Source organism: Dendropsophus ebraccatus, chromosome 7 (assembly GCF_027789765.1).
Source record: "Dendropsophus ebraccatus isolate aDenEbr1 chromosome 7, aDenEbr1.pat, whole genome shotgun sequence".
NCBI classification, from domain to species: Eukaryota; Metazoa; Chordata; class Amphibia; order Anura; family Hylidae; genus Dendropsophus; species Dendropsophus ebraccatus.
Window position 1 is genome coordinate 78,568,209 of NC_091460.1, and position 72,089 is coordinate 78,640,297.

Below are 72,089 nucleotides of genomic sequence, written 5' to 3' on the forward strand. Positions count from 1 at the left end.
GCTTAAGCAGTTTACCGTGCACAATTCGGAATGTGATAATTTAATAGTTTAGGCGATTATGCCGGTGGCGATACCAAATATATTTATTTTTATTTATAAAATGGGGAAAGGGGGGTGATTCTGACTTTTATTAGAGGAGGGAATTTTGTATTAATAAAAATACTTCTAGTATCACTACACTGATCTCTCATAGAGATCTATGCAGTATAGATATACTGCATAGATCCATGAGAAAGGCACCCTATTGCTTTCGCCTACTGCAGCCGAAAGCAATAGTGTGCTGAGCCGGGATCAGCGCCATTACGGCGCAGACGCCGGGTGAGGATCCACCCACTAGACCACCAGGGAACGGCTACAGCAAGTACTTAGATGCAGCTGTCAACTTCCCGGGCTGTACATACCACCCGGGATAGCAGTAGTTTAGTCGCCGCACGACCCCCCCTCTTAACTTCCATAGCAGCACCAGGGCATTCAGTAATTTCCTGGTTCAGCTATGGGTTAAACAATTAAATATGCAAAAAATAACCCACATACATACTAACAATGAGGTAAGTGAATAACTAGAAAAGTATATATACAAAAAGAGTTCTAGAAATGTAACTCCTTCACATCAGACATACAACTATATACATTTCAACTGCTGATGCCCTGTGCAGTAGGAACATATTTATTTACCCCTCCCCCTGCTGTACAATCACTGATACAAAGTGTTACAGCACAGTACACACAACAGCAATGTCTTCTACTATTCCCCAGCTGTGTTCACTGCTTCCCTGAGCTCTGCGCTGATCTTTAGTAATTGATCCCTTTCTTCAGAAGTTTCAGGAACTCGCCTATTTAATTTCATCCATCCCTCTCCTGTACGATCACTGTTACATAGCTTAGAAGTATAGCAATGGACACACACAACAGCAATGTTGTCCAAGTTGCCCAAGTTGTCAGCACTGTTTCAGTGAGTGCTTAGTGATTGATAACTTTATTAGGTCCAGGAGCTCTACCATGGAATTTCAACCATCCCCCTGCTGTATGATCATTATCCTGAACACAGCAGCAAGGCTCATTTTCCTGTCCAGCTGTTACACTGACGTCACCCCTCTGTGCCAGTCTCTGCACTGGTTACCCATTAAATCCAGTATACAGTTCAAACTCCTCACCCATAAATCTCTTCACAACTCTGCCCCTCGATACATCTCCTCCATCATCTCCACCTACCATCCTTTCCGTGCTCTGCGCTCTGCTAATGATCTCACACTAACATCTTTCATAATCAGAACCTCCCACTCCCACCTCCAAGACTTCTCTCATGCTGCACCAGTTCTCTGGAATGCTTTACTTAAAGACCTTAGACTCATTCCCAACACCCACAGTTTCAAGTGTGCCCTGCAGACTCATCTGTTTAGGCGCGCTTATAACATTTCCTAATCTCATCTCTTTCTCTGTTATCCCTTCTCCTTCCACTCTATAACCTCCTTGGTGCCATGTACTTTCTACCTGAACCCAGACAATAGCGCTTGACTGGAGTGCCCAATCACCTATAGGCACTTTGCGACTATGTACAATGACTGGAACATTGGCCAATAAAGCACTTGTTGCATACCAAGTCTGTATGCTCTCGTGAGCAGGTCTCTCACTCTGTTTGTGTCATTTTTATTTTCATTTATTTTTTATATAATGTAATATAAATATAACCTGTATTGTACATATATACATAAAAAAAGCGTTGCTGAATCTGTTGGCGTTATACAAATAAATATTATTATTATTATTATTATTATTACAGAGATGTTCTTTTCTATGCCCTAGCTGTCAATGCTGTAATTCTTAGCTCATAACAGCAATCCTACAGCAGGGGATGAATGAAATCCAGTGGCATAGCTATTATGGAGGCAGGACGCACAGCTGCTATGGGGCCCGTGCAGCAGGGGGGCCTGGGCCCTGGCTCAGCAAAGCATGGTCTGCCTTCATGGTTTAAGCTGCTACAGCAGTTCACTCACTCACTGTGCCTCAGAGATCACATGATGCCCCAAACCCCACGCCTTCCAACTGCAGCACCAGTCCACTGAATTCCTGAGGTGGGTCTGGTGTTGTGCAGGACTCCTCCATGTCACTGGCAGAAGGACAGTGGAAACAGCAGCAGTATGAGTTGGTTGGGGGTTGAGGGCTGTGTATCTGTAATGTCAGACTGTCAGTGTCTGTCCTGACTCAAACACACACACATAGGGTCAGGAGCTCACAACTCGGGAGGATATCTACTAGTAAGTTTTCTTAGATAACAGCAGCTACTACTGTGTCAGTACATTTTTCCCTGTCCCCTTCCTGCTGCACACAGCAGGGGATGCTACTGTATTTTCCATCGTGGCTCATGAATGTAATGACAGAACAGCAGTATACACTATCACTGCATACTCTAGCTGCCCATACACATTACAGTATTCCCTTCCAATCATAGCAATTTGCAAAGTATTTTTTTTTCTTTAGTTACGTTTGCCCACTTCATTATACCATACATATATATTATACCATATATTGTTTTGTGAACCCTGAAAAATATTATTTGTTGCGTGAAATTGTGCACCATACATATATTAGCTGTAATGTGTGAGTCCGTACAACTTCTTAAAAGGAAAAAAACACCTTTCATTGCCATTCTCTGTGCTCTGTAAATGTTGTCAATTTCTGTGTACGGAGCTGTGGGAGTCTATTTGGAGTGTGATTCGGCAGAGTATGAAGTGGAGGGGGGCCCATACAGGATTCATGAGGCCCCATACAATTTCTTGCTATGGGGCCCCCTGAATATTTGCTACGCCTCTGATGATCTTATAGGAGAGCTGCTGGAACTTCTAAAGAAAGGTATTAATCACTAATGGTGCGTTTACACAGAGAGATTTATCGAACAGATTTTTGAAGCCAAAGCCAGGAACAGACAATAAAGAGGGATCAGGTCATAAAGAAAAGACTGAGATTTTGCCTTTTTTCAAATCCATTCCTGGCTTTGGCTTATAAGATCTGTAAGATAAATCTCTCTGTGTAAACGCATCATTAGCAGTCTCTGAAGCATTGCTTACAGCTGGGGTATAGAAGTACACATCCCAGCAGTGTGTGTGCACTGCTATACTTCTAAGCTCTGTAACTGTGATTGTACAGCAGGAGGCTGAATTTAATCCAATGAGAGAGCTGCTGGAAAGGTATAATTCAAGGCATCAGTCATTAATGCACAGCCCCTCACTCAATAAAGCAGGCATGTACTTGTCTATACCTCAGCTATCAGCCTCTGTCCTGGCATCATCTTCTTCTCTGTCGTTTCCCCCTTATCTTTGAAGTTCAGCCCCACAATAAGGACTTTATCCGATATTATCTTACGTGGGATATACTGTTTATGAGTTGTTTTCTTGTCCAGGTGGGGTTGGCAGTGACGGCTTTGATCCATAAAGTAGGCAAACTGTAAATGTAAATTTTTCAAAAGTAAGTTGGACCCTGGACATTAAGGCCAAAATTAGCCTTGTCCTGAAGGGGTTAAAGGGGTACTTCACTTTATAAAATGTATCCCTGTTGAATTCCTTCCCATAATCTAAGCTTGTTTGTAATAGGTCTCCATTACATGAATTGGGATGTTTGTCTGCAGCACATCCTGACTTACACCCTGATCCTCACAACTGGTCCACTTCCTGGTCTCCAATCCCCTTTCCTGTTCCTCCCTTCTCAGACCAAAGTCACATGATCTGTCTCTTCTGTTGCCAGGCAAACTGTAACACCTCATCTCTATCCCCGCCCACCACTGACATCCCTACAGTGAACACCTGGCCAAGGAGAGGGAAAACAACAAAACAGTGACAGCTTCCTGAGCAGCATAGGGAAAATAAAACACCTTATCTATCGCTCTCTTTCTAATCTATCTATGTAGATGCATAGATAGATAGATGATAGATAGATAGATATTTTGTTTACAGTGTTAGGGTATGCCCACACTACGGAAATCACACAAATAACTTGCCATGAATTCCGCTGCTCGCCATCTTGGTTATAAACTGGCATTTAAAAAAACTTTGAACTCAGGAACAGCGGCAACTAGAAAGACGAGAGACAGCTCAAAATACTCGGAGAATTAGTGAGTCTGACTGGCTAGGTTTTGAATCATTTCATTTGTTAGCTATTGGGTAGAATACCCCTTTAAAGATGATTAGATTAGAAAAGTAATCTTATTTACAGACACGATTATAAAAAATTTAAATGACTATAAATGTTTATAAAAAGTATTTTGGTATATTCTAGTATATTACAATGTGTTTCTTTTTACAGGGTCCATAGATAAAATGTTTTTCCTGTATTCCTGTTCTCTTCTTTATTTACAATAATAGTTTCACACAAAAGCATTTATGGAAGCATTAGGCTGAGTTCACACAAAGCATTTTTGTTTTATATTTGTAATGTTAAGAACCGCAGAGGCCAGATGTTTGCTGCGAATGAATGCGAAAATGTAATGTTCTGCTGATATATTTTATAGTGGAATATACAGGCAATTTTAGTGCATCTTCTGATTTTTTAAAATTGCAGTAACCTCTGGGTATTGTATTGTGTAGAGAAAAGCATTACAGAATAGGGCTAGCCTAACATTTGTTTCAATATTTTGACACATTGCTTGTTAAAAACAAAGGGAAAAGACATTTAACTGAACACATTCAATTTTTTTGATGCTAAACAATACAAAAATGTGCCTGTTCCATTAGGCTCTGCTAACATTAACATCAAGGCTTCCACTTAAAGTTGAAGCATAATGGATCCTAATGGACACAGATTGACGCTTATGGGATCCCTCGCCTCCCCCCCCCCATTTTACAGGGTTGAATAGAGTAACAAACAATATTTTCACCGCCATTACAAACACCTCACAAGACAATAGCTAAAAAGCAAGCAATTCATTGTGAAAACAATGGGGTTCATAATAAGAAAAAAAAAATCTAATGATTAAAATAGTATGAATAAAGCCTGGCTGATGTATTGCACAAATCTATTCCAAGTATGTATAATATAATTCCATCTGATATTAGTGAGCACTATATCTATATCCAACAAAAAAGAGTGCGTCACTATACTTTCCTGCCTGATCTTTTATTGGGTATGGAGAGACACAGGTAGCGTGCTGGGTGATACAGTTGCAAAGCTTGTGCATCTCATGCGGGGGCCCTGTTAATTAGAACAGGAACTGTACACAAGATGCCTTGGCATCTGTACCGCCCAGCGTGCTGCCCACATCTCACTATGCAGATTTAAGATCAGGAGTGGGGATGAATGCAAAGTGACACTTTAATTAAATCAATTGACTAATGTGGCAAAGCTAGCCCATGTATTTATTTTTTTTACCATATGCTGCAGCCTTTCCTTATTTATTTTCTTCTTTAGTGCACGGTTTAATAATCGGACAACTGTCATACTAAAAATGCAATAATTAACCTATCCCTGCCACATGAGAAGCATATGCTTCTGTTTTCTATGAGTTTTCTATTTTTTGATATTTGTTTATGTATGTATACTTTTTCTTCATACTGTTTTCATTAGGCCTGAACAGAATGTAGGCTTTTATGCCTCTGTGTTTTAACACATATCTGTATTTTACCCGGCATGCAATGCATTTACAAGGAACATGGTTTTTAGAACTCCCACACAATGATGTATTTATTCTGTATATCGGCTGGCTCTTCATAGAAAAAGCTGTTCTCATAATCTTATAAGAGTGATACAGATTGCCCAATATATAACTACTGTCTCTGTAATTATATTAGTACTCATTTATTTGGCATCTGCTCCACAAGACCAGTGCACTCACTCCAGGCTTCGGTTATTAGATTAGCTTTTATGACTAGTACTATATTACAGCATTTACTGGTTGAATTGTTCTATACATAACCGTATTTGTACAAGCACAGTGTGTGTACATTTATTGTAATGAGAGGCAGAGAATTATACCAATGTTGGGGAAATATATGTACATACTGAACAACTTAAACAGAAGGGCTGATATTTATTCCAACTTACATTTACCAGTCAGAGCCTGTAACTTTTCTAACCAGTATCCATTTCCCAATGAATTTGTAACTAAATCTAAATGTCAGTGCACTTTTGAAGTCGTGTAAGTATCTAAAATGGGTCAAGTGCTCTTCACAGCATGGAATGAATATTATAAAAATGTTAAACTACAGAAACTGGATTAAAACTGTTGGGACTAATTTGCCCTATAGTTCATGATGGCATAATAGTGTAGGAATGTTAATTTCAAATCTTTACATTTTAAATAACAAAAATCTGGTGGATACTAATAAAGAACAGTGGGAGATGGTGGAATATAGCACAATTAGCACAGTAAGTCGGCACATAAAATAATGAAGAGAACTAAAGTTACGTTTAATTACTTGAGTTTTTCAAGATAATTGTTCTCATTGATAAACAGTATTTGGGATCAGTCAGGTGTGGGCACTGAGATCCCTCCCAACCGCTAGAATTAAATAGCATCAGCAATGATGCCTTTACTATTTCCTTTTGTTACAGTCACCTTCACTCTGGTATAATTGACTGTTACCTGCCCTTTGGAGGTTGAAGTTTACATATACTGTACCTTAGCCGCCATTAATACTATACTACTCTATTCTATAGATACCATTGACTTCTGCTGAAAAAAGTATACATTATGCATGCAGTCATACTAAAAAGCATCGTTGATTGTGCATGTCAAGACAAAAATGTACACCAACAGACGTATGGAGAGGAGGGATCCAGCAACATCCATACAGGCTTAATTTCCTCCAAGTTTTATTGGAGCATTCAATAAAACTTTGAAGAACTTAAGCCTGTGTGGATGCTGCTGGATCCCTCCTCTCCATACATCTATTTGTGGACCACTACTGTCATTGTGGTCTAACCAGCATTCCTTGATTGACTGTAAGCCTTGGGTCCATTGGTGCTGCTTGAACTCCCTTTGGTTCCTACAAAAATGTATAGTCAGCCATAGCAGTATAACCAGTTGCCTAAGGATGCATTCCTATTGCCCATCACGTTCTGACTGTCAAAGCATGGACTCCAAAAAATCTGTAAAGATGTCCTGTGGTAGCACCATGGTAGTAACAGATCCTGTGAAAGGTGGAGATTACATGGGTAAGACATGATATTTAAAGCATCCTAGAGGTGCTTGGTCAAAGTAAGATCTGGGTAATTTGGAGGCCTAATTATTATCTTAAACTCTTAACTATGCTCCACTAACCATTGCTGAACAATTTTTGCATTATGGCTGGGTACTTTTTTCTGCTAAACAACACTATTAAGGAATTCCATTACCATGAATGAGTATATTTGCAGCCGCATTTTAGTAGGAGTACTGTATGTGTCAAAAGAGCATCCACAAATTCTAGGATCCAAGCTTTTCAAGTAGAACAGTGCCCCAGAATGTAATCTACAGTATGAAGCAAGGCCTAGGATGGTACCTGTCTACTGGTTGAATTTTATTTATTTAATATTAAAGTATTTATTAACCCTTTCACGACCTGGGGTCATTGATGCCTCAATGCCCAGGTCGTTTTAGAATATCAGCTTATGGGATCATAATGATCTCCTCTGTCCCCTGCCATTGTTACAATCTTGTCACTGATAGCCGGGACCCGCTGCAGATGACAGTTCCTACGCCTCTGTCATCCTGGATCGTAAATTAACGTCGCTGCAGCATCAGGCAAAGGCTGCAGCGATGTTAATTTACTGTGGAGTGGCAGGAAGAGTTTAATGTAATGTGTTATGTGTATTCTCTGATACTAGTGTAACTGGCAGCAGAAGATATGTTACACACACACACACACACACACACACACACACACCTGTTAGACAGAAGTGCAACCAACAGTCTAATAAGTGAACTGTTCTAGTTAGTGAGGGAAGGTTCTAGCTGGTGGGTGGAGCTATGCTAATGAGCTAGCTATAAAATCCAGCTATTACAGGAAACCATTGAGTATGAGGCAACGTTTGAGGAGAAGGGTACCATAGCTAGGCACACCTGGAGGTGTGACAGGAGAGGTCAGTCGGAGGAGTTCAGGCAGTCGGTACAGACAGGGACTCTGACACGGTCAAAGGAAAGGACTGCAGTGAAGAAGAAAGGCAGCTACAGCAAGGAAGGACTTGAGTACATTTTGTTTGGTAGCAAACATAACTTGGCCTTTGAACCACTACTTTCTGAGTTTGAGAAGGAAGATTTCTAGATACGCTTGGCTATTTCTACAGACCGTTCTTAGTTGGCTTCTGGTGTGGCATTAGTGGCTTAAAACACTGTCTAAAGGTTTCCATGACTGGAGCTGGGAAAAGCTTAAGTACCCGCTGGTTTGTGATGCTCTCAGTTACGGGTGACTACAACACTTCTCCAGAAAAGCACAGTAATTAGATTTCCATTACGTAAATTGGGCCATTTGTCTGCAGCACATCCTGACTTATACCCTGAAGCTGCAGAAAATCCTCACTTCCTGGTCCACATGGTCCCCACACCTCCATCCTCCCCCTCCCCTCTGAGACCGAAGTCACATGAAATGACATGTAATGTCTATGGGCAGACATAATTGCAGCGGGATTAACATCCTGCTGCGAGTACTGTATGTCGGAAACTGCTCTGTTAACCCCCGCCAGCCAGAGCATATACATTACCTGCTCCGCGATCCGGCTTGCTTCACAGGTTCTTGGGTGGACGTACCGCTCAGCTAATCAGTGTGATTTACCCCCCCCCCCCCTAAACAACGCTGATGCGGTCAGGGGCAAATCTGTGGGGAGAGGCAGCGCTACAAAGGGCCTTACCCAAGAGAGGGCACAGAGGATAAAAGGTAAGAGACATACCTTTATCCTCAGTGCCACATGCAAAATAGGAAGCTATTAGCAGGCTAGACTCATCTCACCTGCAGTTAGTTCCCATTTAATTTTACAGTTGATCTGTATATAAGCCAAATGTTTGATCGGCATGGGGGCTTTGAATTGCTCCGTTTCCAACCTGTGCCGCTTCACCCCTTCTTAGACAACCTGGTAGCTTTTAGAAGAAGAAAGAAGAAGAAGGTTAGTACTTACATTCCTCTTTTCATGTAGCTATACTAGTTGTATTCCAACCATCTTGCTTGTACTGTATATCACGAAAACCCCTGGGTATGTGAGTGCCAAAGCATTGTCATTCTTCTGACTTAATCGGCACATGCAGGAAAATAAATATTTATCTCTGCATTCAATCTATACAAGCACTTACAATGACTCAAATTATTTGGTGTTTTTTACACGCCAAGATAGATCATTATTTTTCTTAATATGATGACTTTATTTTTTATTTCTCCACATTGTAACAAAAGGCTTTAATTTCCAGTGGAGCACAACATATCTGTCTTTTTTCCCAGAAGACAAATTAGCCAAAATAGATAACCTTAATTAAAATTACTTTTCCATCAGTTTATCAATTTAGCATTAAAATCTCTTATAGTAAGCATATACAAGATGAGAATTATCTGCATAATTTGTAATTAGTGGCAAATTAGATCATTTTGCATTGTCAGCATGCTAACTGCGGAAACGAAGCGGCAAGATTCAGCCAGCTAGTAGTCTGCACAATTAGGCAAAGGCACAGATGCAGACAGAGCAGAGTGTAGCATGTTTAATAGTGTAAATAGGGAATGCAATAGGAAAAGGGGCCACTGGGGGCTTCATTTACTTGTTTTCAGCCTCCTTTAATCAATTTATGTTATATACCATTATGATTAAGAACCTTTCTGCACTGTGAATGTAGAATTGTGAATATGCACATTCAGCATATACATGATGAGGAATAATTGTGAAACCACTAGGCACATTAGATCATGGGGCACATCAAAAGCAAGTTTATTCCTGTATAAATATAGAAAGGTAGTCTTTATTAAAAGAGCAATGAAACTATGAATAGTAACATAGGTCAAAGAAAACTCACTAAGAGAGTTCAAAGGGGGCCTGGATACATTTGTGGAGTGTTCTAAAATTAGAAGTTGTAGTTACTAGAGTCTGGGGAAAGGTCACTGATCCAGAGATTGATTCCAATTATCAGATTTGGAGTCATTAAGGAATTTGTTTTCCATCTTTTATTTTTCAGGATCAAAGTTGCAGAATAATAAGCTGTACTAGATTGATATATGTCTATTTTCAGCATAATAACCTACAGTATGTTACATCCCCTCGCCCAACACACACACGCTGTATTATTGGTTAATTATAAAAATTAAATGTTTAGATATTGTATATAATACTGTAGAAGAACTATGCCTAAACCACAGTGTATAAATACAGTACGAGAACTAAGGTGTACTCCTGTCTGTTGCATTCTTGGCATATCTATGGGTTATGCATCTAATAGATGTCCACCTCTGGCACCTGCACCTATCTTAAGATTTATCTTAAGGGCATTTAATCTATTCTAGCATGCATGCTAGCACCAGGTATAGTGAGGGAAGCCAAACACAGCTCATTGGGCTGTTTAATGCCCATTTCATTACTCCCACATGTTAATTGGTGGTACATAGCACCATGATCTACCTGAATTAGCACTTCACCTTCTTAACCACCTCTAAAAGCTGAATATATGCCTGTGGATATGCTATGAATGTCCATATGGGAATACCCCTTTAAAGGGAATCTGTCAGCTTCTGGGCCCTACCTGAGGTGCTGACAGTGTGCGGTAGCTGGCAGCCCCCAGTCAGCATGGTGCCTTTTTGGTAATTTTCTGTCAGATTGCAGATCAGAAACACTCAGGTATAATTGAATCACTTCTCTTAGTCTGTGGTCTAGGGGTAACTCACCTGTCTAGAGACGTGCCAGCAGTTCAATATCTGGTTCAAATTCCCTGATGGAAATAAAATTATTGTATCATTTTTAAGGCTATGTTCACACACAGTATTTTTGCTCAGTATTTTGGTCAGTAATTTGCAACCAAAACCAGAAGTGGATTGAAAACACAGAAAGGCTGTGTTCACACACTGTTGAAACTGAGTGGATGGCTGCCATTTAATAGCAAATAATTACTGTTATTTTAAAACAACACCCAATATTTTCCATTAAATGGCAGCCATCCACTCAATTTCCACAGTGTGAGAACACAGCCTTTCTGTGTTTTCAATTAACTTCTGGTTTTGGTTGCAAAATACAGACCAAAATACTGAGCAAAAATACTGTTTGTGAACATAGCCTTAAAAATGATACAATAATGAGAAAAAAAGACATCTATGTAATTTCCATCATGGGATTCAAACCAGAGAGTGAACTTCTGACAGGTCTCTAGACAGGTGAGTTACCCCTAGACCACAGCTCCAACACATTCAGGAGAAGAGATTCAATTATACCGGAGTGTTTCTTTCAGACAAACTGCCAACACAGGACTGATCTGCAATCTGACAGCTGAGTGAGCAGGAGGCCGGGCAGCATTGATTATTCATGAAGAGGGAGGAGGATGCATGCCAGAGTATGACACAAACAACTGCTATGTGACTCTTTAGTACAGTAGGAGACATAAGATTGTACATAATCCGCTGCACGGAAATTTACCAAAAAGCCACCCTGCTCACTGGGGGCTGCCAGCTACAGCACACTGTCAGCACCTTAGGTAGGGCCCAGGAGCTGACAGATACCCTTTAAGTACAGTGTCAGTAGACACCTTTGGATGCAATGTTTTATTTCAATTCTGACTTTGTACTTATTACAGTACATAAAACACTTTTACTGTTTAGTTTTTATTCTACAGCCTTCTGCAGTGTCCTGTTGTCAACAAAGTGAATTAGAAAAGGTATTCTGTGCACTGTTTGTTAGCCTTTCTCTCCTCTCCTAAAAGAATTCATGAGCTGCCTTATGACTACATCAAAACTGACCTTTGATCTGGTCAAAAATCAGCTTGTAAGTGAACTTAGGGTCATTTTAGACAACCCGATACTTAACTGTCTACAGCTGCAAATGAGCATCGATCAAAAGTGTCTTTTACAAAATTTAGTGTCCAGGCCGCATGAACAATCAGTGCATTGTTCGACCATTGTGTGGCCATTTAAATACATTATTATTGGCTGCTCATCTGCTGTTTGGCCGATAACGATGAACTACACAATAGCACAAAAGGTCAAATCAGCCGACAAGTGAATGTTTGCTCACATGTCGGCTGATCTCTGGCTCTTTTATAGTTGGTCTGTGTAAAAGGCCCTTTAGGAGAGGATAGATAAGGGCTAAAGGCTCTTCAAAACTTTTCAAACTAGCTTCTCTCATGGACTTCACTGATAATTCCATGACATTTGGGACTTTTCAGGAGGCTGTAGAACAAAATGCATTTAATGGTGTATATAGCATTCAAACTTAATATACAATAATACAATTAAAGGTAATTTATCTTTAATTCATTTAGTTTTGTGGTGTAAACAGATAATTTTGGTGACAAGATATTTTAATGCACACTAAAAGGCTATGTTCATACAATGTCAAAAAAAGAGAAAAGGCGCTGAAGTCAAAGGGATGACTGACGTCCAATGAACACAGTGTAAAAAAAATGGACGTTGTCCGCGCGGACGTCAAAATAATGATCATGACAATTATTTTTATACATCTTTTGCAAACAGAAGATGTTAATTTTTAGTTGTTCACATACAGTGGCCAATTAGTCCACCTAAACTAGAATAATGTACCAACAGCCGTCATTGCAATGACGAGTGTCCGAACAGCAAAATGACGGACATCATTTTTTCTTTTCTTAAACACAGAGGAATAAAATGTTGTGTGTACATAGCCAAAATGAGTAAACATTTTTGCATTTCTCACTAGTCATTAGTTTTGAAGGCAAATTAATAAAGGCAAAAAGAAAAAAAAAACTGCATAAAGTTTAGCACACAGGTAATTGCAGACAAATGCTAAATGTACCAAATTTTACTCCAATGGATGTAACAGACCCTTATTACCAGTATTAGTCATAGTACTATGTCATAATTCTCTGATTTTGTCCTACCGTATAGTGATCCATTTAGGATAACATCCGAGTTCTTCTTATTTGCTTAATTGTACTCCCTATACTGTTTATTTTAAAAGTTTGTCTTTTCTAATTTTCCTAGTCTACAAATAAATCTATTTCTTATGCAGTAATCATGCTAATGTACCAGGAGCATCCGCCGGTGCTTTATAAATAAAGAAGTACATGTATTTTTAACTATTGTCATACAAAGATTTTTCGCTCTGATTTATCCGCAGCTGAGCATCATCCTTTGTTTACTCAGTAAGAACTCATCCTGTGCTCCAATGACTAACAATTAAATAATTTAATTTCACCAGGACACATTTTGCAGTACATTTCTCGTAATTTTTATAGATGATTATTCATTTGCCTTCTGTCAAACCAGCATGATTGTTAAGAGTATTTTAATGTGAATATTACTTTTGATGTCTAACATCCATAAATGATGCATGTAATGTATTGCTACAAGCTGATCGCCAGTAATTTGAGCAGAGGCCAGGACATGTTAAGCATTACATTCCTTATCAGCTCAAATCATTTTTAGTGGATTTTGCATATTAAATGACTGTCAATGGGATCATCACCATCAATGCTATATTTGTTCTTCATGATGTGATTGCAATATAGAATCATTCACTTCAATTCTAATTATCTCTAATCTGCGGCTGCAAATGGTAGAAAAGAGGATGAAAAGGGGGTACTAAAGTTATATTAAGCATTATTATAACATTGCTCTGCCAGGCACATTAAGGTCTTCTAAATATGAGAAGCTGGTTGCTTAGTAACAAAATATTGCAGGAAGGATGTGTGTAATAAAACAGTCACTGATGCGCAACCCTTGCCATGTTTTTTTTTCTTGTGTTATGACATCTTGCAGTTCTGTTGTTTGCTATCTATCTTCTGTACTGTCCTCTAATGCCTTCTTAACATTTCCATTTATTGGCCTTTGGTGGATTCAAAATAAAATCCAAATTCTTTGCTATTCTCAATAATCTTAAGCTTAACATTTGAAATTACAAAAAGAGTTATATTACATTACAAAGCTAAAAGACAATTAATGAAAACAACACAATACTGTACACAGCCTAAAATGTGTATAATAAGTAGAATAAATACAAGGATGTGTTCATGGGTTTGTAAAGCTACTTTTGGAATTCTTCATTCATAAGGCTCTATAAACGTTATAGGGGACATTTATGAAGCATCCGCCCGAGGTGAACGCCAGGGGTAAGGTGCAGATTCGCCCCTGGTGTATGCTTGCCGTATGCCCCACTCACCCGATGGGTGGACTGGGGAAGCTGGGGGGGAGGAGTGTTACAAGGCGGGGAGAAGGTGTGGCCTCCTCCTGCACCTTATTTATCATGATCCAAATCTACACCTGCTGGAAGAACGCCGGGAGCACGTTCGGGCGCACGGCCAGCTGGATTCACTAGGAGGCGTGTGACTCTTAGTGAATCCTGCCAGGGAAAGGGGTGGTCCCTAATATAAGACCGGTGTACGCCAGTCTTCATAAATCCCCCCTATTTGTACAATTGTATTGCTTCTTATAAAGGACTAATTTAGTTTCAGTTACTTATGGAGGGTTTTTCTGTTAAGACAGGTGGTAAGCTGCTATTGTTGGTGGTAGAGAGCTTTTTTTGTTTTGACCTGTTGCCTTTTTTTGTTTTGACCATCATAGGGCATCTACTGAGATGGTCAAGGAAGCTCAGTTCCACTGCTTATTACTTGTTAGTCTCTACAGTGTATGCAAACGTGTGGGTTTGTGCCAAAATCTGTCACCTGTTTTATAGCAAAAGCAGGCTCACAGTTTACTGTGGAAATGAGAAAATAATAAGGTTCATGGGGCATAATAACATTACAGTGATTTAGATAATTTTATGTACAAAACATCTCACTTGTACTCTTTTATATATGGTATGTTTGTGGTGTTTTGTATAAGTTTTGTACGCTCTGGCCAGGGTTCCATCTGGCCACACGAAAAACTGACATGTCAGTTTTCTGTGGCCGCTATTCATTGAATAGTGGCCGCACAGACATGTCAGTTCACACAATGCAGGGTGAATTGGGATGCGGCCTGCGCCTGCATCCGAATTCACCAGAAATGAAGATCTTTGATCAATACTTGCACAAAACAATCTAACTAGCCTCATTTTGCAAATGGAGAACTATTGGTAAAAAAAAAAAAATGAAAAAAGAAAATTATTAAAGGGTTGATGCCAATCTGCCTGGTGCTCTGGGCAGGGACTGCTGCTCACTCCCCTCCCACAGCACTCATGCCACCACATTTCTCCCTAATTATGTACAGAGCTTTCTGTCAGGGGTGAATCAAACAAAATATGTTAAAACCAGTACTATTAATATTAACACTATATTAGTAAGGTATATGTTTTGGGGTATTCTATGGGGTATAATAAGATACACTCCTGCACCTCAATAATCATGATTTATGCCTGCTCGCAGGTGTAAATTACGATCCAAATCTACATCTGCTGGAAGCAAGTGTAGACTGGTACACCTGGCGCAGGTTCGGGCGCCCGGCCGGATTCACTAAGAGACAGCTGAGGAAAAGGGGACGGGGTCTAATTTAAGACCGGCATACGAGTACTCTGGTCTTGATAAATTCCTCCCTAGGTGTACATGATGACCTAGTAAACATATTTTAATGCTTTTTTTTACATTTATACATAAAGTAGCTGGCTTTGATTTGTATAAGTAAGTAATAAGCACTAGGACAGAATACTAATATGTTCTTAGAATACTGTTAACTCTTTAGAAATGTTTACTAGATCAGCTTTCTATTCTTACCAATTAAATCCAGTTATATGTTTGACATGTGTAAGTAAACATATACTTATGGTGTTTTATTAAAAAGCATTTGGATTAAGTTTGGACTTTCGAAAGTCATTTTACTTCAATAAATGTGTGAAGTATTAAAGTTATATAATTTCTATGGCAACCAATAGAAATAATTTCTTGGAAGACAACATACAAGTACACTGCAGCTTATTTTTACCCTCTTATTTCATATTGTTTTGCAAATTCAATGCACAGCAGCGAAGATAATGCATTTTAGACTACACTTATATGCTGGCTTGAAATTGCTCAAAGGTGGAATGACTTTAGCTCTGGAAATGCACCATATATATTTCATAACACAAGAATATCTGGTTTAAAGTTTCTTTGTATAAAAGGAACACTAACAAATACATCAAGTATGAATATTGATTACGTCAGGCCCCATGTCATTAGTGTAAAGCATAGGCACCAGTGTAAATTCATTGTGCTGTTCCTGAAACTTTGATTGAAGGGGGTTATCCAACACTGCAAAAACATGGTAAGAGACAACACCACTCTTGTCTCTAGTTTGAATGGGATTTTGAAACTCAGTTCACTTGAAGTGAATGGATTTTAATTGCAAACCACATCTGAACTGCAGATAAGTGTGATGCTGCTCTTTACCTCTATGCTCCAGTGCTGTCATCACTGCACAACGGAGTAGAGAGGTACAGATCAGAAGATTATCTTTGTTTTTGTTTTGCACATAGGGCCCGTTTGATGCCATATGGGGACTGATATTATATAGGGCTTCATGGGGGGATAAAAATATATGGGGGTTGTACGCAGGGGATGTGGGGACTGCAGGGAGGGGGGCTCATAGTATATGAGGGATGCAGGAGGGGATGTACTTTTCAGGTTCTGTGAAGAGTGGTCTCATTCTATGTGGGGTGAACAGATACTATATGGGAATGGAAACTGCACAGAGGGACCTATACTATATGGGGACTGTACAGAGGGTTTGATACTATATAGTAGCTATGTCAAACCTTGGTACTCCAACTGTTGCAAAACTACATATCCCATCAATCCTTAACAACATATGGCAAAATGTTCAGGTATGATGAGAATTATAGTTTTGCAACAGCTGAACTGACAAGGTTCACCATCACTACTATATAGGAACCTTTCTACTATAAAGGGGAATTTCTAACTACTATATAGGGGCACAGGGGGACCTAACTACTATATGTGCTGGAGCAAGGATTCTAAAATCTTTCTTTGGCAGGTCCTAAAGAGAGGATTAATGGCCAGGAGAAGACTTCAAGATTGTTTGTGCTCAATAGAGAGAAAAGTGAATTACTCTGATCAAAGAAGACTTCCCCTGTGGGTCACTAAATGTAACTGAATAACATAGCAAAAGCTACACAGTATATAGCACACTTCCTGTATGCATTGTGGCCTCATGTCCTACTGATGCGCCTGGAGGTTTGGGGCGCCAAAGGCAAATTCCACACAGGGCACCTTCTGCACTAAGGCCGGCCCTGCCAGTAACAATATATAAAAAGCATACAGATGGTCATACAAATGGGGAATACAGGTTATTTCTGGAATATGTAATAGGATTTTTGAAAGCCCAAGCAAAGATGTAGTGCACACCATGACAAGAGCAGCATCATAGTTCTGCAACACAGACTAATGCACTGCCTTGCACTGGCCTGATTCCTTTTGAGATCAGACAGGTGCATTTCGAAAAAGTGTATGTGAGTGGCAATGCATACACTCTAATCTATGTATTGCTAGCCACTTGTATGTTAGCTCTAGAAATAGCTGTGCATTGCTGAATGTGAAATGATAAGCAATCTGTACAGTAAATGCATTGTCAATCAGTAATGTGCAAGAAGAAGTGCAACAATAGACAGGAGTCCATTCTTATGTATATGCCTTCTATGGTATTCTACACCAGTAGCATATAGCTTGCAATGAAAACAAAGTAGCACAATAATTGACCAATCTTTGTGTTGAAAGACCAGAAGTGTCCTTAATAATATAGATTTTTAACTAATAATCAGGTTTTCCGACAATTGTCTTCATTCTCGACGGCTGTCATTACCAATTGACAGATGTCTTTTGGCGCTAAGATGATGGCCGTCCAGAAATATGGCTGTCATTTTTGTGGGAACACAGCCTAATTGTGTAGCGTAGAAACCTGGATACACAGAAATATCAGATAGATAATAAAATGAGTCTATCCAAGAGAAATTATGAATCTCATTATAGCTCTTAAGCATGTATTCCTTCTCCACTTGGGAAGAAAATCGAGGGCTCTCTAAGGGCTCTCATCCACTTGTAATGTATCATGTTATTTGTAATAAATATGCTAACCTAAACGGCATAGGTTCTCTTAAATATATCTCTTATAAAGTATACATTTGTTAGTCATGCACAGAGATAACCAAAGCAGTGAATGTGTTTCTTTTTTCCGGACATTTTATTAATAAAAGCTAAAGTAAAATGACAGTCATATATATGGAGTAGAACATGGAGTAACTTAATAGAAAGATGTTAATTAGTAAAACCAAACACCACGGATATGATAATATAAATGATTTAGGAGCTAAACTGAAAATGTAAGGAGTCTGTACTATGTTCATTTGTGTGACGCAAATGCCAGATGCAATAAGCAAGCACAATAAACTGTGATGATGATAGTAAAGGTGTTGGAGTCCAGATAGCCATGACATTCTTGTCAGAGATACAGTCATTATAATATTGTAAGTAAATATAGGTTTGTCATTAGTGAACATAGGAGAATACAAATGGGAGCCACATTGTCAGCAGTCCTTGTTATAGTATTGTTATGATCAGTATTAAGACTTTTAGCAGCAGGATTGACTCCACAGTCACAACAAACCTGCAGAGCCGCAGCAAACATCGTATTCCCCACCCTGCAAATTAGAAAAGCTAAAATGGCTTAGTTAATAGTACTAACACTATACAAGTGCATATCGCTCTCATCAATGATAATGCAAAAAGGAAACCTCCTTTAGTATAGAGGTCATTATGTTATTTACAGACATTGATCTATTTGCTTTAAAAAGAGAGATGTACTGTATGTTTCAGTATGGAGAAGAATATATCTATTATTATGCAGACTATGACAAGCTAATGGTTCTTAGACCCTATTAGAAAAATCATATTAAGGTCAAACTCTTGGTTACTCTTCATTGCATTTAACTATAAGACTAGCAACCTTAGTTTAATTAAATTTCTTAAATTACTGCATATATAGTATTCTCTCTACTATGAAAAATACCTAGCTCTAACCTTGTACAATTTATTCAACCACATAGAAATTCTGTGGCTCATTAGGGTGGGATATGCCTCCACCGACTTATTCTATTGAATTTCATACTTTGTATTTGAATATATTGAAATGCATACTGTTTCCCACCATGTATGCATAAAGGACATGTTTCAGTATGAGATATCCTCATGACAAGTTTAGTTTTCATTTAATGTATTGAACTTTTAGATATTTAAACGTGCTGTTAGGGGGATTCTATAACTAAAAATTAACAGTTGCGTACATTATGCTGGTCCTCGACAGCTCCCCATTCCAAAATGTCTGGTCCCTCACTGTTCCCTGCTTGTACCTGCTTTTGAGTAGGACCTGCCCACTCAGTTGGTAAGTGTCACATCTGGCACCTCCCTAGCTTTTGACCTGGTTCTGACTGTAATGGGGCACTCTGCCCTTACACTTAGGGCCCTATTACACCAATAGATTATCTGACAGATTTTTGTAAGCCAAAGCCTGGAATGGATTTGAAAAGACGAGGAATCTCAGTCTTTCCATTGTTACCTGTTCTCTGTTTATAGTCCATTCCTGGATTTGGCTAAAAAAAAATCTGTCAGATAATCTGTTGGTGTAATAGGGCCCTTACTTTCACACACACACACACACACACACACACACACACACACACACACACACCAATTACAATAGGCTCAAAATGAGTTAAGTGCATCCCAAAAACCAGTCCACACACCCCACCCAAATGCTGCCACCACCTTTCACTTACTGCAGACAGGACACCACAGTTTCAAACGCACAATGCTTGCACTTTGCCCTCTGGAGCATTAACCAGGTAACATGCACAAGCCATAACTTACAAAATTGACACCAGTTTGCAATTTTTTTTGCACAGAGCTTATTTGCATAAAACATTGCAATTAGAGATGAGCAAACTATTCAAAAGGTCAGTTCGGCAGGTTCGCCAAACCTTGAAGCAAAGCTTAGGTTCATGTCTTGCATTTTTTATTGCAATTTTTCATATAAACATCCCTTAAATGGCAGAGATAAAAAATAAATAAAAATAGGACAAAAAAACGTAATAGGTTTCTGCAAAACAAATGCTGGGAACACACTGCATCGTTTAGCAATTTTGTATTATTGTGCATATATATATATATATATATATATATATATATATATATATATATATATATATCTCCAGAGCAAACTATTCAAAAGGTCAGTTCGGCAGGTTTGCCAAACCTTGAAGCAAAGCTTAGGTTCATGTCTTGCATTTTTTATTGCAATTTTTCATATAAACATCACTTAAATGGCAGAGATAAAAAATAAATAAAAAATAGGACAAAAAAACTTAATAGGTTTCTGCAAAACAAATGCTGGGAACACACTGCATCGTTTAGCAATTTTGTATTATTGTGCTGGATGGATATATATATATATATCTCCAGTGCAATAATACAGATGCTGTCCAGTGACAAACATCCTCCACTAATCATCCATGGCACAAACAAACTGAAGCAAAAAGGTGTATTCCAGACAGAGCTTAATATAAATCAGAGTAACAACTAAAAGCTAGACAACTCCTATTGCCTGTCTCGTTTCCGGCTTAATGACACTTGTATATGGTAACATAATCATAACTTCTTAGGCAAAGGAGTGCACCAGCTGGTAGTGTTCCACTATTGCCTTGACGTTCCACGCTGCGTTTTCAAACTCTGAGTGACGTCACTGTCCACAACAAAGGTGGAATACGTCAAGAATAAGGGTAAGGGAGGACACAGACAGTGAGCTCTAGCCTGATCCCACCAAGCTGACCTTGCCTCAGACAGCCCTAGGCAACTGGAGACAACAACATGCATAGGATGTGTTCACACAACGTTTTTTCATCTCTGCTTAAAATGACGTCCGTCATTTTGAGTCTAAAATAACGGACGTTATTTAGCAGCCTGACCTCCCCTTAGTGCACTGACGGGTGTTTGTACATTATTCTAGTTTGGGGTTACTAATTGGACTTTGGATGTGGCTTTATTAAAAAGTCCATTGAATTTAAAAGTAAAAACGGAGACAGAACGGTGACAAAAGGAAAACTGTGTGTGAACAACAAATAAAAAAGGTCCGCTGTTTGCAAAAGACGTCCGAAAATAATAAGCATGTTCATTATTTTGACGCCCGCCGCAAAAACGTCTGTTATTCAATATGCTGTGTGCATTGGACGTGTGTCTTCCCATTAACTTCAGTGCATTGCATTGCAGTCAGTTAAATCTCGACAAAAATGGACATTATTTTAAATATGAAAATCGGCCGCCTTTTTAATATCTTTGACGTTGTATGAACATAGCCTTATACTGAGCTGTAGTAGCTCATCCAGCACTTTCTGACTATGTACAATGGTTGGACCATGGGCACATAAAACACTTGTGCCTCTTGTGTCACCCCCCCCCCCCCCCCAGTCATAGTCTGTAAGCTCCAGTGAGCAGGTCTCGTATCCCTTTGTATTTTTATTGTAATATTTTGCAATATGTAAGTGTATCATGTATAAAAATAAGCGCTGCAGAATCTGTTGGGGCTATACAAATAAATATTAGTAGTAGTAGTATATTAGACTGAAAGTATGCTTTAAATATTACCATAAGTTGTAGGAAAAGACTAAATATATTTATGGTAATAAGAGCATGTTATTACAACTCCCAGAATAAATGACAAATATTTCCTCATTGCTTTCCTGTACTGACAACTTGACTACAGTTCTTTTTTCTTTGCTCCATAACAATAACATGTGGCCTAAAATCATATACACAAGTAAAAAAAAAAAAAAAAAAAAAAAAAATTATATATATATATATATATATATATATATATATATATATATATATATAAGCAGCATTCTTTAATAAAGATATTGAGAACCTCTTCATTGATACAGTAACTGATGGCTGCTGAATAAAGTAAAAGGTCAGTTTCATGGCAGTGGTATTTTACATTTTATTCTCAGGCTTCATGTTTTACTCTCTCCTAGATGTCCAAAAATAAAAAAAACATGATACCATAACAATGCAATTCATAGTTTAAATTTCTATTGATTTGGGAATAAACTCTTTCTCCACTCTAGTGCACAATATAATCTATCAAAAAAGAAGAAGCGCGTCTGTAGGAGCAAATTTTGATGCACAAAGACATTCCTTCTGCTTGACCAAATATTCTGCAATCAGTCTCATAGAAATATAGAGAAATAAATTGAGGTAAGAAGATGCAAGGTTCCTTGTACACCCTGTACATACCATTGGGACCTCCCTTTGTATAAAGAAAACGACATGGTTTTGGCATACATTTTATCGCTGCGTTCACACTACGTATATTTCAGTCAGTATTGCAACCAAAACCAGGAGTGGATTAAAAACACAGAAAGGATCTGTTCACACAATGTTGAAATTGAGTGGATGGCCGCCATATAACAGTAAATAACGGCCATTATTTCAATATAAAAGCCGTTGTTCTAAAATAACAGCAAATATTTGCCATTAAATGGTGGCCATCCACTCAATTTCAACATTGTGTGAACAGATCCTTTCTGTGTTTTTAATCCACTCCTGGTTTTGGTTGCAATACTGACTGAAATATACTGACTGAAATATACATATACTGACTGAAATATACGTAGTGTGAACATAGCCTTAATCTTGAAGAATGGTTAAAGGATCACAGTGATCACACATGCATAGCCATCTGTAAATTTACATATAGTCAACTAATAAAGGGGACATCACTTTCATGCTGCCTCAACTACGATTCATTGGGCAATCTCCTGTGGCTTCTGTCTGCAAAAGTTCATCCTCCAGGGAACCTACCATCCTTATCGAAATTACTTTATCCTATAAACACTATGGGGGGGGGGGGGGGGATTTATCATTATGCACCCCTGATGTTTAAACAACAAAAAAGGGGAAGATTTTCCCCTCTACTATGGCATAAGAAAGCCATATCCCCCGCTTTCCTGATGGGTCGGAGGGCTTAACAAGGTGGGGAAGAGGCGCAGTCTCCTCTCGCACCTTCAGAGCAGTGTAGAAGCAGTCTTGATAAGTGTCCCCCATGACAGCAAATATATAGTTCATGATTGCGTTGTGTATGCTGTCCATTTGGATATTACTTTTGTCGCTCCAGTGGCCCATTTAGTGCTTCATTGTGCTGCTCATGCATCTGCTTTTCACTCTGAGCTGGTGGGCATGCCTTTACTTATATAAGTAAGTTTACTTATCTGCATCAGTGCATGGCTGCTGGCCAATCAGCATTTATCGTTACTGCGCCAACTAACATCACTTCCTGCATTTTGTCTCTTGTTTTGCTGTTACTAAAGACCAAATGGCATTAGTGACAGAGCCTCAACTACAGTTTTCCAGTAAGTGAGACACCTAGTGGCCGAATGTATAGCATTCTATTTCATATAGAAAAAAAGGGGGGGGGGGTAAGTAATTTGCACAAATGTAGTGTATTACCTCACCTTCTGATATAAAATTATTTATTGATAATGAAAGTGCCCATTTAAAGGAGGAGAGCAACAGCTTGAAGGTACTTAGTCTCAAAGCAAAACCTATAATAGAAGTATATAGTAGGAGTAACTTATAACTGGTCATAACAGAAGAGTGGTATGAGCACCCCTTTACATGGTCAAGACTTAACTACGACATCTAGCTTTCTCTACTTGCCCCTGTAAGGGAATTGAAGGGTAAATGAGAATACCATGCAAACAAATAGTCAGAAATTAGTAGCTGCTTCTCTTTTATTTTATAAGCAGTCAGCAGTGTCTCATCAATCAGTGTACTGAACCAAAGTCCCCTCTGGCCCTTATGGTAAGGCCATAGTTGTGCATATTAATTGTGATATGTCATAAGCAGTAACCAATAATTAATTATCAGATTGCCCATAAAGCTCAGAATTAGATATTATAATTCAAGGACATGTTCATCTAACATATTCAAACAATGAAACAGTAGTAGTAGTAGTATCAAGTTTGCCATATGATGTTATACTGTATTCTATAAAACATTATTCTGGCTTCTACATAAATTTCTCAAGGGTTTACATAGATAGTATAAGAGTAATGATCTATATTAATTTAAGTATGACAATAACTCAAATTTTAATTAGTGGGAGAATCATATCAGAAGCTATTATGTAGTAATTTGATATTATGCAATTTGTGAAATGTAATCAAGTTACAAAATAGACAAGGGAATACACTAGCAAGAAAGGCGCTGCCATTCCCTATTAAAATCCTGTGGTAACATACCCATTTGTCTCAATAACAGAACCTTTGAGAATACTCATTGCTGCAGCCCTCATGAGAGACAACAAACATGCTAAGGAAGATGCAGTATATGCATATGTACACTATCTATATTATAGGAAATATGCATTGTGCAGATGGTTTGTCCGGTGTTTTGTCTCTCTTCCGATCAAACAATGTAACTGGTTGCCATATGTTTACCCATCACTGTCTCTGTACGTACAGTTGTATATGCAACACAAAACTATTATCACTGACCTGAAAGGGAAACAGTAATTTCTTGACGTGCTCAGACTAATGCATTTTCCTTTACAACTGTGTTTCTTTATGCTATCATAAACATACAGTACCAGGATTAGCACTGCAAAGCAATACTCACAATAAGAATTGATTGCTTTATCTAATATATGCACTTCATAATTAAGTATAATGATCTTGTACATTTGAGTGGCCACTTTATTAACTACTGCTACATCAGAATGACCTAAACTCTTTTGTTTTCAGGAGGTCACAGTTCATTGGCACAGATTGTGTAAAACACAATAGTGACAGATAAAGCAACATTCCACTAAACTTTATCACCCTTTAACCCTTTGATTAAAAAGGGCTTAAAAAGAAAAAAGGTAATATTAATATGAATATAGTAAAAGTCATCAGTCTTTTTTTCTTTAAAGATATGATTTTCCTGCTTTATTATAGGCAGTGATACCAGATTGATTTTTCCAGAAATTGTATTTTTATTCCAAATACACTGTTTTATCGGTGCCAGAGTGTCTGACGTGATGACTGCATTATGTAAGGAGTATTTTTTATTGTGTTGTTTCCTATTTTGCTGTCCAGATAAGAAACAAGGTGAATCTTTGCCCTGAGTGCAGGAAAAGCTAGTTACTCCTCTAACCCAACCATCATTGGTTGCCAAACATAACTTTTATTAGAGAATTATCCCTAAAGATGATTTGGTCTCTTTGATTTTCTTCTGACAAATACCCTAAAACGGCCAAGGCTGACAAAGGCTATGTTCACACTAAGTAAAAAAACAAACAAACATCCATTATTGCATCAATTTAATTGACGTTAATTAATTGCATTTAAGCCTATGGAAAAACGGATTTCATTTGTACACAAAGGCTATGTTCACACTACGTTTTTCAGTGAAGAACGGACGTTGATTGCAATGGAATGAGCTTCCATTCTTTACTGCAGGGGCGGCTTTGCATTGAAGTCAATGCAATGCCGCCTGCTGTATTCACACAGCGTTATGTTAACTTCCGTTCATTAGAACGTGTGCTAAAATAATGTACCTGCCTATTATTTCCAAACACTGTTCAGCTAGCTGTTCACACAATGTAATGTGCGGCGTCGGCCCTCAAGTCAATTGTAAAAAAAATGAATGGTCCTGCAACCGTTACAGAGGTATCAACTGCAGAAACGTCCTGAATGTAGCCCAGTAACTGGCAGTTTAACAACGTCCATTGCTATGCAACGAACGCTGTTAAACAAGTTTAACTGCCGAGCCAGGATCTTTAAGGGCCTTCAGGAAAGAGTCAGCTCTCCCACCAGTCATGTTTCCAGGGGTGGTGGATGTGCTATACTTTGGATGTTGCATGGTTTTACTACTCACATGAGAAGAAATTGGAACACGCAGTCATGGTAGTGGCGATCCTAACAGGCTTTAGCAAAGGTTGCAGCTTTCGGTAAGACACGGTTTTCAGGTAAATACTAGGCAGGCTTGTATTATGAAAAAGATACCTCAAAGTTCCAACTAAGTCAATAGTCAATCCAGGAGCCAGCATTCATCAGAAGGATCCTTGTGAAGCATTGCCAACACTAATCTGTGTCAAGGGCAGGACATTTCCTGTGCCCTGTCTCCTGTCGTATCTTGGCTTCAAGTCAGCTTTGGAGGACCAGCAAGAGAGCTTCTATCAAGCCTAGCACTACACCCAGAGATCCAGCTTCTGTACTTCAAATATATTTTGGCGGAATGTAAGGACAGTCAGTGATTGGAAGACAGCATTAAGACTCCAGGGTTTTCTAGGTCACAAAGCAATCAGAAGATCAAGAGAGGAGCAGCCTATGACAATAGTTCGGGATCACACTGCATGCCACTGGAGGAAGAGAGGTTAGGAGAGGATAACTTTGTCCCAGACTATGATGATGATGTAGCAGACCCTACGTGAAATCTTGGCCGTCAGATGTCATCATCATCATCATCATCATCATCATCATCATCATCATCATCATCATCATCATCATCAGGGGATGAAGATGTATTTGTTCTACTGAGCCAGTAGTAGGACCCATCAACAGCACATTGTTCCAAAGGCAAAAGGGGGAGGGGTACAGTATCAGCTAGCCGACAGACTGGTGTTCAGGAAGGCACAGGCACCTGATTGGTACCCCAAGGTAGCAGCAGAACTCAACAACAGTGTAGCAGTGCAACTGCCACAAAGAACCGCCTACTTTGATCAGTATTTTGTCAGTTTTTTCATTTTGGCAAAGACCATGATGCTATCTGTAGCATCTGTGACCATAAAGTTGGTTGGGTTTCGGTTCTATGCTTCAGCACATGGAATGCCACCACCCCATTGCATGGGAGAACTGCCATTTGATGCTCATAAACAACAACAGCTTCAGCAGCTACCATTGTGCAGTCAGAATTATGCAGCCTCAGTCCGAAGCAGTAAGTCCCTTACATCTTCCTCCTACTTCTGGACCAGGGGGGAAACACCACTACTGCTGAGACAGCACTCGCTGTCTGAAACCATCACCAGGAGACAGCACTACTCCAACAACAACCTTATGGTCATAATAATAAATGGACAACTGGCTAAGCTTATTGCTTAAAACATAAACATACCATATGTTAACCCCTAGACGACCCTGGACATACCTGTATGCCCTGGCCGTCTGTCACCAGACGACCCTAGGTGTACAGGTACATTCAATCCTGCTGCATATCCTACTATGAAGCACACTCAGGAGCAGAGCTCGCTTATTAGCAGGTGGGGGCCAGCTGCAATCAGTAGCCGGGCCCTCATTGTTAATGACAGGCAGCCTGTCATTAACCCCTTAAACCGCAATTGTGACGTTTAAGTGTAGGTGACAGGAACAGCCTGAACTTACCTCTCGGGACCCCCGCAGTGTGAGTGTCACCCAATAATATGATAATCCCCTAGGAAATACACAAAATGAATTTGCATACATTTAAAGAACCCCATCTTCAGATTCAGTGCCCATGGTGTAGACCAATTAAACCATTTCCAACACAGGCATATATTATCCACAGCAGCTCAATGCATCAACAAAGTGCATCATGCAAGCTATTCCCCCCAAAACAGTATTACCCCCATGACTAGGTTTCTCAAAGAGGACATTTCCCTTTTTTGTTACCATGGCAGTGGGGGTTTTATTAAAGGGGTAGTGCGGCGGTAAACAATTATTCACAGAATAACACACATTACAAAGTTATACAACTTTGTAATGTATGTTATGTCTGTGAATCGCCCCCTTCCCGTGTCTCACCACCCCCACACATGTACCTGGAAGTGTGGTGAATTATACATACCTGATCCGTGTCGCGTCCGTCCGCCATCTTGTGCCAAGACGTCATCTTCAGGAGGCCGGCCGAATCGCTGCTGCCGTCCCTGATGCCGGCCGCCTTCTGCCGCGTCATAACTAATCGCGGCTGAGCATCTGATGATGCTGCAGAAGGCGGCCGGTACTAGGGATGGTCGGAGCGGTTCAGCAGGACGAAGATGACGTCTTGGCACAAGATGGCGGACATGCGCGACATGGATCAGGGAAAAAATGGGTCGGCCGGGAGTCAGGGGGTGCAGCTGGGCAGGTCCCCCCAATGCAGAAACGGCGTGAGCTTCTGGCACAGACAGGCCAGAAGCTCACAGCCGCAGCCCCGCAGTGCCCGAACTTCTCCCCTTCTCGGCATTGGCATGATGACGTCACATCACGTGCGCCACAAATCAGGGGATAAGTCCGGGATCACGGGGCTGCGACTGTGAGCTTCCGGACCTGCCCAGCCTGCCTCGCCTGTCTCTGTCCCTGCCGCCCAGCTGTTCCCCTTGCCGCCCAGCTGTTCCCCTTGCAGCCCAGCTGCCCCCCCTGACCACTGCCTCTTCCCCCCTGCTTCTCCATCTGCCCCCCCCCCCCCTGGCTGATCCGCCTTCCTGTCACCCCAACTGCCCCACAATCTTCTTCCCCTGCCCTCCCTGATGCTCCCCCTGCCACCCCCAGATGCTCTCCCTGCTACCCCTAGCTACTCACCTCCCCGTCCTCCCAGATGCTCCTCCTGTCGCCCCATCTTTTCTCCCTGTCCCCCGGCTGCTCCCCATCCCCTTTCGCCCCAGCTGCTCCCCATCCCCTGTCACCCCAGATGCTCCCCTCCCCCTGTCGCCCCAGCTGCTCCCCTTCCTGTCGCCCTAGCTGCTCCCCCTGTTGCCCCAGCTGCTCTCCTGTTGCCCCAGCTGCTCCCCCTGTCACCCTAGCTGCTCCCATGTTGCCCTAGCTGCTTCCCCTGTTGCCCCAGCTGTTCCCCCTGTCCCCCGGCTGATCCCTCTTCCCGCTACCTCTCCCACTTCCCCCCCTGCTTCTCCATCTGCCCCCGGCCGATGCCCCTGCCCCCATCTGCTCCCCCTGCCTGTCACTTCAGCTTCCCCCCCATCTTCTCGCTCTGCCACCCCATCTTCCCCCCCTGCCACCCTAGCTGCCCCACCATCTTCTTCCCCTGCCCTCCCATCTGGTCCCCCTGCCACCCCAAGCTGCGCCCCCTGCCACCCCAGATGATCTCCCTGTCTGTCACCTCAGCTGATCCCCCAGTCACTCCCAGCTGCTCCCTTCCCAGTCACCCCCAGCTGCTCCACCTGTCCCTGCCCCCCCCAGATTCTTCCCTTTCCAAGTCACCCCCAGCTGCCTCCCTTCCCCAGTCACCCCAGCTGCCTGCCTGCAGACGAGTTGTGGTTGGAGAAGTCTTCATGATGCTGCGCCAGATGGAGAAGAAAGCAAAAAGTGAGCGACGGCAATCAGAGAAGACGTCACCTGTGAGTCATTAGTAACTGCACTGTAATCACTTCTATAGTGTGCAGAGCCTGTGTACCATTGGGGTCTAAATGGGTTAGTGTATTTGTTTGCGGTACTGTATTGACAAAGCCCCGCAATCACTACAGTACACTGGTGCAAACCTTTAAACAAGAACCCAACTACAACAGCTGCAGGCACTACAACCAGCATATCCTGAGAGCTGCAGACTGTCAGTACATGCTGGAAGTTGTAGTGCATGCAGCTGTTGTATTTGGGTCCTAGGTGCATCATACACTGGATGCTTTGTGGCATATAAGAATACATAGATCTGTGGGGGTTCAGTGACGGGAAATGACCCCAGAACATCACTAATAGGGGATAGAACAAAAACATCTGGAGTCACTTCCCTACACAGAGCCCCTACAAATCTATGTATTCTGATCTCCCACAAAGCATCCAGTGTATGGGACCCATCTACAATAGCTGCAGGCACTACAACTCCCAGCATTTACTGACAGTCTGCAGCCCTCAGGATATGCTGGGAGTTGTAGTACAGTGTAGATAGATGTATTGCTGGACCTTCAGGGCTGATGGTTGTAACCCACAGATTGCAGCCACCAGGAGACTCTGCACACAGTGATTTATTAAAGGGTTTTCCTCTCAGAGACTACAACTTCCAGCATACCCTGAGAGCTGAATAAATGTAGGGTGTTCTGAGAGTTAGTTCGACTGAAAATGTTCACAAGGGATTTGTACGCCTCAGTATGCAAAGTGCCTAGGGCAGCATGAACTCTAAATACAGGCCTAGGTATACTATATACTAATGCTTTTTAAGCTACCACCAGAAACAATCTGGTTTGAAGGCATACTGGCTTTACAGCCCTCACAGACTGGATTGAATGCATAGGGATCAACATTTCCACAAGCCTGTGTTCCACTTGGACCACCTTGTTTGTCACCTTGGCTGTTAACACTCCCCATACTCTGTAGGCCAGACTTTAGCACGCTTTGATTTTTTTTTTTTAAGAGGGAGCCAAATTATTTATATGGGAAATAGTAACACTACTGGTGCCTCAATAGATGGGATAGGCCAGCACCCACAGTCTAGATTCAATAGGTACTGACCACTTCTCCCACACACTGGTATAACCCACAGCACTCACAGAAACCCACCCACAATGGACTCTCCTATCATCTCCTCTCTCCCTATTTCTCTCAATTTCTCTCTTTGCCTTTGCTTAAAGCAACTCTGTACCCGCAATCTGCCCCCCCCCACACACACACACAAAACAGTTTGTACCTTTGGATAGCTGCTTTTAATCCAAGATCTGTCCTGGGGTCCGTTCATCAGCAGGTGATGCAGGTATTGTCCTAAAAAAACAGCCTTTAAACTTGCAGCCCTGTGTCAAATTGGCGTGGCCTAGAGTGTCTGTGCCCTAGGCTTGCATCACCTCTCCATCCCTCCTCCCCACCCTCATCACCATTAGGAACGCCCCTGGGCAGCATTTCTTCTATTCATCATCTGACTAAACACAGCACAGGTGCCTTAACGATCCAACACATTTGCTGAGAGGAGTGAGTGAGCACGAAATAATCCTGCACAGCACAACACCCTGCAATCTTCTCTTAGCAAGTTCCTGGATAAGCACTGACCTTTCTGACCCCTGAATCCAGCGTTTTAGGTGCTCAGACAGCCTACAAACAGCTGACCTTCATGTCTCCTCTTCCTGCTTGCTCATCTCCCTTCGGCCCCTCCCCCCTCCATAGTTACATAGTTACATAGTTAATGTGGTTGAAAAAAGACACATGTCCATCAAGTTCAACCAAGGAGGGGATGGATACAGGGAAGGAATTTGTGAACGAATCGTGTGAAATTCACTTCACAGTATAAAGCGAATTGGCAGAGCGATTTGCAGCAAATGCAACTTTGTAAGTTGGGTGCCACATGCTTCTGTATGTACTGATAGCTTACATAAAAGTAAAAAAAAAAAAAGTATATATATATATATATATATATATATATATATATATATATATATATTTATTTATTTTTTCCATAATTTTTTATATGCCTGGTACATGCTTCTGACCTTTCTTTTTTTTTCTTTTTTAAAAAAGAACATATTGTGATTGTAGCTACCCAGGAAACAAAGCGAAAAGACACATTATGGCTGTTTTCTTCTAAAACTGTCAACAATACGCTTTATGACTGGTTGATAAATGTGCATTCTTGCGGTATAAAGAAAAGGCCACATTTGCATTGAAATTCAATTTTTAATTATTTCTGTATTTTTTATAGTTTCACAGTAACTCTGTACTATAATAATATCTCTTAAGGAATGAATCACAATAATTTAAAACAAACGAACAAGCCACATGGTATTATTCAATCCTTATCTTATATTTTGTAGAATTTGCAATCAGTTTACTGTATAGAATGCAAGCTCTGTAATTCATCACATGTTTATTCTTAACCTCTTCCTGTCCACAATCTGTCTATATACGTTCCTGCTGCACATTTACCGTGCAGTAGAAACGTATATATGGGTTCATGGACTGAAGGGGCTTTATATGTGTGTGGGACCGCTCCAATATCGTGCTATGTTTCTTAGAAGGTGAAGAGAAACATTACTTCAATTTGACCTTGAAATCTGTGCATCAATGACCTTTGGTCATGAAGGGGTTGAAGTAGTTGTAAGAGCAATTCTGAAAAATTTTGAAAAATATATGAATCCATAATAAACCCACGCTACTCCGGCAGCAGACTGCAGTAGCAGAGCGTTGATCTCACTTATCAATGCTATACAGTAGCATATCATTGACCAATGTAAGCAATCTACTGATTGCTTATGAAAATCCCCTAGGGGGCCTTAAAAAAGTAAATGAATAAATAAATAAATAAATAAATAAATAAATAACAACAGATCCTGGCTTGGAAATCTATAGATCTGGGCTGCAGCAGCCCAGAGTATTACAGCATTGATCTGATCGATGCAGTAATAATTAAAGTCCCCCAGGGGGACTAAAAGTTAAAGTGTGGTAAAAAAAAGGAAAAAAGTTTTTTATTATTAATAAAAAAAAAAAAAAAAAAATCCCCTCCCCTATTAAAACTTTAAATCACCTCCCACTTTTTTAAATAAAAATAAATACATGAACAAGTATATTTGGTATCACCACAAATTTGCAAATACTATTAAAATTATTACATTCATGATGATGCTCGGTAAACGGAGTAAGTGCAAAAACCCAAAGCTGTGCAAAATCATGGCGCAAAAACTGACACCTCACACAGGCTCATAGAGCAAAAAAATGAAAAGCCTTTTAAGCATGGTCATAGAGCAATTTTAAACATATTTTTTTTTTTTTTAAATGGCATAAACACGAAACCCCCTGAAATTAAAACAAATTGCTTTTTTTAAAATTTCACTACACAAATAATTTGGTTCTTGGTTTTGCAGCAAATTTTATGGGAAAATTAAGTCTGTCATTGCAAAGTACAATTAATTTCCCAAAAATAAAGTTTCATGTGGGTCTGTAGGTGAAATAAAGCGCTATGGCCTTTTAAACCTGAGAAGGAAAAAAAAAAACACAAAAGTGAAAATTGCCCCCGGAAGGGAAGGGGTTAATATATTAGAAAAGAAATATTTTGTATCACAATGTGCTGAATTATCCAAACTATTTATATTTAATGATATTGTTCCCACACATCGAACAACATAAACGAAAAGAGAGAAAAATGCTAGGATACTGGTGCACTAGCATCTATTTCTCTTTTTTTTTTTTCTACATTTCTTAGTAACTAACTTTGCTTTAAGTTACATGTGCTATTGTAATTAGATAAACAAACCTCAAGCAGGTTTGAGTTCGAACAAACCCGACAGTGTGGCATTTGATTACCTGTTTCTGAAGGAGTTGGATGCCTTAGGGCTGCAACAAACTTCTTCAGCCACCGATAAACAAATGCAGCATGCTCGGATTCGAAAAGGACCTGAGCATGCTCGAGGTTTTCTCATTAAAAAAAAACATCTAGCATTAGGGTTGATAATAAATCTGTTATGGCTTGGGGTCTGACTGCTGGGTAGCACACTAATCATTAAAATGGCATTTCCCTAGTCGCTGTTTAATTTTGGTACTATGACTCCCACTTCATTTACTGTCTATGACACTGACAGAGGTAGCCAAATCTCCATATGTCCTATAGCAGTGAGTAGCAGTCATTCAGATACATGAATTCTGCATTCACACAATGGTTGTTGGACAGCACCGTTAGAGCATTCGACTGCAGGTCTTTTCACGGTTCACTATAGGGTGTTTTTTTTTTTTTATCTAGGGAGTTGTGTGGGAGCTTTATTTTATTTTTATTTTTTTTTCACATGGTTAACTGTAGTTCACATTGATAGCATTTTTGATTGTTTTTTCTGGCATTGGGAATTTTATTTCATTTTTTTGTTTGTGTTCTGATAATATTTTTTTATTATTATTTTTAAAAACAGTACTTTTTTTTTTTATCCCCAAGTAGACTTGTACTGTCATACCAGCTATCTACTTTTACCTATGAAAGACTGTAAAACAGCTGATCTAACATGACAGCTACTTAGGCCTTCAAAATGCCTCTGGCTTCAATAACAACCCCTGCATTTGTAGGGGAGCAGATTACAACAGGACTGGCAATTGTCAGATAACTCTCTAGATGCCACAGTTACTACTGACTGTATTTAGGGAGTTAAACGACAAGCATCAGAGTGATCTTCTATACTGGTCACTGATATCAGGTGTCAGCTGCAGATAGCAGCCAGCAGCCACTGTATATAGAGCAGGCTCAGCTCTTAATCTCTCTTCATACTTCCCTAATCAACATTTGCTGTACTTGGATGTCATATTATGATAAGGAATTAATTTTACTTTTTCACAAATGTTATAATAGCATTAGTGAACTTTACTACCATTATGCTTTCTTTTCATTATCTGACACCGTTCAAGATTCTAAACCTTATCTCATACATGTTGTATACATAAAAATAACTATAAAAGTTACAGTGGTTAAACATTTATGAGTAGTAAGCAAAGAACATCCACTGAGGAATACACATAAAGGCTAAGTTAATTGAGATGTGGTACTCCACTATCATTGGCCTAGACCTCTATGGCTTTTAAACATTCAGGCCTTTTTACACTTATGAGCAAAGGGACAATTAAACCTTTAAAATAAATTTTCATGCTTCAAGCCGCAATTGTTTATGTAGGGCTATTATATTACCACTTAATTATGAAAAATTAGAAAATGCTATTCAAAACAATTTGTCTTCTCACAGTGCATTGTGACAATCCTAATTGCCTGTTAATAATAAAGCAAAAATCCAATAGCTAGAATGTACTGTATGAATTAGAAAACTGTGGCTCATGATTCATGACTGCGTAAAGGGCCACTCACAGTTGGCAGATTGGGTCTAATTTAGTAAAAACTGACAATGAAGATTTTGTTATGGCTCGCATTAATCACAATAGAATGAACTAGAAAGAGCTAGTAAACAATGCAACAAGAATCCAATACAACAGAAACACGATATTCTTATTACATACTAATATGCTACAGCCTAATATTTGACATCAGCAAGATATGATACATTATACCAGTGCTTCTCAAACTGTGAGGTGGGCCTCACCAGTGAGGCGCCCCCTAGTTGTTGGTGAGGCTCAGCTGAGGAGCCAGTATTCAAGTAAATTAACAAGGATCTGAACAGTCCTTTTGCTGTTCCCCAAAGTTCCACAGGAGGACAACAGCATCTCAAGCATACCTATAACCAATGAACTTATGAAGATAAGTCTCTTGTTAGGGCTATTATTGATTGTTTTTCTCTTTTGGGTCCAAGGTATTCCAGTTTAATACTGATTATGCAAAGATTACAGATACATGTTGGGTAGCATGTTGATTCAAGATGTTGTCATATCTAGACAACTCTTTTTCCAAAGCAAGGGATTTTGACGATCAGCTGAACTTCTTGCTGAAGCTTCTGCTCCTAGCCACCTATGTGAGAAGCCAGGCTAATTCTAGCTGTCTTCTTTGCAATAGACATGCTTTAAAGCACTGCTCTGCTGGGAACGTCGATTCAGCGAAATATGTTTGCAATTTCACTTTCAATAACCTTTACCTTGTTTCGCCGGCCTGATAGGCCAATGTGTCTAAGGTAAGAGATAGCTGTGGAGGCTATGAGATGCAGGGATGACTATGCTTGGCAATTTAATGAGAGCCATCAGCATACAGAATGGAGTAACTGCATTCCTGCATTCTTCCTCAGTCTATCAGTCACTAAAGACGGAATTGAATTGACAACAGGCAGGAGACAGCAGATATGGGAGGAGGGAAACTCTTAGTGGCCTATTTTTTATAGACAAAAATGAACATTGATAAATTAAAGTACATCACTTATTTTATTAGGCTATGTTCATAGAACCTATATTTTGGTAAAATCTCGGCCGTTGTACAACAGGCGTGATTATTACAAAAATATACGTTACTTTCCCATCTATGGGCTCCCTATGGGACATAGTATACACTCCGGCTGTGATCTCTGGTGGTGCCGCAAACAACTGACCTGTCAGTGTTCTGCGGCCACTATTTATTGAATAGCAGCCGTAGAAAACCATGTCAGTGCACACTGTGGAGCAAGTGGCTCCGGTCACTTGCTCCATAGTGTGCAGTGGGGAGTTATGAGGCAGGGGCGCACGGATGCACCCACATCAGAACCCTGCGGTCATAAAGATCATCCGGCTGGTACTGCAGTACCGGCCGGGATAATCTTTTCAGAGACCGGCCGTTCCAGTCTATTACTAAATGTGCACATAGCCTTAAATTGAACAAAGTCACTAGAAATGACAGTGACCATTTAAGCTCACAAGAAATGTTAAGTTATTTTGCACACTACAGCAACAATGGCATTATTATTCACCTCAGCTGTTTCTGGTCCATGCTCAAAACATTGCCTCTCTGCATTACGTGGACGTCCATAGAATTCATGAATTGTATATATTTGCAGATAATTTAAATATGCTTTAGATGTAACAATGGAACTAATCTTTGCATCTCACATCTGAAACACTGAAAGTAAAGGAGCAAACAATAAATTAGGTGAGAAGCTAGCAAAGCCATGGATAAGTAAGGCAAGGAATAAGATTCAAAGCTTACAATGCCTTCTATCAGGAACTGTCAGTAGACAATAGAAGGCTGTCTACAAATGAATGTCCTATTGTTTGATGACATCACTTTGGCTGACAGCTCATCTGAGATTATTCTTCCAATCCCATTGAATAGTCACTTACATGGCCTTTTCGACAGAATTTAAAGAGATTCTTATACTGGAATGGTAGAGGGACTACTTGCAATGCTGCAATGCTGCTTTCTAGAACCAACCTTTCTATGTGACAGTTTACAGAATAAATAATGTATAGTGGGTTATATATTCATCACAGGGATTAGGTACAATGAATATATGTGCTTTATATACTACAAATATAAACCTCTACAGTATTTTACTGGAGTCCTAAAAAAGAAGTGTATTTTCTTGCAAGTGATTTTGCTTGTAAAATGTTCAGCCTTCTTCCTCTGACACTGTTAAGAAAGCATTGACTTTAGCCAGTGAACGGAGGAAGTCCAGGCTTCCACTTAATGTTCGTCATTTATTAAGTGTCTCATTTTGTGTGCTGGCAGGCAGCAAGCCAAGGCAAAGAGCCATGTACTTTCAGAAAAATCAATATCTTTGTATTGTATGCACATAAGAGAGTCAGTAAAGTGGCAGTTGGTTCTAGCGCTGAGCTGGATTCCATGTGTGATATTTACATTGAGTTGTAAAAGCCATCTGGCCGGCCAGTTCCACAAAACATCGAAAAGAGTAAATGTCTCTGTGTGAAAGCTCTCATGTTAAACCATTGCTACTAAAGTCATCACAAATTCATGACAAACATTTTGAGCAAACATCAAAAGTAATTGAGATCTCCTAATTGATGTCCTCATAAGCAAGATATTGTAGGTTTGTATGCTTCGATACAATTAATCTTATTAATGCTGCAACAGTTTTCTAAGGCTATGTTCACACAACATCAAAAATGGAAAAAAAGGCAGCCACTTTTGCAATAAAAAAAAATCATTCATTATTGCCGCGATTTATCTGACTGTAATGCAATGCATTGCAGTCAATGGGAAGACGGAAATGTTGTCGTCAGTGCACTAAGGGAAGGCTAGTCAGCTAAATGACGTCCATTATTTTAGACTCAAAATGACGGACATCATTTTAAATGGAGCTGAAAAAAAGTTGTGTGAACATAACCTAAATTAGTATTAATAAGAATAAATGATTAAAGATGACCTGGAGTCAACCAAAAAATATACCTATGACTATCATTAAAGGGAAAATGTCAGCTGCAATTTATGTTCCAAACTGATGACACTGTTAGATAGCTGTTGGATCAGGGAGACACCTGGCACCTTTAATATATGTGGCTATGCTTCAAGAACGGAGATGTTGGCTCAGTCAGTGACAAGCAGTGGGAAAGAAAAGGACATGGACAGTGAGTCTTGCTCTGTTCCTGCCCATTGCCCTGCCTACCTGCCACTGACAGCCCAAGGCAGCTGTGGATAACCACAAGGATGGTCTCTGCACTAACATAGGTGCAAATGAAACACAGACAGACAAACAAACACAATAATTCTAAGTATACAATCTGGGTCAGCAACAGCGGGCAGCAAAAGTACAAAATCAGAGGCAGTCGGGTAGTCAATAAGTCAGGCAGAAAGGTCTAGGCAGGCAGCAGACAGGGAAGTCAAAGAACAAAGCCATAAGGTCAGAGAACTACAGGTCACAGCAGAGAAATACTTAGCCTAGCAAAGAAAACTAACCTGAAGCTGCCAAAAGCATAGCAAGCATGGCGGGTGAGGCTGAACAAACCTAAGATACAGTTTTAAGACAGGGTTCAGAACACTGCATAGAAACATCAAACTCAGCGCCTTCTTGGATGCACAGCACAAACCAAGGAGTGCCGAGGCACAGTCCTGACAGTATACTAATGCTTTTATTATATAATAAGAAGAGTTAAAGAGGCTTTCCTCCGCTCCTGAAGTGTAGCAAGCTGTAACACCTCCTTCCTCCCCCTCCCATACCTGACCCTGCTTGGGACTAAGCTTTCAGGGCTCAATAAAGCAGGGAGGGTGAAGAAAAGAGGCATTCCAGCTTGCAACTATTCAGGAGCTTGGGAATGCCTCTTTGACTATTTGTACAAGGAACAAAAAATATTACTAGGAAATAAAAGTCTTACAATTGATCATTGTAATATTTCTAAATTAAATTGTAAGGTAATAATATACTGATCATGTGCAAGCCTTTAAAACCTTAAATATTGTAATACACAAAACTGAATGTATTAAGGAAGAAAATCATTAGACTGTATATACACTTCATCATATATTACCTTTTGATGAATGCAGATACAGTATTACCTTCCTTTTCTCTATGACAAAGTCCTTTGTTAATACATCTCTATACAGCAATTACATTTATGCTAAGGGACTGATGTAACAATGTTTGCCTCTAGCACAAATCGGTATGAATCCCCTTTGCTCAAAAATTACCGGTTTGCGCACTGTAATTGATAAATCTACCCCTAAATATTTATTAATATTTTATCTATTCTAAATTCTTGTTTTGATAGTAACAGCGGAGCACATCCTTGCCAGTTCCAAAACTATCTTTGTATGTAACCAATGTAACACAATGTAAGACACTGGCCGTTCTGTGACCCGGCCGTGTCACAGAATGGCCGATGTCAGGATGATTGCGGGCGGTACTGCAGTACAGCTGGAGCTGCACTCACCATTGTGTGAACTGACGTGTCTGTGCAGCCGCTACTCAATGAATAGCGGATGCACAAAACTGACATGTCAGTTTTTTTGTGCGGCCAGTTGGAATCCGGGCTGGAGCGTATATTATGTATACACACTCCGGCTGGAATTGCATTAATTCACATACAACATATGTTTTGTATAAATCACGCCCCTTGTTGCAAATTGCCATGATTTATGCAAAACATAAGTTGTGTGAACATGGCCTTAGACCTAAAAATGCTTATCATTTCCTTTTTAGTTTAGCAAAATAGAACACAATTAGCATGCAAGAACAATAAAGAATAGCAAAGAAGCTAGTGGTACAGTATTCTTCATTTCAACCGGGTTCAAAGACAAAGCATTTTTGCCACCGAGAAAGTCCTGTATCTTCAAATATAGCAATTTAAATAAAAAAAGAAGAAACTGAAAAGAACTTTTTCTCAAGCAGGCTCTTGCTGTAGCCAGCAATCTCACAGATGATGTCATTGCAATACCAGGTATTATCAAGCAGGAGATTACTGTCAAGGTGATAAATACTACAGTCAGTTCCTTGCTGGCATCACCTTTTCTTCTAGAACATTATATCTAGCCCATTAATATTTCTGTCACATGAACACTTTTTCTGCCATTTCTCTCTGGCTTTCTAGAAAGTGTTTATTCTAAATGTAAAAGCTCACAAAGATTAATAAAATACTGCCTCTCAAGTTACTTTTTCTTGATTATCCTGGATAAGAGAGGACATTGGAAATTGTAATGTGTCAGTATTATGATGACTGAAGTTGAAGGGAATTTTTTATAGTATAACTGTAAAATATTATGTCATAAACAGTTGCCAGTTTTAGATAATAAATGTCAAGGTGACAGGAGGATTGCGAGAGTTTGCAACACAAGTCAATGAGAATCACAGATTAATATTGAGGTAAACTACAATGAAACCCCATTAATCAAATATATAAAAGTATTATTGCTATAGAATATATATATGTATATATATATATATATATATATATATATATATAGTAAGAGAGGCATGGTTTGGGAGCACAGATATCTGCCACTGAAGCTGTTAAACTGTGTCTGGTAAGCCCTGGGTGTGTCTCTGGTAACCATGGGGTTAACCCAGACACAGGTAAATCAGGATTGATAGCCTGGTTGTCTGTGTTGGCCATAGCTTACATAGACAGATTGTAAAAATACGTACTGGGACCTGCTTTTTCTGGAGTGAGTGAGGTTGGCAGTGGGACGCTCACTCCACCCGGGCTTCGGTCCTGGGCTTCCATAGCCCACAGCTGGGGGTCATTGGGGTCTTAAAAAGAAGCTCACTGCAGTGCTGAATGTGGCCATACCTGGAAAACTGTCTGCTGGAATACTGAAGGTATTGCATGGGCCACACCATACTTTGTTATTTGTACCCGTGGGCTGGATTGCTGGTCCTACGTATAGTCAGGGATCGGCTATGTACTAGTAAGTGCTCAGCTGAGCAGGGTTTATTTGTGTTTAAGCCTTTGTTAAGGTTAGCTTTGTGTTTTGACGCTAAGTGTGAAATAAAAACACTTAAATTGGTTGTTACCCCGTCTGTGTCCCTGCTTACTGCACTGCTACCTAGGATCGACCAGAGCTATTCCCCACAGTGTGTATATATATATATATATATATATATATATATATATATATATATATTCCTCTAAAGCTTGTATTACTGGCTTATGCACACAGCAAGGCATGTGCAGGAAAAGTGTAAGGTGATGTTTGTCTGTATATAGTACTTGACAGTATAGTATTCTTTTTTGGCTGCATAATTTCCACTAAAAGCACATAAAGCTCAGAAAACACATAGCATGTTGTCAGTTACTGAGTAAGACCACCCACTTGACTCCTAAAACCAAAACAAAGAGGTTTTAAATGAAAAAAGGAAAGAAAAAATCCAGGTTACCCTAAGGCTATGTTCACACTGTAAAATATGGCCTTATTTTCATAATTAAGGATTCAAATAAAGAGCCTAATCATTATATATGGTCGCAATGATCAAAATATAGCCCATATTTTGCCCATTTCTACATTGTGTGAACATATATTAATCCCCTCCCGCCGCCCCACTGTTAACTAACGATGCTGCAGCCTATGCCCGATGCTGCAGCGACGTTAAGTAACGCTCTAGCATGACATAGGTATAGAAGCTGCGCCTGTGTCATCCCTGGCGGGCTCCGGCTATCGGTGATGGCCTGGGACCCACCGCAACTCTCAGCACTGCAGCCGCTCTCCGGTGCTGAGAGTTAAGCCTATAAATACTGCAGTCAGCAAGACCATAGCATCTATAGGGCTCCAGAAAGAGAATTCTCCCTCTACAGAGAAAGAATTCTCTCTCCGGTGTCCATCAGGGCTCTGCAAACTGATCGCAGAGCCCCGATGGTAGCCATGGTTTCCTGGCTACTGAAGCTGGAGGGGGTCGGGAGGAGAGGGTGGGGTGTGGGTGCATGCCCGTGAGCTCTTTCCCCTGCCGCTGATACAAGATAGTAACAATGGCAGGAGAAAGCGGAGAGGGGGCAGACCTACGGACATCAGCTTATGGGATAATTATGATCCCATAAGCTGATGTCCAATCACAACCTGGGCATTGATGCCTCAATGACCCCAGGTCTTGAAAGGGTTAAACATCTACACCCAAGTACCATGACCATCTATACACTGTTGAAATGCAAGATATTCCCTCATGAAATGCTACACCTGTAATGAATGCCATTTTGCTCCTGCTTGGTCAAGGAGTAATGAAGAAAGGGGTCCAGGGGTCCTTATATATCAGCTCTGGCACCAATGATTGGTTGGCTCTGATTACAACTGCAGACCCACCTGGTATTGGGCGGTCTCTCTGCGTGACAGTATGCATGGAAACAAATAGGACTAGATATGGCTGCTGGCACATACATGCCATCACCAAGCCTTCTCCCATCTCTCCCCATGCCATACACGTATGCCTGATGGAGCGCACATGGGGCAGCCACCATCTTGTGTATAGGCTGAGATATGAATTATACACAAACAAACTTGACACAAAAGGGGCCACCCCGGTGTTTCCCTGTTTATGTTCTAATACTCACGACCGAGTGGGACTTAAAAGGGTATGTATCAGGGTTTGGTGCTCTCCCCACTGGGAGGCACCCCTTGGCAACAGGCTTTCCTTCTCTGGAAGGATATCTGGCTATTCCTGTGTTTTCAGACTCGTAACTGAGGCTCCACTGACCCTTATTTGCATAATAACTATTCTGTCAGCCCCCCCCCCCATTTATAATACTTATAATACTTAAAATAAGACTACTAAGAATGGATGAAGGGCCATAGATTTGACACAAATTTAATGTTCACCAAGGTCAGAGGACTTGTTAACAGGAAGGCTGAAGGGCAAATAATACAATGGCTAGATAGGGCTAATCACTAGAGATGAGCGAACCTGCCGAGATTCGGGTTCGTATGACTATGGCTGTATCCCAGTTTTCCAGGCGGTCCTCCGGCTGTATCCACCCGCTTCACGGAGGCTGAAGACAGAGGGAATCAGACGTCGAGAGTTCAGGTTCATACAAACCCATACCTCAGCAGGTTCGCTCATCTCTACTAATCACCAAGATTCAGGGAACACCTTTTTTTGTAATGTTAATAGTCTTTTCTAGTTTTAAGATTTAAACCTTTTTGTTAATACATAAATGAGACACAAAAGCCCTGGAGGTATTCTCCCTCATGGTAAAAGCCCATTTTTGCATTTTGACTTGATTTTAATGCGATAATGTAATGTTAGAAACATTGTATTGGCGAAAAGTGTTCAAAGCAATAACAACTGCATTTAATACTTTTGATTTTTGTTTGTTTCTGTCCAGTATGGATTATGTATATAACTAATGCCTGTAGCTGAGCCTTGCTGATAGTACAGAATACAGCTTTCCATAGAGTGCAATGTCCCATGTGCATTTAAATTTATAGAGTTCTGTATAGACTATCATAATATATCATATAAGACATAGATGAGTCTTTTGGCCCACTTTGAGCATAATGTTTTTCCCACTGGTGTAGACTGTGTGATGTTTATGCAACTGCACAGTTAGGTAAGGTTAATAACAATATATTTCTCAGAATGTTTTATTACAATCTGTCTTTATCAGAGGTGTAATATAAACTTTGTGTTCTCCTGCCAGATAGCAGAACATGAAGTCCCCAAAATCACAAAATCTAATACAAAATAGAACCATATATTTACAGTAAGACCTTGCTCTGCATGACATCCAATGTACAGGCACTTCAATCACCATAGCAATTTCCTTTTTATCTGCAGAGATATTTCCTTCTCTTTTACTGTACACATGTTCCTTCCAGTAAATGAGGAACACTATGTATACAGAAAGAGGAATACATACAGGCTTTCTTTTTTAAAACAAATGTGGGCACTAGAGCAAAAGTCGTACTTCAAAGAACTGTTTCATATAAGCCAGTAGTAGAGAAAAAATAAATAAAATAAAAAAATAATAATAATAATTTCTCTTTTAAAAAATGGAGATTATAAAAATGACATCATAATAATGTGTGTGACATTTAAAGTAAATTACATGTGTAGAGAGCATAATAGATTTTTTTATATACTGTACTTATAATTACTTATAGTTTTAACCCATAGCTGCACCAGGACGTTACTGAACGTCCTCGTGCCTCTATGGGAGTTCGTGCCCTCTGAACTGCCGCGATCCCGGGTGCCGCATGTAGCCCGGGATCGCGGCTATTAGCGGGCACGGTCCGATCGCCGTGCCCGCTAATTAAGTGCTTAGAAGCAGCTGTCAAAGTTGACAGCTGCTTCTAAATACTTGCTCATCTCAATACCTGGTGGTCTAGTGGGGGGATCGCCTCCCCCCCGCAGCGCGATTGTGTGGGGGGCGATCCTCGCATCCATCCCGGGCCGGGGTCTGCGCCATAATGTCGCTGATCCCGGCTCGGCATTCTATTGCTTTCGGCTGCAGCAGCCAAAAGCAATAGAACACTGATCTCATGAATTCATGCAGTATAACTATACTACATGGGTCTCTATAAGAGATCAGAGTGCATATACTAGAAGTCCCCCAGGGGGGCTTCTAGTATATGTGTAAAGTAAAAGAAAAATGTATTTTTAATAACACAAAATCCCCTCCCCTAATAAAAGTGTGAATCACCCCCCTTTCCCAATTTTATAAATAATAAAAAAAAAATAAACAAACATTTGCTATCGCCGCGTGCGTAATCGCCCAAACTATTAATTAATCACATTCCTGATCTCACACGGTAAACGGCATAAGCGTAAAAAAAATTCCAAAGTGCAAAATTGCGCATTTTTGGTCGCATCAAATCCAGAATAATTGTAATGAAAAGCGATCAAAAAGTCGTATATGCGCAATCAAGGTACCGTTAGAAATATCACATCATGGCGCAAAAAATGACACCTTACACAGCCCCATAGACCAAAGGATAAAAGCGCTATAAGCCTGGGAATGGAGCGATTTTAAGGAACATATATTTTCTTCAAAAGGTTTTAATTTTTTAAAAGCCGTCAAATCAAATAAAAGTTATACATGTTACATATCGTTGTAATCGTAACAACTTAACGAACATATATAACAAGTCAGTTTTACCCTAGGGCTAACGGAGTAAAAACAATCCCCCCCCCCCAAATAAATAAAAACTTTTTTTTTTTTTTTTCAATTTCACCACACATATAATTTTTTTTCTGGTTTCCCGCCACATTTTAGGCAAAAATTACATCTGCCATAGCAAATTACAATTAGTTGCGCAAAAAATAAGGGCTTATTTGGGTCCCTAGGTGGAAAATAGAGGAGGAGGAAAAAGAGGAGGAAAAAACAAAAGCGCAAAAATGAAAACTGGCTGTGTCCCCTAAGGGTTAAGCAGCATATAAGAGGAAAACACTACTCTTTATTTTCACCAGCACTACAATGTTTCATAACAAAAAAAACTTATGGCTAATAGAGGTAACCTATAGGGAAAAATTACAAAAACAGCATTTCAAAGGCCAGTCTTAAGAAAACGTGCATCCAATATATTGGGAGGCACATGACTTGTAGCTGCTTTGATGCATATTTAGTTGTCCATGGCCGTCAGACTGAAACATATGCCAGCTAATAGCTGGTTAGATTTCAGGTCCTTTCTACTGTTTAGAAAGATATGAGAAAAGTTTAAGACTATTATTATTTTTATATTTTTATTTTTTAAGAAAGTACACTTGCAGTCTATGGATTTGCACTGCAATACATTCCAAAATCTACATAAAATAGGAGATACTTAAATGTTTGACTTTAGTTTTGCATTTACCTGCATTGTGTTGCATTGTACTGTTGCATATTCTGCAATCAAAATAGTGTAACAATACACTATATGTGAACCCACTGTTCTATATATACTACTGGTTTAAGTTTTACTTTTATACCACAAGAAAAATAACATGATCATTAAATAACATACTGTATATCTTCATATTTTAAAGTGAAGCAGTTTAGCATGGAGAACAGTCAAGTACAATTTGCCCCTAGATATTTTATTGGAAAACACAATGAAAGCTTTAGTTTCAGTAAGGGACATACAATATTTATTAATGTGACATGAAAAGACTTGGTTTATGGGTAAAGTCTACTGAACCACCAGTTAGATCATTGTTAATTATTAATGTCAACAAGACTGAAACAAACAACTGGTTTCAAATCAATGTGGTTTAAAGGAAAACTGTATACATTTACTGTATGTGCTCACTTAAACTCTGGGCTGCATTTTCAAACTTAAAAATTATGTTTTTACAACTTTAGACCATGTTCACAATAAACAATGGCTGATGTTGCAGGTTGCAATAATGGCCGTTGTTTATTGACAGTGGCGATTTGAATTGGTGTGTATTGAACAACGGCTGCAGCATATACACTCTGTATACAGTACATTGTTTTCTGCTGCCACGCAGAAAAACTGACATTTCCATTTTGTGCGGCCGCTATTCAGTGAACAGCGGCCATACAAAATAGACTGTGCACACAATGTAAGGTATGGCTCCCGGCCATACTTTTCATTGTGCTCTATGGCTAATGGGAGTGCGGGCATTCCAATAAAAAATAAGTGATATTCATCCAGCTGATACCGCAGTGTCGGCTGAGGGGAACATCTGAGACTTCGGCTGTTGTTTGACACTGCAAACAGCGTCCGTGGCAAAAAACGGACAATATCCATACAGCACGTGAACATGGCCTTAGATTGCAGATGTATTTTTCTGCTATTTGGTCATTTTTTACATTTTTAGGTTATGTGTACACCACAACAACAAATACGGTTGTTTTATAATTGTGTCCATAAATAAAGAGCATGACCATCATTTTTGCAAATTTTGCAAAAGTTTAAAAATTCCAAAATTGTGTGGGAGTGATCAACTGACCACTGACCAACAGTTTTTTTTTTTTTTCATTCAGTTCAGTTTAGTGGAGCTCAATATTAATACAATGTCTGTCTTTCAGGGTATTTCAGACATTAACATGTGTGTAATCTTATCTCCTTTATTGGTAGAATTTAGTTTACTGAACAGAAATATTTTCTTTTTCAACAATCATTTGACATACTGGTTAAAGAAATCATCCCCCATAATTGAATTCATAAAAGGTCAGTGTGGCTTTGATCCTGTTTATTCACCAATCTTCCATCTATGAATAATGCAGAGAGGGCTAAAGATGACAATGGATGAATAAATATATCACTATAAACAGAAAAGGAAGAAGTTACCATTCAATATACAGCAGTAAGTACTAAATAGTAAATGAGTTAACAGGCTTAAAAAAAAGTACAAAATAGTCTTGATATGACTACAAAGCCTAAAGCTTTAGGAAATTGCTGTCCAATAAATTATAGGGGTTGCTTCATGAGGACAATCTCTTTTCTAAGGTTGGTTGTATGGACTATTAGCTCACATCTTTCCCCTGCATTTAGTTTAAGTTTTTGGTCACTCAAATGGATGCCAACCAAGTAATGCATAGATGCAAAAGGGGTCAGAGCTGGAGCTGCTCTTTATGCTCTCTGGCTCATGAATTAGGGATGTCGAGTCAAGGAATCCCCTCAATGTCCCAATAGGTATAAGTATAATCTATATAATATTCTGTCCTTATCTAGGCCAATATATTGAACTGTCAGATTGACCGTAATGTATTCAAAACATCAGTACTCAATATGAATGGTAAAACAGCCATGAAAAAAAAAGATGAGATTCATAGTTGATTGATGGAGGACAGATGAAGGATGCAGTTTTGATATAAGGATAAAAGCTCAGCAAATTAGTATTAGTAGCCATTACATTGAAGGAGGCTGCTACAGAACACTATCCATATTGTACTGTAGATCTTCTTCAATATTTATTATTCCAAATTCATATTAAGTCCATTCTTTTCATACAATTATAATATTGTGTTAAATGCTTCTTCTAGATCTATAAAAGATTCAAGCCCCAGTCTTATGTTAACCTCCAATTTACAATGACGTATCTCCACAACATCGGTCAAGTAAAAATACTGTAGCGGAGATAACAGGTCTCTGGGTTCCAGCCAGTACACATTAGTATCCTCTACATATAACCAGGGGAAATCACAATGGGACTTTAACATTGATTTTTATTTCTTAAACTACAAGTGTCTCCTGGGGCTCCTTCACAATGGATTTCATTGTAGCTTCTATGAATGATCCTTGTACTTCTTTTGTAAAATATACTGTGAAAGAAGTGTTTTGATGGGCTGCAGCTGCTGAAATAATAAAATAATCACTTTAGTGGTAGATTTACATTTCCTTATTTTTTATTGATTTTTTTTCCCCATTTTTCAGTGCAGCTTTATTATTTGCTTATAATTCTCCTTGGAAACCTGCTGCACTTTTGAAATTTGGGGGAATTATTCTATTGTCTGGATAAAACCAACTGTGTAAAGAGTCTGCCAGTTACTTAAACCCAGCAAATCTGTGCTATCCAGTAGACCTTTCAGATTCACACTCACCTCCTGACCTGACAAACAGCATCAACCTGTCTCTCACCATCTTAGTTTTACTCCTTTAAACCCGGTCACTTATTTTCTCTTTGTTTTATGCAGCTCAGGGACTTCTATCCATCCATCTCACTAGAAAGCATTTTTATGTGCTCAAATCTCCGCTTCTTCCTGTCTCAATTCCTCTCACTGTCACATTTGTATTCCACTGTCATAACATGAATGGTTTTTGTTAACAAAATCAACAGGCAAAAAATAGTTATGACAGCAGTTGAGTTAATCTGAAGTAACAATCCTTCTAAGTTCTATGACTTTCCACTTAATGAATAATTTTTATGGCTAGCTAGTAAATGATACTAGGTTTTGAAGTCTGGCTATCTCAGTACAACTATATAGTAGTATCACAGAACTACATTAACCATGTTTGGCGAGTGTTCTACAAGCAGATTTTTCAAATACCTTTTTACACCACACGTGCTATTGAGAACTCTACAGCCTGCCTACAGTATGTACAGGATATTATCCATATCTGGAAAAATCCAGTGCTGAATGTACAACTAGAGATGAGCAAACCCGCCGGATTTCTGGTTCGTACGAACCAGAACTCTCGGTGTCTGATTCCCGCTGTCTGCAGGCTCCGTGCAGCGGGTGGATACAGCCGGAAGACCGCCTGGAAAACTGGGATACAGCCTATGGGATAGGCTGTATCTCAGTTTTCCAGGAGGTCCTTAGGCACTGTGGCACTTTGAGTGTCCGTTCTACTCACTCCTTAGCACATACAGCTATACCTTATAATCAATGTTCCCTCTAAGCCTCAGCCACTGCTAAGCAGAATGGCAAGAAAGCTGGGCAATGTTTGAGGAATATTGGGCAAACCAAAAACCTAACACAGGCCTTCCTCTATGCAGCCCCAGAGAGCCCATTTAAAGCAACTCTGTACCCACAATCTAACCCCCCAAACCACTTGTACCTTCGGATAGCTGCTTTTAATCCAAGATCTGTCCTGGGGTCCGTTCGGCAGGTGAGGCAGTTAATGTCCTAAAAGCAACTTTTAAACTTGCAGCCCCGTGCCCAATGGCCGGGGCTTAGAAAATCTGTGCCCTAACTTTGCACCACCCCTCCGTCCCTCCTCCCCACCCTCTTCATCATTAGGAATGCAACTGGAACATTTTCTCCTGTGTGAACATTACACAGGTGCCTTAACTATCCAGCCCATGTTCAGTATTCACACAGCTGATGAATAGGAGACAATCTGCCTGAAGCATTCCTAATGATGAGGAGGGCAGGAAGGAGGGACAGAGAGGTTGTGCCAGCCTAATGCATAGACATTCTATGCCCCGGCTGTTGGGCACGGGGCTGCAAGTTTAAAAGGTTTTTTTTTTTAGGACCTCAGGACAGATCTTGCATTAAAAGCAGCTATCTGAAGGTACAAGTGGTTTGGGGGGGGGGAGGATTGTCAGATTGTGGGTACAGAGTCGCTTTAAAGTGTGCAGCCATGCATTGCACAGCATAAGGGGTAAACTGCTTCTAAGTAACTTTTTACAAAAGTAACCCCCCACTAGTACAGCAACAAATGCCCTGATAAAAAAGCTAGGCAAAATAAAGTACTAAACATTTATTGAAAATCGATATAATATGTTTCAGCATCGCACCAATCCCTTTCTCAAGTATCTCACCTCCCATTTTGGAGGGGGTGTGTGTGGTGGTATTGTTCAGGTATGGAGCTATAACCTACTAATCTACCAATCCTGTGGTGAAAATTCCTTCAGACAATATGCAGACGGCTCTAATCATTGGTTCAATGTGGAAATTTGTTTATGTTTTAAGCAGTTTAAGGCCATGAAAAACACAATTCAGACAATGTTTCTACATTTAGAGAAATGCATGTGGCCGAAACCACTCTCCCCCACGGTCCCCAAGATGGGGCACCTTAAAGTTTAGTGCCTAGGGCCGCAGCAGCTGTTCATACGGCCCTGTCCTTCGGTCACATGACTGCCTTCTGTGAGTTTGAGATGACCTGGAAAACACAGGCTCTTTGAAAAAAAGTGTATTTTTTTCATGATAAAAATATATAAATAATGACTGTAAATTGCAAACTTGCTTTATATAGCATCTCCTTTTTTTTAGATTTTGAAAGTTATTACGGCAGTGACACTTTAAAGAGGATGTACCACCAGGTACGTCCTCTTTAACCAGAACAGCGCCGTCACGGGGAAGCCAATGCCGCGGTCCGTTTTTTCGAACTGCGCCCCGGTTCCCCTGTACGGCGCCATTCTTTCTACGATACCGGCCGGTGCTCAAGCACTGGAGGTAGGCAGGCCCGCCCCCAGTGGGAGGGAATTCCCTCCCCTCTATGACGCGGCTCCTTTGATTCTAACGGAGCAGCGTCATAAAGGGGAGGGAATTCCCTCCCACTGGGAGCGGGCCTGCCTACCTTCAGTGCTTGAGCACCGGCCGGTAACTGTGGAAAGAACGGCACCATACAGGGGAACCGGGCCGCGGTTCGAAAAATGGACCGTGGCACCGGCTTCCCCATGACGGCACAGTTCTATCCCCGTGTCAGGTTAAAGAGTACGTACCTGGTGGTGGTACATCCTCTTTAAACTAGTTTAGAAATTAGGGCAAGTATTCTATGTAACTGAACAGGCAAACCATATCTTGAATTGTCATATTTTACGTTGACAATTAAACAGATTGTCAAAATGTTAATGTAAGATATATTATTACTTATTATTAAGTGACAACACACTTGTTACTTGAAATGCATCTTTCGTGTACTTTATACATTGCAATTGTAAAGCTGGCAACAAGTTAATTATTAAAATCTGCTGATATCAGTAATCTTAAGGGCTATAAAATTGCAATTTGCATAAGAGTGTGTCAGCAAACAATCATGTTAAGTGCTTAATATATCTTACATATAAGGGGCCATGATGGACATCTGTGTAGCATCTGATTTGGAGCACTCAGTTATACTGTAATTCATTAGTAACAAGTGGGTATGTAGAAGATGCATTATAAAGGCATGCAAACATACTGAGGATAAACCTAAAAGAAGGTTGCAGGATTGATACACACAAATTAACAATGGAAAATTAATCCTACGTTCTAAATATATGTATTTCACTTTTTGTTGCTCTCTATGCACTCCTGTTCAATGCAACAAGAGATGGCTTTTAAGCAGCCAATGTAAGAAGTAAACTGCAGTTCCAATCATGAATTGCTGAAATCTACTTTAAACTTTTCTCTTCTCTTTCCCCATGCTGAAAAAGAATGAGTCTCTATGCCCTTGTGCAATTTAACTCTGCATCCACCAACCCACTCCACCAAACTATTATTACAGTACCACCTGTTACTATTACAGTACCAGCAAACCTCTTTTAAAATGTGCCCAGTGCCTTGGTTAGAGCAAAAAATGAACTTTTAGGGTACAAACTTACACACCGTATACGCAGCAGATATGCAACAAATACGCAGCAGATTTGATTCTGTGTTCAGTTATTTAGATCTAATCTGCTGCGTATTTGCTGTGTATCGCAGCAGTAAATAAACTGCGTATATGGTGTGTGGGTTTATACCCTTAAACTTGTTGCACTGTGTCATACTGGCATGGCCACTGTCTAAACAGTGCACATGTGCCATAGCGACACAGGTGCACCATTTAGACCAGTAATGAATAGAAATCCTATCTGGGGCATTCCTAATGATGAAGAGAGTAGGGAGGAAGAAAGGAGAGGCATTGCAGATCTGGGTTAAAGACACTCTAGCCCACGCCAGTAGGACACAGTGCTGCAAGTTCAAAAGTTCATTTTTTGCTCTAATCAAGGCAACGGGACCATTTTAAAAGACATGACCGGTAAGGATTTACTCTCATCAAACAGACCCTACTAGCGGTGGGTTTGGCTGGTGGATATGAAGTCGCTTTAAATTGTGCCTTCTCACTGCTTGACCTTGAACATTAGGTAATTCCAATCCTTTATTGTTTTATGGACAAATAGCTCACTATCCTATAACTCAAAGTGCCCCAACTGAGCATGCTTGACCAGCAAGCTGTAGTTAGTTTTGTATGCTTTAACTCAGTGCTCCAACTTGCTTTTTTTTTTTTTTTTTTTTTGTCACATCACATCCAAAAAAACCCCCAAAAATATAAAGCAATCAAAAAGCCCCCTCTACAAGTGAGGTATCAATAATGGTTTGTTCACACCTCAAAAGCGTGCTCTTCTACGCTTTTGAGTCCTGCACAAAAGCAGAATATGTCCGGCAAATGAGCACAAAGTAGTCACAAAATGACTCTGTCCCGCTTATTCAAATCAATGTTGCCGTCATGTGGCCATCGGTCATAGGTCGGTCTGCACATCAGCATCTTTGTTTCACAGACGTGAAGACCAACGTGGAGCTGAAAACGAGATGTGAACATACCCTAAAAATGACAGATCAAGGATAAAAAAAAAATGAACCACTATATAGCTCCCTAGGTGGTTAAAAAATAAAAATAAAGGTCAAGAGTCAAACAAGAAGTCAGATTAGGGCAATTTTAAGCATATTTATTTTTTTAAGTTTTAATTTTCTAAAACAAGTACATAACTACACAGATTTGGCATTGCTGTCATCATAAAGGCCTAAAGACGACTACTGCTACTACTTGTACTACTACTGCTACTACTACTACTACTACTACTACTACTCATGTACGTTTGACTACAAAGGAATAAATAAAAATTAAAGAAAATAAGGAGAAGAATGTTGATCATAAAATATCAACATTGGTAAAAAAATAAAATAAAATAAAAAGTTTTGTTTATTTTAAACATTGTTGGTGCATAGTGATATAAATGAGGGGTTTACTTAGGAAACTTATTATGCTAAAAAAAGCTGTCTAATCTGCCAGCATCGAGCTACAAACAGGAAGAGCTGAGTACCCGGATTTATTAAACCGCCTGAAACCCATATTGGTTTTCCCACAGTAACCAATCACGGCTCAGATTTTATTTTACCAGAGCTCATTAAAGTATACAACACACACTGTGATTGGAGATTCAGGCAGTAAGATAAATTTGGGCCATTGAATTGTTGTAAATGGCTCCCTTACATTTTATTCATTTAAAGGGGTACTCCACTGAAAACAATTACCCACATTTCTATTCCTTTCCCCAACAAATACCTTACTCACATAGGGATGCTTAATCTGTTCTACTGCCCAGGAAGTTCTGTAGTTTCTATTTTTCTATTACTGTTGACTCCTATTACTCCTTACACACAAGGAGGACTGGGGGGGGGGGACACAAGAGCTTACACACTAGGAGGACTGGGGGGACACAAGAGCTTACACACTAGGAGGACTGGGGGGGACACAAGAGCGTACAAACTAGGAGGACTGGGGGGACACAAGAGCTTACACCCTAGGGGACACAAGCGCTTACACACAAGGAGGACTGGGGGGACACAAGTTCTTACAAACAAGGAGGACTGGGGGGGACACAAGTGCTTACACACTAGGAGAACTGAGGGAACACAAGAGCTTACACACAAGGAGGACTGTGGGGGACACAAGAGCCCACACACTAGGAGGACTGGGGGACACACAAGCGCTTACACACTAGGAGAACTGGGGTGACACAAGAGCTTACACACGAGGACTGGGGAGGACACAAGAGCTTACACACTAGGCGGACAGGGGGACACAAGCGTTTACACAAAGGAGGACGGGAGACACAAAAGCTTACTCACTAGGAGGACTGGGGGGGCAAGAGCTTACACACTAGGAGGACTGAGGGCACACAAGAGCTTACACACTAGAAGGACTGGGGGGCACAAGAGCTTACACAGTAAAAGGACTGAGGGCACACAAGAGCTTAAACACTAGGGGGACTGGGGAGGGACACAAGAGCTTACACACTAGGAGGATGGGGGACACAAGAGCTTACATTCTAGGAGGACTGGGGGGGACACAAGAGCTTACACACTAGGAGGATGGGGGACACGGGAGCTTACACACTAGGAGGACTATGGGGGACACAAGAGCTTACACACTAGGGGGACTGGGGAGGGACACAAGAGCTTATACACTAGGAGGATGGGGGACACAAGAGCTTACATTCTAGGAGGACTGGGGGGGACTCAAGAGCTTACACACTAGGAGGATGGGGGGACACAAGAGCTTACACACTAGGAGGATGGGGGACATGGGAGCTTACACACTAGGAGGACTGTGGGGGACACGAGAGCTTACACACTAGAAGGACTAAGGGCACACAAGAGCTTTAACACTAGGGGACTGGGAGGACACAAGAGCTTACACACTAGGAGGATGGGGGGACACAAGAGCTTACATACTAGGAGGATGGGGGACACGGAAGCTTACACACTAGGAGGACTGGGGGGGGGGGGCACAAGAGCTTACACACTAGGAGGACCGGGGGGGGGGGGTAGTAAGTGCTTTATTTGTATGCACCTGAGTGTGGTGGCATGGTTTGCTTATTGGGGGCCCAGGTACATTTTTTGCACAGGGGCCCTTTGCAGTCTGTGTCCGCCCCTGAAGAGGTTTAAAGGGGGAAATATACAGAAATAGCAGGAAATGGAGACAGAGAAGGGGGGGGGGGCAGAGAAGAGGGAGAGAGAGTGAGATGTTAGTGGACATTGTACATCACCCTGCTTTCCTAGGTGCAGACACATCTTCAACTCATCCTAATTCCTGTGAGTGGCTGAAGTTCTGAATACCTTCTAAGCTTGGTTCATTAGCAGGCCCGGATTGATAATCTGGCAGGCCGGGCAAATGCCCGCTGGGCTGCTCAGATTATCAGTCGGAGGGCCGCCGACCAGCCCCCCTGCTAAGTAAACCACGAGCCACCACGCGCTCACGCCCCCCGCCCGCCGCGGCCGTAAGAACTTTGTGTGGCCGCCCTGCATTTGCTGCCGTCCTCTGCTGTTAGCTGCTTACATATTCTGTTACCGGCAGCCCGATGCAGACCGGCCCCGGAGGCTCACAGCTCCAGCCCCGCGGCGCCTGCATCTCTCTCCCCTCCTGCTCGTCGGCAGACGTGTGACGTCATCAGTTGCTGCCCGCCCGAGCAGGAGAGGAGAGAGATGCAGGCGCCGCGGGGCTGGAGCTGTGAGCCTCCGGGGCCGGGCTGCATCGGGCTGCTGGTAACGGAATATGTAAGCAGCTAACAGCACCAGACCAGAGAGGAACAGAGAGGACCTGCTGGATCCACCAGAGGTGAGTATACTTTTGTTTTTTTGTTTTTTACATGAATGCTCCTACACAGTGGGAGCTTTACTTGGGGCCTATAACATGGAGTTATAGACCCCTCTATACTATACTATGTGGGGGCTGTACAGGGGGAAAATGCCATGTGGGGGGCTACAGAGGGATGCTTTTACTGTGTGGGGGGCTTCAGGGGGGGGATAATATGTTGAGATTATTCTATGTGGGGGCTGACTGCACAGGGACCTATACTATGTGGGGGGCCACACGGGGGGGGGGATAATATGTGGGGGCTGGCTACACAGTGAGTGACATCCCCGTATACTGTGCATATACTGAGTGACATCCCCGTATACTGTGCATATAGTGAGTGACATCCCTGTATACTGTGCATATACTGAGTGACATCCCTGTATACTGTGCATATAGTGAGTGACATCCCCGTATACTGTGCATATAGTGAGTGACATCCCCGTATACTGTGCATATAGTGAGTGACATCCCCGTATACTGTGCATATAGTGAGTGACATCCCCGTATACTGTGCATATAGTGAGTGACATCCCCGTATACTGTGCATATACTGAGTGACATCCCCGTATACTGTGCATATACTGAGTGACATCCCCGTATACTGTGCATATAGTGAGTGACATCCCCGTATACTGTGCATATAGTGAGTGACATCCCCGTATACTGTGCATATAGTGAGTGACATCCCCTTATACTGTGCATATAGTGAGTGACATCCCCGTATACTGTGCATATACTGAGTGACATCCCCGTATACTGTGCATATAGTGAGTGACATCCCCGTATACTGTGCATATACTGAGTGACATCCCCGTATACTGTGCATATAGTGAGTGACATCCCCGTATACTGTGCATATAGTGAGTGACATCCCCGTATACTGTGCATATACTGAGTGACATCCCCGTATACTGTGCATATACTGAGTGACATCCCCGTATACTGTGCATATAGTGAGTGACATCCCCGTATACTGTGCATATACTGAGTGACATCCCCGTATACTGTGCATATAGTGAGTGACATCCCTGTATACTGTGCATATACTGAGTGACATCCCTGTATACTGTGCATATAGTGAGTGACATCCCTGTATACTGTGCATATACTAAGTGACATCCCTGTATACTGTGCATATACTAAGTGACATCCCTGTATACTGTGCACATACTGAGTGACATCCCTGTATACTGTGCACATACTGAGTGACATCCCTGTATACTGTGCATATAGTGAGGGACATCCCTGTATACTGTGCATATAGTGACATCCCTGTATACTGTGCATATAGTGACATCCCTGTATACTGTGCATGTACTGAGTGACATCCCTGTATACTGTGCATGTACTGAGTGACATCCCTGTATACTGTGCATATACTGAGTGACATCCCTGTATACTGTGCATATACTGAGTGACATCCCTGTATACTGTGCATATACTGAGTGACATCCCTGTATACTGTGCATATACTGAGTGACATCCCTGTATGTTGTGACTATACTATGTGGGGGCTGGCTACACAGAGACCTATACTATTTGGGGGATACAAGAAGGGGGGAATAATATGTTGTGGCTATACTATGTGGGGGCTACAAAGGGGGATATACTATGTGGGTGCTACACAGTGGGAAGGGCTATACTATGTGGGGGCCTATATTATGTGGGACTGCACAGGGCATCTATATTATGTGTGGGGGGCTATATGCCTGACTACTATTTGGAGGCACATATTGGGCCTGACTGCTTATGTAGGAGCACAGAGCGGGCACTGTTACTGTGTAAAGCAATGGGGAATATAAGGTTATGATGAGGTATAAGGTTAGGTTGGTGCTGGAGCGTGGAGCCTAAAGTGTTTGTCTCGCAGATTCTGGGGAGAAGAGTCATGGCTGGAGAAATCTTCATGATGGGCTGAGCCAGATGGAAAGAAAAGGAAAAAACAGACAGCTTTGACTATCAAAAAGTCACTTATGATTCATGTAGAGAAGACGCCTCCTGTAAGTCACTGGATGTAACTGCACAATCATGCTTAATCACTTCACACGTACAGGATCTGCAACAGATTTGATGCTGGGTTCTGTCATTGAGTAACAAAGCTATCTGCAGCATCAAATCCTGTGTGTGTGAACACACTCTTAAGGTCTGTAGATCCTTTGTATAGCTGGATCTCTACCTCTATTTGGTCACTGCTAGAGATGAGAGACCTTACAGTAAGTTTAGGTTCACATGAACCCAAATGCTCTGAACTTCATCTCTGGTCAATGCTGAGGTAGAATATTGCATTTTATATACTGGTGGTATAAAGGGGGTATTATTAATAGACAGTACAGCAGTATTATCCAGTCACTGTATGATGGCAGTGGTCATGGTATTATTTGTCCTGTGTATACTCATTTTATTGGTAATACTTGTGTTCACGTAGTGGATTTATTCAGTGACAGCATAGTGGTATTAGTCATGTTGTAGTGATGATGGTAGTTGATGTATTCTCTGTTACTTGTATACTGTAATAATGGTAGTATCAGTCTCTTTATAATAGATTGGCCAGTAACAGTAATGATGATTTTCGCTTCCTGTATACTGGTGCTTTTTGGTAACTATAATAGCTATTTAGAGATATACAGTATTATCATGCATAGAAAATTGTCTTACCAGTGCTAACATTATACAGGAAATGTGTAATATTATTTTTCATATCCTAACAATTTCCCTAGGACCCTACTTATATATATTATCACTGTTGTAGCCTGTTGTTGCATAATAGATAGATAGATAGATAGATAGATAGATAGATAGACTTGGCACCATTTCTGTCAATAAAAATGAGTTGCAATACAACACAACATGACCTAAGTGTGATATGGTATGTGGGCTGGAGGGGTGTGAGTGCCAGGGCTAATTTTCAGTCCCAGTCCGGCCCTGTTCATTAGCATCTGAGAAAGTTGGGTGGTTGTTATCAAGAAGTGTATTATTATCTCTCTCACCTCACTCTCTGTCTCTCATCTAACCCTCCCCCTTCTCTGTTTCTTCATTTCTTGCTATCTCTGTATATCTCGCTCTCTTTCTCTCTCTGTCTCCATGTTAGATTACAATTATCCAGCTGTGATAAAAGCCTGTGCAGGAATAACATATAAACTTATGCCCTTCCATTTGATTCACACATACAAGCACCCATGCTTTCCCAGGTGCTAATAAGTCACTGTGTGATGGTTCCACACTCTCTCTGCAGGCTGAGGCAGGTGGGGCTGTGGGTGTCTGTTGGGTTGTGTGATGTGATATCCTGTGCTGATCCTATTGGCCTCATTGAGATGAGGTGGTGGGGAGTGGGCTGTCTTAGCAGCAGCAGTGGGCGTTACTGAGGGGGCTGGCTTAGCAGCAGTGGGCGTTACAGATCAGCTGTGCTTTGCAATTAAAGGGGTACTCCAGCGAGACATAGAGCAACTGACAATTACTGGAAGTCTTCAGACTTTTTTTACAGAAGTAAATTAGACATTTGTGCCACTTTCTGGAACCAGTAAATTTGAAACATTATTTTTGCTGGAGTACCCCTTTAACCACTTTAAATCCTCTTGTGTAAAAACAACAACAACAACAACAACAATTTAATTAGTTTTTGACTAGACCAAGTGCTGGATTCTATTTTGGTTTGCTGCAATTGAGTTCAGAGATATCTGTCACCTCTGCTGAGGGATGACTGATTTGCTGACATTGAGGACAATAATTTAGTCTGCAGTTTAGAAATAACTAACATTTTTTAGTTACACACCACATTGAAGTGAAATTGTGTATACATAATTACAAAGAACAATGTAAGATATAACAGTTATACTTTAGATAGTCTATGCTTTGCTATTCCAGCTGTTGGCTATTTCCAACAACAAGACGATGTTTCCAATGTTTTTTTAGCCCCTGGTTTGCATGCACATAGAAAAAACACATGCTGCAATGCACAATCAGATTCTCTAGAATCTTCCTGCATTGCATTTCATCATGGCATGTTGCACATTATAGTGTGTATTATTGTTATGACATGCTTTTTACATTTGTCTTATTAGTGTATTCACATTGCAGTATGAGACTATGTTCAACAGTGTTGTTAAACCTCCCGCCCCTGGGCTGCATTCAAGAAGTTCCTGCATCCAAAACCTTCTTTTTTTAATATTGATTTGCGGGCCCGCAATTCAATTAGTCATTCATCCCAATATAATGTGCCCCCGCCGGCTGCACTTTACATTGTGTGAACAGCTTTAATTTCCGGACGCTGTTCATTGAACAGCGTCCGGAAATGATAGGCAGGTACATTATTTTAATGCCCATTCTAAAGACATGTGCAGGTTCTTTTTTTCTGCCCAGGCTTGTTTTTTTTTTGTTAGAAAACAAACATGCCAATAATTGCTGTAGGGTAACCTTAGCCTGATAGAGGCTAAATAAGGCTTACTTCATACCAGCGCTTCACCTTCTGGCACAATTATGTTTCCATTATTCGTTTTAATGAGAAATGGAAAAAAAGAGCATCTGTCCATGTTCCTCTTAATTTCAAAGGGTTTTTATTGTTCTGCATTTGTCTTACTTGTGCTCAGTTTTCATTAAATTTGTCAGTATTCAGTCAGAATTTTCATTTTTTTTAAATTATTACTGTCCCTATTATAAAAGTTGCTGATGCCATTGCAAGATAAAGGCTAGACTTCTGGACCCTTAGACATGTGGGCCTCTTCTCACCCCGATGGCACACACACAGTTGGGCACCTGTAGATTTAGAGGTGGGTTCCAAGAGAAGAAGGACTGCCACTATTGGAGAAGGTAGAATGGTGTTGGCCACTTGAGGGACTCCATGGTTTGTAGAAGGAGCTGGTGAGGTGGAACTATCCATAGAGATAGTTTCTCCTCCTTGTAGTTTGCTTCTGTGTCTTGGCATCAGACTGATGGCCCTCAGCAGTATCAATCAGGGCTTGACATTGCTGCATAGGATATTCTTTGTCCCACTCCTCCAACTTCATAGGGGCAGAGGAAGGCTCAGGTGGCAGTTGTGAATCAGCATCTATCGTTTCTTTAAGAGGGCTCATGCAAGCATGACTTACTCAGTGGGACTGCTGCATATTTAGGAAAGCCGGACAGCCTCAGTGGGACTGATGCACACTCAGTAAAGACTGCTTCAGTAGAGCAGTTGCACCCTGGTTACGTGGAGTGTCCACACTCCACTTCGCCTCCCATTATGATGGTGGTACTGGATTGTGTGGAACTGCCTCCTCATCCCAGCTGGAATCATTAGCCTCCCTTACCGTGACTCTGTCTCCTTCTCAGACCACCACAAAAGCACTTGTGGATGGCCAGACTCAGGGTTAGCAGCTTGCTTACGAGCACCTGTACTATGCTGCTAACCTCTTACCATACTCTTCTCTATTCTAGTTTCACTTTCCTCTAGGAATGGGAACACAGAAGCAGAGCCACAGCTCCCTAGAGGTGGAAACACAGGGGCAGAGATGCAGCTTTTATTAGTTTTCAGGCTTTTCTAGCAGAAGTTTTGATGTGCTTCTAATGGGTGGGGGGGGGGGAAACGTGTTTTGCATGGTTCGTTTGGACGAATCCCAACTTTATGGCAACATTTGGCGAACCTGCTTAACCCCTTAATGACCAAGGGGCGTAAATGTACGCCCTTGCATTGTTAAGGCTGTTCAGAGGGGGGCCGTGCAGCGACCCCACTCTAAATCACCACAATCCCGGGTGTTATCCACAGCCCGGGACCACGGCAATTAGTATGCACAGTCCAATCGCTGTGCCCGCTAATTAGCCTTTTAAATCCAGCTGTTGACAGCTGAATTTGAAAGGCTCCTTTTCCCCATGCCTGGTGGTCTAGTGGGGGGATCGCCCCCCCCCCCATGACACAATCGGGGAGGAGCAATCTCCGCATCTGCTCTGGCCTGGGGTCTGCGCCGTAATGGCGCTGATCCCGACTCGGTAATCCATTGTTCTCGGCTGCAGCAGCCAAGAGCAATAGAGAATAGATCTTATTGATCTATGCAGTATATCTACTCCATAGATCTCAATAAATCCACAACCAGAAAATTGTGGCACCACCGATCCCAGCAATCCTCTCGCTCACAGTCTATGAACATCAGCAAAAAAAAAAATGGCGGTGCTAGCTTCAGAGTATGTAGGCACATATACAGTTATGTAAACAAAGAAGGAAGGTGAAACTGCACTCACCAATTAAAAAATATTTCTTCATCTTTATTCATACATCGTAGTAAAATTCGGACAAGGTGCAGACGATTCGGTGGCAGACGCCACGGAGGTAAGGTCTACTTCATAGATCTCAATGAGAGATCAGAGTAGTCATCCCTAAAGGTGACTTCTAGTAAGTGTGTAAATTTTTTTATTTTTTTTTATTTTTTATTAATAAAAAATACCCTCCCCTAATAAAAGTCTGAATCACCCCCCTTTCACCATTTTTTTTAAATAAAAATAAATAAATAAATAAACACGTTTGGTATTACTGCGTGCGTATTTACCCGAACTATTCATTTATTTAATTCCTGATCTCACACAGTAAACGGCGTAAGCACAAAAAAATTCAAAAATGCAAATTTGGGCCTTTTTGTTCGCATCAATCCAGAAAAATTCTAATAAAAAGTGATAAAAAAAAGTTGCATATTCGCAAACAAGGTACCAATAGAAAGAACAGATCATGGCGCAAAAAACTGACACCTCACACAGCCCCATAGACCAAAGGATAAAAGCATAATAAGCATGGGAATAGATGGATTTTATAGAACATTTATTTTTTTTAAAAGGTTTACATTTTTTAAAAGCCATCAAATAAAATAAAAGCTACACAATGTAGTTGTAATATTTGTAATCATACTAACTTGAGGAACATTTATAACAAGTCAGTTTTATCCTAGGGCGAACGGTGTAAACATGAAACCTCCCCATTCTGGGTCATTCTGCCCAAGCCTGCTTGTAACTTATGCAAACCTTTCATAGGCTATGTTCACACAACGACTTTTCATCTCCGTTTAAAATTACGTCCTTCATTTTGAGTCTAAAATAACGGACGTTATTTAGCAGCCTGACCTCCCCTTAGTGCACTGACGGGTGTTTGTACATTATACTAGTTTGGGTTACTAATTGGCCTTTGGATGCTGCTTAATTGAAAAGTCTATTGAATTTAATAGTAAAAACGGAGACAGAACGGTGACAAAAGGAAAACTGTGTGTGAACTACAAATAAAAAACGTCCGCTGTTTGCAAAAGACGTCCAAAAATAATGATCTTGTTCATTATTTTGACGCTCGCGGCAAAAACGTCCGTTATTCAATATGCTGTGTGCATTGGACGTCTGTCTTTCCATTGACTTCAATGCATTGCATTGCAGTCAGTTAAATCTTGGCCAAAACGGACGTTATTTTAAATATGAAAATCGGCCGCCTTTTTAATATTTTTGACGTTGTGTGAACATAGCCATAGACTGAACTATACTACAAACCTTGGTGTTATCTACAAAGATAGAAACATTTCTGTTAATTCCATCCTCCATAATATTAAATCAGTTAAACAACAGCAAGCTCAGTACTGAACCTTGGGATACACCATTTATAACATTAATACAATATTAATACAGTTGTAAACTATATGGTATATTCTCAGTAATTGCTTAAGGTTACAATATTTTTTTTTCCCCTAAACCTGTTCTCATAAACATTTCCCTGTGTCAGGAATGTGACTTTGCGCTCCTCGGTCCGTGCTGGGCGACCGAGGAAGCGCTGAGCCTCTGGTTGTTTTTTTTTGTTTCGCAGTTCTGCCTGAATGCTGTCTTAGTTTCTCAGCCACACCCGCATTGCCTGTTACACTCTGGCAGTGCAGGGGTTACTCTTTATAAGACCTGTCCAGCTGAGCTGGGTGCTGGGATCAGGGCTGATCCAATCAAGTGCTGGACCCAGTCACTGATTCCAGATAAAAAAGCAGCAGGCTCTTCATTTCCCTGCTGGCTATTGAGTGTTACTCAGCTAAGCGCTTCAGCTCTCCTGGTTCTGTTACTTCTGTTGCCTGACCTATTGCTTGATCTTCCAACCTGCTTTGTCTGCTGCCCGCCCTGACCTCCTTGCCTGTCTCTGACTCTTCTTCTGCCTTAGTTTTTGTACCTCGCTGACCGCCGTTGCTGACCCGGACCGTAGACTTTGCATTACTGTGTTTGTTTCGTCTGTCTTTTTTTTGTGTATCACCTGGTGTAGGACAGGGACTGACACCGTGGTTGTCCACGGCCGTTTAGGGCCGTTGAGGCAAGTAGGTAGGGTCAGAAGGTGGGTTCTAGTGGTTAGGACTCACTGTCTCGTTCTGTTCCCTACCTACGTCCGGCGCATTTGTGACACCCTGGCTATATTAAAATTTGAGGAGTAAAACACTTGATACATAAAGCTTAAAAGGGAACTCCAGATAAGAAAAACTTGTTTTCTATAAAAAGTACATTAAAGGTTATATAGATGTGTCTATACCATGTATTACTGTACCAATTCATATTGTCTCCTGCTTCTGCTGCTATCCCCCCTTAGGAGACAAATCTTCCATGCCTCTGTCTCACATTGTGTGTGTTTACTGAGATCAGGCTGATGATGCAGACAGGGGGCAGGGCGTGATGTCTCAGAAGGCTTGTCTGGATAACCCAATCCCCTGACTGGTTCACCATCTCAGACCAGCCAGAAGCAGGTGCAGCACAATTTTTTCTGATTGTAATGGGTGGGGGCTGTGATCGTCACATGAGGGAAAGCATTCTGGGAAATGCTAAACCAGGAAAGACAGAAACACAATACAGAGCAACCCCCCCCCCCAAACAAATGGATTTTTGGTACTTTCAAAACTGGGATAGACAGGTAAGTAATGCGTTATGCTTCTGCAGAAGTTTCATTTTTTTTAACCTCTACCCGGAGTTCCCCTTTAACTATTCTGTTCTCAACAAAGATACAAAGTTGTGAATTTATTTGGCATAATTCCTAGAGTTTAATAATGATTCTTATAGATATTAAATCAAAGATTTACTGAATGACGGTAAAATGTTTCACCCCTAATTTGAAACTAATATGGAGTATACAATAGGTAAAATGTAAAAAAAAAAAATCTCAGGGATGTAGAAAATAATGTAACATATTATAAAAACTTATTATGAAACTTATAGCACATATATTTATGTTTAAAAAAAAAACACATTTATGCATCATTAAAAATGGGAAGGGGTGCATGAAGTAGGCTCAGAAGCTGTATGAAGCAGATCACTACTGCTAATAGCTTACACCAGTGAGCAACCAATAGCTATTGTGACATTTTAATGTCTGAATGACATCTGCCACACTTGTCAGATGTCCTTGCAATATAATTGTGGGGTGCCGATCTGTAAAATTTGTAACCAGAGGTTTATACTTATCTTTGCCATTAGGCTCACCCATACTCTGCTAGCAGAACACCAATCTAGCTGATCCATGCAATGGTAAGTTTATAGATCCTGAGAGCGCACATTCTTTCACCCCTAAGTTTCACTTCTTAACACATCTACTTAAAAAACTGACTGCTTACTAATATAATAATGGCATCCCAGTGAATTCTCTACCTTGTCCCTAAAAACAAGTGCTTTCAAGGGTCATCTATGTGTCTCTATTTACTCCAACATTTTCTTAGAGCAACAGGAAAAGCTTAAATGTTCAGACAGTTCAAAAACTACGGCATCCAATTGACTTCAATGCATTGCAGTCAGTTAAATCATTGCAATAAAAGATGTCTTCTTTAACCCTTAGAGGACCCGGCTAATTAAAATTTTTGCATTTTCGTTTTTTCCTCCTTGTGCTTAAAAGCCATAGCACTTGCATTTTTTCACCTAAAAATCCAGATGAGCCCTTATTTTTTGCACCATAAATTGTACTTTGCAATGACAGGCTGAATTTTTGCATAAAGTACGCTGCAAAAACAGATGAAATTGGGAAAAAAGAAATCTTTTTTTTTTTTTTTTAATTAAATTAACGGAGGTTTCATGTTTACACCCGCCCTAGGGTAGAACTGACTTGTTATAAATATTCCTCAATTTTTGCATGAAGTACACTGCAAAAAAACAGAAAAAAATTGTGTGGTGAAATTAAAAGAAAAACATTTTTTTATTTTTTTTATTTGGGTGGTCTTTGTTTTTAGGCCGGACTCTGCTCCGGTCACCCCCTTGAGCTGTCTTGTGATATGTGATTTATTCCATATTACTTTTCTTTTTTTGCTTTATCAAATACATTTTTGTTGTGTTTGCTATATTGCTTGCAGCACCTTTCCATTCAATTATTGCCAGTTGCATTAGCGTATCATTTGTGTCACTATCTTTGGTCTATATTTGCCTGTTCCCACTAATATATGTGGGTTGTTTATTTTATGTTGTTTATAGACAGCTCTTGGCCATTCTATCTTGGCCTTGTCCATCTTTTTTGGGGGGTGCATGGTTGCACATTGAGCCATACCCGGCTCTGTGATTGATTCAAATAATGGTTTTTAGTGTTTTTAAATATCTGTATTTATTGGTTGTGTACAATAAAATTCATTGATATTTTGTCTTGCTATATATTGAGGTGCAGCCTGATTTTTCTATACTCAATTTCTCTTTTTTTTGTCATACGCTTTTGGTGTTTAGTGGCTAGCACTCAGTTTGTATTGGTGGTACACGCAGAGGATTTTTTCTTGTTTGTTTTTAGGCCGTTCGCCCTGGGGTAAAACTGTCTTATTATATATGTTCCTCAAGTCGTTACGAATACAACGCTATGTAACATGTATAACTTTTATTTTATTTGATGGCTTTTAAAAAATTTAAACCATTTTTAACAAATATATGCTCCTTTAAATTGCTCTATTACCATGCTTATAGCGCTTTTATCCTTTGGTCCTTGATTGTGCATCTGCGTCTTTTTGATTGCTTTTTATTCCAATTTTTCTGGATTTGATGCTACCAAAAAAACTATTTTGCACTTTGGGATTTTTTTGCGCTTACGCCATTTACTGTGCGGGAGGAATGAAATAAATTAGTAGTTTGAGCGATTACGCACGCGGTGATACCAAACATGTTGATTTATTTACTTGTTTTTATTTACAACATGGGAAATGGGGGGGGTTGATTAAAACTTTTATTAGCGGAGGTTTTTTTTTTTACACTTATACTAGAAGCCCCCCTGGGGAACTTCTAGTATATGCACACTGATCTCTCATAGAGATCTATGCAGTATAGTCATACTGCATAAATCAATGAGATAGGCACTCTTGCTTTCGGCTGCTGCAGCCGAAAGCAATAGAGTGCCAAGCCGGGATTAGCAACATTACGGCGCAGACCCTGGCCGGTGCTGGATTCAAGGATCGCCCCTCCGCCATTGCGTCACGTGGGGGGGGCGGGCATTCTCCCACTAGACCACCCGGGAAGGGCTGCAATAAGTATTCAGATGCAGCTTTCAACTTTGGTGATCGGACCGTGCCTGCTAATAGCCGCAGTCCCGGGCTACATATAGCACCCGGGATTGCGCCGGTTCAGAGCGGGGCCAGCGCGTAGCCACCCTCTGAACTCCCCTAGCGACCGCTGGATGTACAAGTACGCCCAGGGTCGTCTAGGGTTTAATAGAAAAAGTGGGTGCCTTTTTTCTTTTTTTTCACATTGTGTGAACATAGCCTAAGGGGGCATTATTATGCCCATCATATGTTACCTTGTTGTTATTTTTGGATGGAAAAAAATGCTATAAGTAACAAAGTAATAAGTTATTAAAAGGACAAGAAAACAAGAAAACGATTCATTAATTTGTTTCAATGTAAAATCCACAAGTCTTTTGGCACCTAGTCTTGTTGTTTTTATAATTAAATAGAATATCTATTTTCCTGAAATTATATTTATTTTTCTTTTTGTTGTTAAGTGGAAATAATAAGATCTGCCATGGCCAATATAAGAGTTTAGTCCAAGATTTTTAAATAAAAAAAGAATTTCTTCCGTGTAACCATTTTCTTTTCAATAGATGAGGTATACTTTAACCTCCTTTTACAGTTTTTTAACCTTTAAAAACAGTCAGTCGATAAAAAATTTTTTATTAAATCACTATACAGTATAAACCTGTTACCTTTGTTAAGGGTCAAAAAGAACAGTTCATATTGATTCTGTTTTATTTAGCGCTGTACTCCAAGGACACGAGTGTACTTCTATTTGTATAATTTATGATTTTATAATAATAAGTATATCCCAGCTTGTGAATGTAATACACAATTTCTATAATAATGAGCTCTATCAAATGTGTTATCCCTTGTGTTTTGCTGTTCGTACGGTGAGAATTTATTTCTTTGACTTTGAAACATTAAGCTTAGGTTCAAGGACAGTAGGTGACTGACTTCAAATATAGCAATGCTTCTGCAACTTTAATTTGAAGGTTTATAGATTTAGTAGTTTCCTGTTGTTTATTCCATTGGGGAATGCAGTTTATTTACTTGTTATGGTGAAATACAGATGGAATCTTAAATTAACTGAGACTATTTCAGTTATCATCTAATTAAGAGCTGGAAGTTACACAGCTAGCCATCTAGATAGTTAATCCTATCAGTTTCGAATACTTATTCGACATCAATAATGATACAGTTTATTGTTCTTTTGGTTCATGGATTGAAACACTGGCATGTATGCTGTCTGATATAGCATTTGTTGACGGGAAATAAATGATGACTGTTTTACTACAGTGATGAAAACAATGCTCATTCTGAAAGTTCAAAATACTAGGAATAACGCCTACTGTATGGTACATTATTCTAGTTCAGGTGGACTGATTGCCCTTTGGGTGTGTCTTTAATTAAAAAATACATTGAATTTAATAGTGAAAGTGTCAGGACAGGGAGGTACAGACAAGACAGTGCCTCAGTTGGCCCTAGGCGGCCGTGGACAACCACAAAGACGTTACCTACGCTGTATAAGTGGCACACTAAACACGACAGACAGACAAAAACAATAGAGGAAGGTAAACAAGCCAAGTCAAAACCACATGGGCAACGCAGTACAAAATCAGCAATACAATCGGATAGTCACAGGTCAGGCGGAAAGTCAGATAACAAGTCGAGTAGTCAGAGGGAATTAGGAAGGATAAACGCAGTAAGAGACAAGGGGGAGCTGGGACCAGGAGGCGATTAGATGCTGGTTCTGACTGCTATTTATACTGGATCAGGAGCCCGAACCAAAGGCTAATTGGTCTTGCCTCCTGACTCCAGCTACACAACAGCTGCGGAACTGTAGGCTGAGTGGCAGAGCGATCTGTCACTAAGCCTGAGCAGAGAAGCCGCTCAGCTGTGTTGCTGGCCGGCTGCCTGTCACGTGAGCCTGTGGCGTCCCTGGTTGTCAGGAACGCTGTTGGGTCTCCATAACGACACCCGGCTCCGGCAGGTGGAGCGACGGCTCTCCCGTCCCGGCCGCCAGAGCCGAGTCAGAGGAGGACACCGCAGTACCATGGTAAGGTAAGTTCCTGACAGAAAGGCTATAGCATAGGTGTGTTGCATAGCAACAGATGGTGTTATACTGCCAGACGCTGGGCGGCGTTCCACACATTGCTGCTGTATCGGCTGCAGGAACATTACATTGTGTGAGCAGCTATTGTTTCTGCACACTGTCTGCCAAAATAGTAGGCATGTTGATTATTTTAATGCCTATTCTAAAGAATGGATGTTAAAATAACAAAGTGGGAACACAGCGGCAAGCATTGCATTGAATTCAATGCAATACCGCCACTGCAGAAAAGAACAGATGCTAATTTCATTGCAATCAACGTCCATTCTTTTCTTATGAGGAATGAAGTGTGAACATAGAGAAAAAAGAAAATAAGTGTGTGAACAACTAAAAATAACGTCCGTTGTTTGCAAAAGACATCTGCGAATAATTGTCATGGTCATTAGTTTGACGTCCGTGCAAACAATGACAATTATTTTAAACAATATGGGGGAGATTTATCAAACTGGTGTAAAGTAGAATTGTCTTAGTTGCCCCTAGCAACCAATCTGATTCCACCTTTCATTTTTCAAAGAATCTGTGAGGAATGAAAAGTGGGATCCTGATGGTAGGGGAAACTAAGACAATTCTATTTAACACCAGTTTGATAAATCTCCCTCTATGTGCATTGAGCGTCCATCATGCATTGACTTCGATGCATTCCCTTGACATCAATTAAAATGATGAAATATTTAGACCTCCTATGGAGATCAATAATAACAGTGTTCTATTGAGGGTCTTTACATACAGCGCTGTACTGCAGATGAATATATATGCTGCTTAATACATACATACACTTAAAGCGTAACTGTCATTTCAGGGTCATTTTTTTGAAAACATTAAATATCAATAGTACAAGCGATTTTTAAGAAACTCTGTAATAGGTTTTACAAACCAAAAGAGTTTCCTTCTGGACTGAAAAAGCAATCTCCCAGCCTCCCCCCTGACTTCAGAAGCAGCAAGATTTCTGTTTCCATTATGTGGCTATAGGGAGGGGAGGGGCTGTTAGTAATGACTGAGCACGGAGCAGTCCTGCACAGCACAACACCCTACAATCTTCTCTCAGTAAGTTCATAGATAAGCACTGACCTTTCAGACCCCTGAATCCTGTGTTTTAGGTGCCCAGAGAGTCTACAAACAGCTGACCTTCATGTCACCTCTTCCTGCTCCCTCATCTCCCTCAGCCCCTCCCCCCTTCATAGGCTTACAATGGAGAGAGCAGAGCCCGTCTTCACTGGCTTCTCTGTAATGAAGATGTGTTTGCCTGATAATGCACAGATAAGAAGTCAGGGGGGAGGCTGGGAGATTGTTTCTTGAGTACAAAAGGAGGCTTTTTTGGCTAATGAAACCTATTACAGAGTTTCTTAAAATCGCTTATACTACTGATTTCTGCAATAAAATATGACAGTTACGCTTTAATACATGACTCGTGTCTCTCTAGATAAATATAGAGGTGGATATATATATATATAATATACTAGAAAATGTACCCGGCGCTGCCCGGGTATAAAGTGTCAGTGTGTTAATTAGATTTGTTCTAAGGTGCCCAGGAGACCAAGCTAAAGGTATTGTTTCATCTGAGTTAATCAGTGGAATTAGTGTATACCTGTAGTGCATAGTTGGAGGGGTACTGTATACCCACAATGTGTAGTTTTTAGGGTCTCGCATAACTGTTGTGCATAGTTGGGGGGGCTGTATACCTATAGTGTATAGTTAAGGGAGGTCCTGTATACCTGCAGTGTACAGTTGGTGAAGGTCCTGTATACCTGTACTGTATAGTTTGGGGGTCCTGTATACCTGTAGTATATAGTTGGTGCTGTATACCTGTAATGTATAGTTGGTGGAGGTCTTGTATACCTGTAGTTTATAGTTTGAGGGTCCTGGATACCTGTAGTGTATAATTGGTGGAGGTCTTGTATACCTGTAGTATATAGTTCGGGGGTCCTGTATACCTGTAGTAAATAGTTTGAGGGTCCTGTATAACTATAGTATAGAGTTGGTGGAGGTCCTGTATACCTGTAGTATATTTGGGGTCCTGTATACTTGTAGTATAGAGTTGGTGAAGGTGCTGTATACCTGTATTATAGAGTTGGTGTAGGTCCTGTATACCTGTAGTGTATGGTTTTGAGGTCCTTTATACCTGTAGTGTATAGTTTGGGGTCCTATATACCTGTAGTATATAGTTGGTGGAGTTCCTGTATACCTGTAGTGTATAGTTTTGGGGTCCTGTATACCTGTAGTGTATAGTTTGGGGTCCTGTATACCTGTAGTATATAGTTGGTGGAGGTCCTGTATACCTGAAGTATATAGTTGGTGGAGGTCCTGTATACCTGTAGTATATAGTTTTGAAGTCCTGTATACCTGTAGTGTAAAGTTTGGGGTCCTGTATACCTGTAGTATATAGTTTTGTGGAGGTCCCGTGCACTTGTAGTGTATAGTTTTGGGGACCTGTAGTGTCCTGTATACCTGCAGGGTTGTATTTACCCGTATGGTAGTGTTATTCAGTCACAGTGTGTCGGTATTGGTCATGTCTGGTATGGGGGTGTTATCCAGTCACAGTATGGCGGTATTGGTCAGGTCTGGTGTGGTGGTGTTATCCAGTCACGGTATGGTGGTATTGGTAAGTACTGGTATAGCGGTGTTATCCAGTCACAGTATGGCAGTATTGGTCAGGTCTGATATGATGGTGTTATCCAGTCACAGTATGGCGGTATTGGTCAGGTCTGGTGTGGCAGTGTTATCCAGTCACAGTATGGCGGTATTGGTCAGGTCTGGTGTGGCGGTGTTACCCAGTCACAGTATGGCGGTATTGGTCAGGTCTGGTATGGAGGTGTTATCCAGTCACAGTATGGCGGTATTGGTCAGGTCTGGTATGGAGGTGTTATCCAGTCACAGTATGGCGGTATTGGTCAGGTCTGGTATGGAGGTGTTATCCAGTCACAGTATGGCGGTATTGGTCAGGTCTGGTATGGAGGTGTTATCCAGTCACAGTATGGCGGTATTGGTCAGGTCTGACAGTGTTATCCAGTCACAGTATGGTGGTATTGGTCAG